The sequence below is a fragment of the Primulina eburnea genome, chromosome 4 (assembly GCF_022965805.1).
Source record: "Primulina eburnea isolate SZY01 chromosome 4, ASM2296580v1, whole genome shotgun sequence".
Lineage (NCBI taxonomy): Eukaryota > Viridiplantae > Streptophyta > Magnoliopsida > Lamiales > Gesneriaceae > Primulina > Primulina eburnea.
In genome coordinates this window covers 37,846,434-37,918,522 of record NC_133104.1, presented here as the reverse complement: position 1 = coordinate 37,918,522, position 72,089 = coordinate 37,846,434, and the positions used below count along the sequence as shown (strand labels likewise).

Sequence of the window (72,089 nt, the reverse complement as noted above, 5' to 3'; positions counted from 1 at the left end):
CATTATTAGGACATACTATTTTAGGAATCGGGAAGCGACATTAGTTGTTGGCACACATGAAACGCATTAAGCTAAGAGACTTTTTTTCTCCTTTGCGTGTCAAATTCATGTAGGAAATAAAAGCGACTTTTCGATTTTGGTGGATTATTAGGTATCACCATTAATATATATATATATATATATATATATATATATATATATATATATATATATATATATATATATATATTCTTTTTTATATAACTATTATATCCTTTAATGGAATAAAAACGAAGCGTCAATTAACCAAAAATCGTATGGTTAGTTAGATAAATTAATTTCCTTAAACCAATCAAATCCAAGATCGAACTTTCCACCTCTTGTCCAACTTCTAATGTTGATAAATTATTTATTTCTAGATTATTAATTATAAGAATATTAGGCATAAAGTAACAAAATATCGATATCTGATTATAAGGTGTCAAGTGGCTGCATTTCAAAGATTGAATACATGTGATTTTTTTATTTTTTTTTTGTAAAACAAAAACACTATATATGAGAAAAAATCGATGTACATATGATAAAACGTGCTTACCTTCATGATGGAGGCGACCCAAAATCTCCGGCCACGGGCATTAGTTCCGATGATTGTCGAAAAGGGTTGAGTCCGAACCATATGCCATAGCCATACATGATAAGCTATGGATACTAGCAACCCTAATGGAACAAGAATCACATCCAAATAGCACTTCTTCCACTCCATTTTCTTTGGTGTGTTATTAAGGTGTTTGATGGTTTGTTTTCTTTCTTTCTTAATTCATGCTAGATAGCTAGCTGAATAATTAAGTAGCACCGGATAGCACGTACTTATATATAGGGAGAAGCGTGTGTATGGCCAAAATGAAATGAACAGACTTGTTTGCATGCAAAATGCGACTTCTCAACAAATTCAAAGCGAGTTCCGCACTTAGTGATAAAAAAAATAAAAAGAGATATTTTATGTAATGTGGGTCTGTTCATGTGGGAGTTATGTGCAGTTTGTTCCCTTGTTTTTCATTTTTTCATGGGTGTGAACGTATACATACACATAAGAACCTCTGTAAGCATATACAAATATATATTTATAAAAATAGTAATTAAGTAATATTCATGTATTTTATAATTAAATAATATTCATTTTATTAATTAATAAAATAGAATTCACCATATAAACAAAAACATGAACAATTGTTGTGATCAAACTAGAGTGCGGGGATGAATAAACTCTTGAAAATATTTACGTAAAAACGAGATGTTCTAATAATTTTTAGGCTGTTAAAATAAGTATTCTTGAATGACTAGCTTCACTGGATTACTTAAAAGTGAAAAGTCCGAAATGGTCCGACTAAGCTAGTGATAAGATATATATACAATATAGATCATCAGTTAATAATGAACTGCTGGAAAATGAAAGGAGTGAGAAAAGTAAATGTTTCAAGTAAATAACACATGGATTTAATGGATATTCGGAGACAAAAACTCCAATGCATCCCCTTCTTCCAATTAAAAAAAGATTTCATTAAAATATTTTGGTTTAAAACTTTTTGTGAAGTTTCACTATAACAAAGATTTATATATCCCTAAGTTATAACTTTTAGTGATCCTTTACAAATTTGGTATATTTATGAACCCTTGATTCACTAGACAATACAACCAATAGCCAACGGTTAGCTTGTAACGATTTAAGTTGGTAAAGTAGCACGAAGATGATCTTTGATGATCATATGTGAACTTTAAGGCATGTACTTGATGAGCAGCTTGAAGTTAGAAAGATTTGAGCTCTCAAAGATATTGGAATGCAGATTGAAATGTGCAGAGTTTCAGTAGTTCTTCATTCTTGAATCTTCGTATTTATAGGTGAAAATATCTCAACGGTCGGAATAACTTTTCAACAATCATATGTACTTGTATCCGATATAATGACATTCTCTCTCATCCATCGTATACTCATTATTAAATGCCGAATTGATTTTTTAGCTTTAATCCCTGCAGCTTCTGAAAATTTGCTTCGCTTAGGACATTTCGGGAATCATTTATATCACATCAGCTGTAGGTAGATTAATGTGCCATGCATTTATTTGATTTGCTTGAGTTTGAAAGTATCGTTTGTTTTGCTTGTATCTGACTGGTGCGGAACAGTTGGATAATAAATTTTGATTACGTGTCATGCATTAACTTCTTTAGACCGATCAGAAGACATGTGATCTTTGTGACTTGGAATCTGATGTCTTGAGCGGTCAGACTTTGATTCAGCTATCAGAGAAACCTGAAAAACAAAGAGCAAGCAGCTGGATCTTGTAACAAAACTGTTAATTTGTCAATGGTCAAAACTTAGGGTAATTGAAATATTCTAATAATTTCTATCTCTTTGGTGGTGACAAAACTGAGCTGCATGTAACTTTATACACAATATTATATGAAAGTGGTTAAAAGGAGATAGAATAAAAGCCCGCTCTGATACCATTTGTTTGGAGTGAAATAGAGTTTAGAGGGGGAATACGATCTTGAAAATATTTATGTAGAAGAGTTGTTCTAACAATTTTTAGGCTGCTAAAACAAGTATCTGACTAGCTTCGCTGGATCGTTTAAAAGTGAACAAGTGCAAAAATAGTCTGACTAAGCTAGTGATAAGATATATATATATTCAATAAAGACAATAGTTAATAGTGAAATGCTGGAAAAAGAAATGAGTAAGAAAAGTAAATTCTTCAAGTAAATAACACAAAGATTTTATAAATATTTGAAGTTAAAAGCTCATATGTCACCTCTTATTCTATTTAAAAATGATTCCACTAAAATACTTTGATTTTAAAATTTCTTGTAAATATCAACTACAGTCAAGACTTATAAATGCTTAAATTGTAACTCGTAATGATCATTTTACAATCCTAGCTTGTTTAAAAACCATTGGTTTGCTAGAAAACACAACCAATAAACAACGCTTATCTTGTAACAGCTTGAGTTAGTGAAGTACCATAAAGATGATCCTTGATGATCATATATAAACTATAATACGTGTACTTGACGAGCAGCTTGAAGTTAGAATATTCGAGTTCTCAAAGATATTGCAATGCAGATTGTATTGTGCAGAGTTTCGGTAGTTCTTCATTCTTGAATTTGCATATTTATAGGTGAAAAAGTCTCAACAATCGAAAATGACTTTTTAACAATCATCTATACTTGTATCCAGCATAATGACATTCTCTCTCATCCATCGTATACTCTTCATTAAATGTCATTTAATATCTCCTTACTTTTTCTAGCTTTAGTCCCTCTAGCTTCTAAAAATTTGCCTAACTTAGGACATTTTAAGAAGAATTTCTGTAACATCAACGGTAGGTTGGATACCTATCCATGAATTTTATCTGATTTTCTTGAGTTTGAAATCATCCCTTGTTTTGCTCTTATCTGACATGTGCAGAACGGTTGGATAATAATTTTTGATTATGCGTCATGTACTACCTTCTTTGGATATGTCAGAAGACATATGATCTTTGCGGCTTGGAATATGATGTGTTGACCGGTCATACTTTGATCCAGTTGTTTGAGAAAACAAAAATACAAAGAGCAAGTGGTTGGACCTGTAATAGCTCGATGTTATTACCAGAACTTACAATAATAGAACTGTTCTAACAAAAACATACCTAAATTTCATGAAAAAACAAACAGTAATAGAATCATACTGTACTATGAGAGTGTTTGCAACATCTAAAAATCAGTGATTATATATATATATATATTTTTTACACATACACTCCCTAAATTGTCCTAATTATGCATTTGATTCATGTGATTTTAGATAATTATTACTTTATGATATTGTGTAGCATAATTTTATACAAACTTTTTTCGAAAAATTATTATCTTATTTAACACATTGACCCAAATATGAACTGACAAATATAATCTCAGATGATATTAATTTATCGAGCATTAGTTTATAGAGGTTATATATATACACATGCATGTATGCCTTGTTTTTTATAACAGAAATTGTTTCATCTTAATATATCAAATTAAGCATTGTTTGAATAGCTTAGATCTATTTCCGTAATAATAGCAATTGTAATATGTGAGCTAGGAACGATGAAAATGTGATTGTTTAATCAATGCTCGATTATATATATACAAGCTTGGAGGAGGCATGGGAACACTTAGACCACCTAATCCATGAACCTCCACCGTCGTCGCGAGAACGAAAAAAGGACTAAAGAGGAACCGCAGCGCCTAGAAGACAGTTTTGAAGCTATGAAGGCTAATGTCGTTTTTCAATTATTAGGATCGGAGGAGCGTCTACGAAGTGAACACCTCCGGTCAATTCTTTGCTTTCTTCCACTCCTCGATATTGGAAATCCGGCAACCAAAAAGAAAGGTTATCCGCCTTTTCTATACTTATTTTCTCAATAGCTAACGCCACAAGTAGTAGGAAAACAGAATTACAAGGAATTTAAAAATGAAAAAAAAAATTGATCTATCAAACAATTATTCAAGGTGTGATTAATGAATAATCTTAAAATATCACAAGAATAGTACAAAAGGTAAGGGGAAAAAAGTAACTATAATATAAAAACAGCCAAATATATATTTCTTTCCACTGATTAAAATACACCCTACTAGCTAGTGACAAGTAAAGATAGTCAAATTTTTACTCAATTAAAACTATTTGAAACCTTACTTAAAAACGTGTATATTAATATAGATCGCCTTATTTTACTTAAATATTGAATATTTTTTGACAACTTAAATGGAAAGTTTGGGTAATTTGCATTAAATTTTTGGCCAAATTATTTATTTAGATTGCTTAATCTAATGGTAGTCCCATTTCTACATTTAGTAGTGGTGGTGCTTTAGAGATCATTTCCCACTATAAAAATTTAAATACTAAATAAATATATGGTAACTTATTGAATTGATTTTATTTAATTCTGAAATTAGATTAAAGATTGAGTGGGGAAAAAGTTATGTATTATTTTTTTGTCCTAATTTGAACCAATTAAATATTTTGACTCACCAATATCATATAAATGCAAAATGCATGGGCGGCAATGGAAGCCACCTTATTTGGTTGTGCCTATTAATTAATTGGATTAAAAAATCTATGAATTAAAGAATAAATTTTAAAAATAAATCGTTTGCATAAGAACTATTAATAATGATGAATGTGTTCACTTATTGTAATTCTTTTACTATTCATTAATTCTATATATTCAACAAAAATTTATGAATTTTTGTGGGTAACCCAAATAAAATATTTAGGATCGTGATATAACTTACCCATGAAACTATCTCACATGAATTTTTGTTAATAAATAATTGCGCCGTAATTGTACCAACAGCAATGTTGGTTGGTGGGGGTGAGAAATAGGAAATTATCTCTAAATATTTAAAATATATTAGTGTTCTTGTGCACATGTTGTATGCTTGTACATTATTTTTTAATTAATTCGATTTATATTAAAATATGAGTAATATCATAATTGTAAAAATTGATAAAGGGTCATACTACGCCAACCTACAAATTATTTTGTGTCTCTATTCAGCTAAATCTTTGAACGAAAAATAAGCAATGTGTATGTAAAATAATGATTATTACATATATAAATCATGATCATGATTAATAGATCCGGTTGACTCATAAAATTTTGTTATCATTTTATTATTTTAGATAAAGATAATGCAATTATATTAAATATTTAGATATGACATATATTTTTGAATTTTTAAAGTAGATTAAATATGGTAGTTATAAGTAAATTATATAAAAAAAACATTACATATCTAAAAAAATAAGTTACTTTTATAAAACTAAATGGTGTCACAAAATCGTATCACTAAAAACGTCACACACACATATATATATAAATAACATAGTGAGAATCTGAGTGTGTGTATATATATATATATATATATAAAATAACATAGTGAGAATCTGAGTGTACATTTGTTTTGGGAAATAAAATTGGGGGGGACAAATCTTTTAGGTCTACTCATGCTTTAACATAATTTATTCATTTTTACGTAGCATAACTTTTGTGAAGTATACGTTGTGTGTGTAAACTTTATATATATAATCTGAATTTTATTATATTATAAAATGATTATATATATATATATATAATATTGTATTATCAACCGACCAATCGCATATAATATAAATCATATAGCCAAAAAAAAATAAAAATAAGAAGAACCTGAAAGGCCAAATAATGTAATTGGTGGCCAACAAAGAATAAAACGTACATGCATTCCTCGTGACTCAGGACCCAACAACTTTCTTTACTTTCTGTATTCGATAATATTGTAAATTCCATTTTCATACATTATTAAATATAATGTTCGTTATATATTTTATGCGATGCTTCGATCGGAAAATACGTGATTTTCCCACTTTAAATTGTTTTTAGGAGAAAAGCGTGTCGTGCTCTGTCCCCCACCGCATGCATTTCATGACTTGTAAGTGTACCATACGTGGTTTCAACTAAATTCTATTAATAATCCAAACACCCACTAATTTGTTTCTATTTTATACTCAATCTTAATATATAGTGTAAGATACTAAATCATCAAATAAAGGATATTTTAGAATTCAAAAAAAAAAAAATATAGCAAGACACTAATCTTAGTATGCAGTATAAGAGAGATTTGATACATCGAACATCTACCAAGCATAATTTTATTAGTATCGATGCAGTGTCTATCGATGTAATTAAACATTTCATCGGTACTCACATAAGATCGCATGGTAACTGGTAAGTATGCATCGTATCAAAACTGTAGTATAAGATATTAAAAAAAATAAATAAATAAATGCTATTTTAGAATTCTAAATAATATAGCAAGACGCTAATCTTAGTATATAGTATAGGATACTAAAAAAAAATAAAAGATATTAGAATTCTGAAAAATATAGCAAGACACTAATTTGACTTTATTAGATGAACCTTATATAGTATAAGATACTAAAAAAAGAAACAAGGGATTATTAAATAGTATAGAGAAGATATCTAATTACAAAATCAGAGAATAAATTTTTTAATTTACGTATTTTCATACTGTAAAAAATTTAATCCGGGTATTAAGATAATTAAGTTTTAGAAGATGACTGACTATAATATATTAAATTGATTTTGTTTAAATTAGAATATAATATGGTTATATATTCAAATTCATTTATCTTAATTTTATATATCTAAAATTTATTTCCGTTTGACATTAATTTTTTAAGATTTTATTCTTCATGTGAATATGTAAAATAATAAGTCATTAGGGTTTTGATTATTTATCTACGAAATGATTAAAATTCCATTTATTCCGACAAATGAACGACACACAATATATTTTTATTCACTATTTTATTGAGTGTGAGACCTTAGTTATCTACATCAATTAGATTTTAAAATCATCATCAAATTACAAATAAAATATATTCATTTGATAAAAAAAATAAGTAAAATACTTATTTTAAATAGTAAATTTATAATTCAAACATAACTACTATATCTCATCTATCTACTTCCCAAAATTTTTAAAATTATTATAAACTATTTCTTTATTCTTATCTATACTTGTGAGCTTATAAAAGTGAGCACATTTCCGGTGAGGTAGTTTCACAAATTTATATATGTGAGACAGGTCGATCTAATTTATATTTAAGATATTTTTTTTATATACATATATAAAAATATTATTTTTTCATGAAATAGATGATGTTGAATCTCATACGAGTTTCGTGTATAAAAATATAGGATACATTTTTCATAAAATTTTAAAATCGTTAAAAAATTTGTTTTTCTATATTTTAATTCACAAAACGTATAGGATATATATTTAAATTTAGTAGTGATTAATAATTAAGATAATTATATCAAAAGAAAAATATACGCCCTCGAATAACCGCTTCATTAAATAGATAGTAATAATTATTTTTTTGTGTAGGAAAAATGTATATATGTGAAATTTTTTATGTGGAAATAAAAAATACAAAAATATCATCCTTGCTGAAATAGTAAATGCTAATTCGACATATCTATGTCCAATATTACGAACACGGTAATGAATTAAAATATCGAATTTTGTACCATATATACTGTGGTGTATACCGTGCACTTTGTGGATAAAGATTTCCAAGTGTAATACATCACATACCATGTTAACTTTGAATGATTTGTTTAAGTAGAATTGAGTACTTGTCGATTATGAGTTATCTCGATTTGAGTTCTTTCTGGTAATTCTTCTCATATTTTGTTATTTAACAGTTGTAAACTATTATATTATTATTATTTTTTAAAAAAAGACATTTTTCAATGTATTTCAAATATAATTTGAGGATGCTATTTTAAAAAAAAAAAAAAAATTGACCAGATCTATTTTTTCAAATATCCCAACAAAAGGAAGTTCAAAATCGTTATATCTCATGGTCATTGAAGTACACTTCATGGATAAAGATTTCCATGTATAATAAATACATCACATATCATGTAAACTTTGGATGATTGGTTTAATAATGGTGGATGTTGGGGAAAACCCATAAACCGCAGAATCCATCACGTTTAAATCATTAAGAATATGACTGAAAACTTAAGCGGAAACGTACCTGAAGCCATAATCCTGAATTCTTTAGAACGTGTCTTGATCTTCCAGATCTACGCGCTCTTTCCTTGAAAGAATCCTTTAGTTTCTCTTCAGAACTATTTTCTTAATGGGGAGAGAATAGTGAAAGTGATAACGCGAGATCTGGGGACCATGACCCTTATTTATAGATAATATCTTCTGATATTTCCGTTTTAGCCCATCATAAAAACAGAAATTACACTTATGTCTCTACACATCAAAGGCTCAAAACCCATTAGATACATTAAAGCCCAATAACCCGAAACTTTATTTGATCACTTTATTTTGGGCTTAACTTAACAGACAACCCACACACATAATTATTCACATATAAGCCCATAAAAATAAAATTGATCCAACAATCTCCCACTTGGGCTATATGTGCAACTTTATAATTATGTTTGTGAAAATAACCTTATGAGCTCAAAAATTGTTGTCATTCCGAAATGTATCTATAACCAATCCGGTCCATCAATCACATCAACATAGGATCAAAGCATTCTTCGCTACACTCAAGGTAACTAGACCCATCAATGGTCACATATGCCAACACAACTGAATGACATGGATCATGAAGTGGATGTGTAGCATGGAAATTTCATGCAATGTGACCGTAACATGCCTATTTCCAACTGGTCCTCCCTTAACCTTATTGAGATTAAACTTTAAACCATAATCAGAGTGTGACTTCACTTGAAATTTATTTCTGCAGAAAATAAATTTACATAACTGTAACTGAAAATGTCTACAACTGAAAAGCATTTAAAATAACAAACTCCCACTAAAACTGAATTTCCTCAATTGACATAACACCCATACTAACAATGTGCTCATGAAACTGTTTGGGTGGTAGTCCTTTAGTAAGCGGATCCGCAACCATGGAGTTTGTACCGATATGCTCAATAGACAACTTGCCACTCTGAATTCTTTCTTTAACAACCAGAAACTTGATGTCAATGTGTTTAGACTTCGTCGAGCTTCTGTTGTTATTGGAATACATAACTGCTGATTTATTGTCACAATGTAATCTTAGTGGCTTTTCAATGCCATCAACAATGCGCAGTCCCGTGACAAAATTTTGCATCCATATTCCACGATTGGATGCCTCATAACACGCTACAAACTCAGCTGCCATGGTGGAAGAGGCTATAAGTGACTGTTTAGCACTCTTCCAGGAAATGGCACCTCCAGCAAGGAGTTAGATGTAGCCCGACGTAGATTTCATACTATCTTGGCATCCAGCAAAATCGGAGTCAGTATACCCAATGATCTCAAGCCGATCCAACCTCCGATATATGAGCATGTAATCTTTTGTTCTCTGTAGGTATCGTAAGACCCTTTTGACTGATTTCCAATGTTCCACTCTTGGATTACTTAAATATCGTCCCAACATTCCTGTCACATACGCAATATCTGGACGTGTACAAACCTGAGCATACATCAGACTCCCCACTGCAGATGCATATGGAATCTTCTGCATTTCCTTTTCCTCAAAATCATTCTTTGGGCATTGTTTGAGACTGAATTTGTCTCCCTTAGCTACAGGGGTATCCGTTGGTTTACAATCTTGCATCCCATATTGCTTGAGAACTTTCTCGATATAGCCTTTCTGAGATAATCCAAGAATACCTCGAGAACGATCCCGATGTATCTGAATACCCAGTACAAAAGATGCATCACCAAGATCTTTCATCTCAAAATTCTTAACTAGAAATCTCTTGGTTTCATGCAACAACTCTATATCGTTGCTAGCGAGCAGAATGTCATCAACATATAAAACCAGAAAAATATGCTTACTCCCACTGAACTTATGGTACACACAATCATCGACCAAATTCATCTCAAAACCAAACGAGATGATCACTTGATGAAATTTGAAATACCATTGTCGAGATGCTTGCTTGAGCCCATAGATGGATTTCTTTAATTTGCAAACCATATTATTTGTGTCTTTGGACACAAAATTTTCTGGCTGCATCATATAAATCGTCTCATCAATGTCACCATTTAGAAACGCAGACTTTACATCCATCTGATGAAGCTCAAGATCGAAATGCGCCACCAAAGCCATTATAATCCTTAAAGAGTCTTTCGAAGAAACCGGAGAGAAAGTTTCTTTATAATCAATGCCTTCTTTCTGTGTAAAGCCTTTAGCGACAAGACGAGTCTTATATCTTTCCACATTGCCTTTCGAATCCCTCTTGGTTTTAAATATCCATTTGCAACCAATGGGCTTCGTACCTTTAGGCAATGAGACAAGATCCCATACGTCATTGTCCTTCATGGACTTTATCTCCTCATTCATGACATCATTCCACTTTTGAGAGTTAGAACTTTTCATGGCTTGACGGAAGTTAATAGGATCATCCTCCATCAGTCCAATGTCTGCCTCATGTTCTTGAAGAAATACAGTGTAATCATCTGGCACTGCATTTCTCCGCTCTCTAGTGGATCTCCTTAATGGTATAGGTTCTGGAGGTGCTTGAGTTTGTTCATCTGGAATGGGAGGATCTCTAATATTGTCTTCCTGTATTGTGTCTTGGTCAAAGTGAGGAATATGATCCTGATCAATGTCCAAGACACATGTGAGAATATTTACATATTCCTCTTCAAAGACAATATCCCTTACTTTATCTCCCCCCGCAAACTCAACATCCTCAAAGAACCGGGCATTTCCTGACTCAAAAATCGACTTACTCGTAGGATCATAAAACTTGTACCCCCTGGATCTTTCAGAGTATCCAATAAAATAACAACTAACCGTCCTTGAGTCCAGTTTCTTTTCATTAGGCTTGTAAGGCCTTGCCTCAGCTGGACATCCCGAAACGTGCAGATGCTTAAGACTGGGCTTTTTACCCGTCCAAAGTTCATAAGGAGTTTTGGTCGCTGCCTTAGTTGGAACCCTGTTAAGGATATATACTGCGGTCTTTAGTGCTTCTCCCCAGAGTGATTCTGGTAAGGTAGAATGACTGATCATACTCCTCACCATGTCCTTAAGCGTTCTGTTTCGTCTTTCAGCAACACCATTCATAGTGGGCGAACCCGGCATAGTGTACTGTGGGACGATACCGCATTCCTCTAGGAATCTAGCAAAAGGTCCTGGACGTTGTTCACCTGAACCGTCATATCTACCATAGTATTCACCACCACGGTCAGATCTAACGCTTTTAATCTTTAAGCCAAGTTGGTTTTCAACTTCAGCTTTATATCTTTTGAACACATCCAATGACTGTGCCTTTTCATGAATGAGATAAATGAAGCCATATCTTGAAAAATCGTCTGTGAACGTTATAAAATACTGTTGACCATTCCAAGAAGCCGAAGGGAATGGTCCACAAATATCAGTATGTATAAGTTCTAGGACGCCTGAACACCTGTTGGCTTCAAATCTCCTTTTGTTGGTTTGTTTTCCCTTTATACAATTAACACAATTATTAAAATCTGTGTAATATAAAAGTTCGAGAATTTCGTCTGACACAAGTCTCCTTATTCTCTTTTCAGAGATATGACCCAATCTTTTGTGCCATAACGCAGCTGAATTCTCACTGATTAATTTTCTTTTAGTGCCTCTACTTGTTTGCAGGGATTCATTAAATGAAGCAATAACATCCAAAGAATAAAGATTATCGTATCCTGATAAAGAACCAGAACCAACCAATTTTGAATCGAGAAACAAACTGAATATCCCATTTCCAAAAGAACAAGAATAACCAAATTTGTCCAATACAGAAATGGAAATCAAATTCCGTCTAAAAGACGGTACAACAAATGTTTCATAAAGATCCAAATATATTCCAGTCTTTAACAATAATCTAAATTTTCCTATTGCCTCAACTTCAACTTTGTTGCCGTCACCAACGTAGATGAATCTTTCAGCATCACTTGTGTGGCGCCCCAAACCTCGCCACGTAATCATACAACATGTGACGTCATATGCATAAAAATTTTCTTTTCGACGACGTAATAATATAATGCATATACGACAAAATAATGCAATCACCACACTATCTACGTCAGTGTAGCATAAACAGTATAATAAATACACACATACAACTCAAATAAGACAATAAGCTATATTGTCTCTATCTACTATCAACTACAGGACTGTTTGACTAGACACACCTAGTCCTTCACCACTATCCTGTCTCACGCATAGTCCTGTAACCTGCCCAACAGAAACAGCCCTCAAAGGGTGAGCATATACAACAATCATCATCGTAATACATAACAGTTATATTAACAACATAAAATATAACTGAAATCATAATAGAAATACCCCCTTTGCCGTTTCTGGAAAATCAGCCAACAACAATCTCAACAACAACACACTGCAGCAATAACATCGACGATACGTCGCACCCCAACTCCGGCGACAGCAATATCGTCGAACGAACAACAACATCGACGATACGTCGCACCCCAACACCGGCGACAGCAATATCGTCGAACGAATAATAACATCGACGATACGTCGCACCCCAACACCGGCGACAGCAATATCGTCGAACGAATAACATCCACGATACGTCGCACCCCAACTCCGGCGACAGCAATATCGTTGAACGAACAACATCAACGTGACGTCTCCCAACAACGACAGCCAACAACATCGACAATAATAAACAACAACATATATAATATAAAATCACCCAATCCAGTGATTTATCATCGTTCAACACAATAGTATTCATCAATACTAAACAATAACAACATATGCTCGTACGTCAACACGTACCTGATAATCGAGTATATATATCAAATCTGGCTACTTCTTTGATCCTGAGGCTTGTGATGTATCTAAATAATTCAACAATGATTATCAGATCATTGTCACCGTATCAACACAGTTATAACAACCTCAATATATAATATCAAATAGCCCAACAACAATTAATTCAACAAAATATAAAACTCGATTATAAATTTTTATTTTTCAACAATTTAATATTCTGGTGTATTTAATTCACAATACTACCATCAAATACACCCTAATTAATTTAACACCAAATAATAGGCTATTTTACAACATCCGTCAAATTGCGAAAACTTTATATCAACCTGTAGCCTCTACTTCATAGACTCCGAATATATAATCAGAATTAATAACAGTTGACAAACAACTCACCAATCTCAGTCCAACGATTAAAAATCCCTAATTAAAATAAATTAGGAATAATTCAAAATAACACCACTATAATCTTATCTACTTCGTTAAAATCATACACTATTCAATAATCTTCAATTTCAGTATGATTTAACAATTTATCAGATTTATTCCAGAAATCGACGAATTTCAAACATCACCAAAACTATAAAATTTATACCTCAAATCGAAGACCTCGTGTCAACGATATCAGAACTGAAGTCGATTTGTCGATTAGATAAACCGATAAGTCACACGATCGAAAAGAAAAAATCAAAAATGATATATCCTCTTCACTACCTCACCTCTGTCGATATTCTTTCTTGAATTCGGTGGAATTCAAATATGAATTCCACCGACTCAATGTAATTTTTTTTTATTTATTTTTTATTTTTTTTAATATTATATTATATTAAATAATATTATATTATTTAATATAATATAATATAATATAATATATAATATTTAACATTTTAACACCGGTATATCCCTTTGGACCAGTCAAACGATCAAACTTTCTAAAACTCAAATCATGAAACTTCTATATGTTTGAGTTTTCTACGTCATATCCAAATTTCAAATCATTTGGACTTCATATACCAAAATATGTCATATTTCATTCTTTAAAAATCATTAATTATTTAGTAATCTCACATTACTAAATCAACAACTTGTGATATTTACTTCAGGCATTACAACTTGGTTTTCGGCAATCCAGGCAACCCTGCATAGACACACTGATGTGAGTTATTTCACCAGAATCTATCCACCACGTGTGTCTAGGCACTGAAGTTAAATTAACCTCAGAACAAACCATATTCAGAAGCATACCTTTCTTAGCACACCAAGCGTGATAATTACTGCACTGCTTCTTCATATGCTCATCACTGCCATAGAAAAAACAACCAGAACTTTGAGAATCACTAGGATTCTTCTGTTGTTTCTTCGGAGGCTGTGTATCCGCAGCTTCTTTATCCTTCCTTTTCTTTCCTTTAACCTTCGAGGTAAAGGCATAATGAGCACTTTCTGTCTTGTCTTGCTTCAACCTTTCCTCTTCCTGGACACAGTGCGAGATGAGCTCATTCAGAGACCAAGTCTCTTTCTGACAGTTATAGCTCACCTTGAACTGGTTAAACTGAGTAGGAAGAGATATCAAAACCAGATGCACCAGCAAGTCCTCGGAGAGGTCAAGCTTCAGTGCTTTTAACCTTGAAGCAAGATGAGACATTTCCATAATGTACTCCCTAATGTTGCCCTTACCTCTGTACCTCATTGAAATGAGGCTTGCCAAAAGTGTACCAATTTCAGACTTTTCACTTTTAGCAAACCTCTTTTCGAGGTCTTGAAGGAAAGCCTTAGCCGTAGCAATGTCGCTAGACATTGTGCCCCTGAATGTTTCTGGAATGGCCTTCTTCATGATCATCATACACATGCGATTCGATCTCTCCCACCTTTCAAACTCCCTCTTTTCATCAAAGGTACTCTTATCCGTAATGGCGGGAGGAGAGTCAACCCTTAACGCAAGGTCCAAATCCATGACTCCGAGAACTATCAACAAATTCTCTTGCCATGATTTAAAATTAGAGCCATTTAACATAGGAATAGAATTGATGTTGGAATGAATATTTGCAGGAGTCAAATCTGAACAGAGAACAAAAACCAAATAAACATGCTCAACCAAATATCCAAATAAAATAATCAATAAATTCAAATAATGTAAACCCCCATGAACAGAATATCGAGCACTCCATTAATGTTTCATCTTTGGATAAAAGATTAACTTGTAAGTGATATCCTGGCGCAGCAGTCAAACACTGATAGTAATTATCATGTCAAATAACAACCTTCCTTTGGGCTGATTTATTATTCACATGAAAAACCGAATAACTATCACATGTTTACCACCACAAGTGCATATGTAATTATATTAAATATTAACCTTCCTTTGGGCCGATCAATATTAATATAAATCACATATACCCAAAATCCTTTTGTATTTTAAAATAAAATTAATTTCCATAAAAGAGGTCACTTTGGCGACATTTTATTTCAATTAATCAATTTTAAAAATACATATAACATTATCATTATTTGAATTAATGAAAATTTAACCTTAACCGAATAAACCTGAACCGAGAAAAAAAAATTAAATATTTTTTTTCGAAATTCCGTACGGGTCGGGTTGACCCGACCCGAACCCGTACGGGTCGGGTTGAACCAACCCGATTCCGTACATGTCGGGCCGAACCGGGTCCGTACGGCCCGACCCGAATATGTACATTTTTTTTTTTAGAGAAATCCGAATTTTCGATTTTCCTCTAAAATATTTTGTTGAACAAAAAACTGGAAGGAAAATCGAAATCTTATACCAAATCTTTAAAATTTACAACCAAATATTTTTTTTACCAAAAACTGAAATTTTAAAAGATTTGGTTTTCCACCAAAATATTTTCCAGATCTGAAGCCTTATCAAAAAAATTTTCAGATCTAAACCAAAAAAATTTCAGATCTGAAACCGTATCAAAATATTTTCAGATCTGAAAACATATCAATATATTTTTCCAGATCTGAAGCCATATCAAAAAAAAAAAATTTAAACTAAATTTTATTTTTCAGATCTGGATCCAAATAGTATCCAAAAACTTTAAACAAATCTCAATGATTCAAACATGAATGGCTCTGATACCACTTGTTGGGGAAAATCCATAAACCGCAGAATCCATCACGTTTAAATCATTAAGAATATGACTGAAAACTTAAGCGGAAGCGTACCTGAAGCCATAATCCTGAATTCTTTAGAACGTGTCTTGATCTTCCAGATCTACGCGCTCTTTCCTTGAGAGAATCCTTTAGTTTCTCTTCAGAACTATTTTCTTAATGGGGAGAGAATAGTGAAAGTGATAACGCGAGATCTGGGGACCATGACCCTTATTTATAGATAATATCTTCTGATATTTCCGTTTTAGCCCATCATAAAAACAGAAATTACACTTATGTCTCTACACATTAAAGGCCCACAGCCCATTAGATACATTAAAGCCCAATAACCCGAAACTTTATTTGATCACTTTATTTTGGGCTTAACTTAACAGACAACCCACACACATAATTATTCATATATAAGCCTATAAAAATAAGTAGTAAATCCATACTCTAGTGCGATAATTTCCATAAGTAATAATAATAACAAAAAATGTGGACCATGTAAAAAAAAAAATCAACACTATGTATAAAATATACACCACAATCTTTAAATAATAATAATAATAATAATAATAATAATATGTGTCTAATTGGATAGTTTGATTTCAGATATCCATAAATGTGAAAATCTGATAAATGACATAAAATTCTTGTTATTTTGGAAAATATACCTAACATAACCAAAAAATTTATATGAGTTGGTTTTATGAGTTAATTTTTTGAGATATATATTATATTTGGATAATTATAAAAAAATATTAATTTTTATTATAAATATATGATTTTGAATAATTTAATTATTTGTAATATTTAATTTGGTCGTACTAGGCCATGCCTATAAGTTATCGGACATGCTTGAAACAAAAATTTGAAATGAGAAAATTTCAGATATTGATTGATGTTTTCTTAGTTTTTTTTTTTACATGATTTAATTGTCTCTATTTAAGCATATTTGGTTTGTATTTTGGCACCAACCATATCATGAGAATACTTGTGTGTGTCTATATATATGTAAAAAAAAGTAATATTTGTTTAAAAAAAAGGGAAAAAAATACTATTTATCCCAGTTTTGGTCCATTAGCCAAGAAAATTGTACATCACATCAAGTGTACTTCCTCTTGTAAAATGTGTCCAAACGAATGATTACGATCCACCTGATGAAACACTGCCCATTCCCCGTCCAAATGTCATTAGGTAAAGCTTGGTAGGATTCAACTCCATATTTTCTCATATTTTGGGAGCAAAATAAAGTACAGCCCTTCATCTTTCAAACACGAAGAAAGAAAACTCAATCGACATTGATGATATCAAATTTTCTTTGGGTTCGGTTTGGTGAGCTTGAGCTTCAGATCAACAATATTTGAATCGGAGTGGCTGGAACGCTACCGGTCTATACGAACTAGTAGATACTGGAAGGTGCCGAGAATTTTTCCGGCGTAACCACTCTGACGTTTTTGTCGGAAAAATTTTCGGCACCTTCCAATATCTACTAGTTCGTATAGATCGATAGGTGTTCCATCCGCTCTGATTCAAACTATTGCTGATTTGAAGCTCAGACTCACCACCAGACTCATAGGAAAATTTGGTATAATCAGACATGATAGAAGAAAAGTATATAAAATTGTATAATTTTGCCCTCAAAAGAAGTATGATCCGGGAACAGAACACATCTGAAAACGCTTCGAATCTGCACGAATAAGTCATCGCTATCCAATCCAACTTGCACAACTAACATCATCAATTGTTAACAAGTGGCCCAAACTTTACTGCTCTCTGTAGAACTCGGGATCTTTGACTAAGAAAATATCCCTAAAAACACTTTCCATCTACGAGGCAAATTGCCTGGTGATAGACTCCATCACGGTAAAGAGAGTAAAAATGGCGACTACTAACGGATTTACAAGTGGGCAACGTCGGTAAGTCCGGTTACTCTCCGTAGTTTTGGCATTAGTTTTTTGCCCTTTACAAAACTCACAAAGCAGCCACCCTCTTCCACTGCAAGATTCACACATAATCCCAGAATCCACCTTTTCCAAGCAAAACAAAGATCAACAAAATGTTACAACCAATAGTCCGCGGAGAGGACAAAACGGATAGAAGGGCGAATTCAGAACCAAACAAAAAAACACACCAATGGACAAGAACATAGTAGTTCACATTCAAACAAGTAAAACTTAGTGCAATTATGTGTGACTTTTACCTGTTGCTTAACAGGGATGCATCCAGCCAGTTTAAGGTCGAGACGGGCTTTTGAGTTGAATGGCGATGGCTTATTGCTTGAAGGGAAGTTGAGCTTCAAGTACTACTGGAAGCAACAGCCATTGTTGTAGCAAGTGTGCTGCCTATTTTCCGTCAAGAATTCCACCACAGCTGCTACCATATCCATACATCTATCTGCCTCAAAATGATATCTTTTATCACAAAATTGTCACACCACAACCCCATTTGTGGCTCTAAATTTAAGATCAAATAGCATAGGATTCACTTCAAATTCTTTAATTTAAGTAGCCCGTTTCGTGACTGATTAAAATGCAACCTTAAATCTTGCACACAACTTCTTTGATTGAGTTATAATAACAAACAAGTTCTTGGAAGTTTTAAAATTTTAGCAATTTTATGCAAATCGTGACCCGATTTTGGAATCTAACTTTGCATGATGCCTTATTTGGCCTTTAAATAGTTCATTCAAGAAATGGCCAAATTAGCAAAATCTGTAAAAATCAAATTACAAACAAAGCCAAGATTCTAATGGGAATTGTAACTCTACCCTTCTTACTAGCCGCAATTATCTTCTTCCCTCTGCCCCTTTTGGTCATTTCCCTTCGAACATACCCGAATTCCCAGACTCCGCCCTGCAAGAAGCCCGACCCGAAATCACTCAGATCCGACCGACTGACTGTGGTAATCAACGGCTACTCGGAGCACCGTATTCCATTGCTCCAATCTATCGCCGCAGCCTACTCCGTTGCGCCACAAGTCGCCGGTGTAGTCATCCTCTGGTGCAACCCTTCCACCTCCTCCAGAACCCTCTCCCGCCTATCTCAAAACGTCTCCGCCTTTGTCCACCGGTCGCCGTCGTCCAGTCTAAATTCCAGATTCTACCCCTGGGAAATCATCAATACCCGAGCCGTCCTCATCTGCGACGATGACATCATGCCCGCCACGACCTCCGTGTCCTTCGCGTTCACCGTCTGGGAATCGGATCCGGATCGGATCGTCGGATTTTTCGCCAGATCGCACGCTTACGACATAGCATCGAGATCCTGGATCTACACCATGGAGAGGGATAAGTACTCGATAATCCTCACCAAATTAATGATCCTCGACATCAAATACCTCGAGAAATACTCGTGCAGTGAAGAATACGCCGCTGCCAGACAAATAGTGGATAAAAGAAATAATTGCGAGGATATCTTGATGAATTTTGTCGTGGCTGATGAAATTGGAAGGGGCCCATTAATGGTGGGGGCTAAAGGAGGCGGAATTAGAGATCATGGAGACTCAAGAAACGAGGACGTATCGGGTGGAGTGGCAGAAGTGGGGTTGAGTAGCAGAAGAAGGGAGCATAGAAAGAGGAGAGGGGAGTGTATAAGGGAATTTCATAGGATATTGGGAAGGATGCCATTGAAATACAGCTATGGTAAGGTGGTGGATGATGTTGGAGAACAGGGGTTGTGCGTGAAGGCGGGGAAGGTGGTTCTCTGTGATCAACAGCAAGATTTCAGGTGGGTGAAAGATTCATGCTTTCATTCATATTTTTATGCGTTTCTTTTTTCTTTTTTCTTTCATTTCTCTTGGACTGCACGACGAGATTACAAAGTTTGGCAGATTTTCTTGGTTTTGAATTTTGAGGTCTCTGCAACTTTAATCTCAGTTTTCAGGGTTCTGGATCTTGAATCAATTGTTTTATTAAATACATTAAATCTTTTCGCCCTAAAGCTGCTGCTCCGTTTGCACATCCACATGGAGGAGAGGGTTGCTTCTTAGTTGTAATTTTCTTATCGTGTTTAATCAAGTAGAAACTGAATTTTTGTTTTGTCGAGAATCTGAACAAATCTGGATCATCAAGAAAGGAATTTTTTTTTGAATTCATTGGGTGGCATTTTACTTAAAAAAGTGAAAGATTAGTATTTCCGTCATTTTTAATGCTTGTTGATTCATGCTAAGCTCATGTTTCTAGTCCTCTCTCTACTTCTGTATGTGTAGCTTGTCTATTTATTTCTTGTGATTCATTAATCCTTTTAGTATTAAACCCAGTTGAGATTCAATTTGAATAGATGTTCACATTCTCTCAGATATACATAGAGGAAAGAGGTAGACTTGCATTTCATAGGTAATCTGGAGATTCTGTTCTGCTTATTTTATGTGGTGAACATAGTTATGTTTACAAGATTCTTTTTCTAGTCCTGATAATCACGATAAACTTTTTCAGGACGGCTTAAAATATCCATCATCTTCAAATCAAGTATGGGAAGCTGATGTGTTGTTAAGATATGTAGATTGACTGAAAACGCTTCTCGAGCGTATGTAGAAGGATACACAAATTTTAATTGTTCACCTTTATCTTTAGTACAGCTTCCGGTTATAAATACTTTTGTACGTGTGGAACATATTTTCATTGACCTTTACACATGTTGTTGAGTAGAGATGGAGATAAAAAAGGCAAGTATTTCTTGTATTGAAAAGCCAAACATAGCATCCATGTTGTTCAAGTACACGAGCAAACTTGCAAAGAATCGTAAATTTAACCATAAACCAAGGTTGAACTGCATATTTACCTATCCATTGTGCAGAAAGTATGTATAGACTAAAAGGCAGCCGCGTCTACTAGCTTCTCAAAATTTTCATGCCTTCGAAAATGAGAAAGCGTCATCAGTCATTGCTCTAGAAGAATGCACATCAACTTCGCTTGTGTAAGATGAAAAGTGATCATTGCTATCCTTTTCCTCCAACTCTTCTATTTTCTCAACGGCCTCCTTCAAATCCCACCGTTTATCCACATCCCACTCGCAGCAACACATCCAATTTTGAGTAGTCGAAACATCTGCCTTCGCCACGCCTTGCTAAGTTCATGTCCTTATCAAACACCTCACTTGTCCACTCTTCTCTTACAACAGAGTTAACCCAGGTTGCCAAGTCTGCGCTAGGTCCTTTTCCTTGTTTAAGATAGTTTGCAGGAAACTTGCCTGTCAACAACTCGAGTATGAGAATTCCGAGGCTCCAAACATCAGTCTTCCTCGTAACAGAGTCATTTTGAGAGGATTCTGGTGACTTGTAAGCTACCGTATTTTTTTAGCATGATCCTTGTTGATTACTGGTACTAGTGCATAGTCACCTAGAAGGGGTTCAAATGTGCTGTCGAGAAGGACATTTGAAGATTTGAGATGCCCATGAGGAAGAGTTAATATTGGAAGTTCTGTATGTTTTCATTCTCTGATCAGGTTATAGATACATAGAGACGTATATCCGAACCTAATTTGGAAATAAAAAACTTACTGTGAAGATGACTAGCCAAACTCCCATTTTCTGTAAAATCAGTGATCAAAAGCTTTTCTTCTTTCCTGTGATAGAAAGCAACCAAAGGCAACAGATTAGGGTGTGACAGCCTTCCTAGCTTTCTCATATGTTCTTGAAACTCTTCTTTTCCAACATTACTCATTTGTCTGAAACTCCTTACAACATAAGGCTGGCCGCTAAAAAGCACGGCTTTATAAGACGAGCCAAAGCTTCCACTACCCAACACTTCAGCTGATGCCCTTAGCAACTCTTCCAACTCAAATCTTTGTCTATCGTTTCTGACAAATTGTAGTTTTCCATGTTCACTTTTCTTGAATGTCCCACTCTGGCTAGAAATTGGCTCTTCTTTGTGGGGTTTGTCTATTGATTTTGGTATTTTAGCGACTGCCTAATGTGACGAAGAGTATGATAATAGCAGCTAATGCATGTCCCACTGCGACTGCTATGATTAAGCCGATTTTCCAGGTCAATATATTTGGTTTTCCATGGGTCTGATGGCATACCACATAGCTTATTTCCTGATAGATGAAACAAGCCCCAATACAGAAAACATGTGAGCGAGTTTGCTTTTATGGCATTTCTTGGTGACTAAAATTGCCAAGCGCATAATATTAAATGACAATACTTTGCAAGATATGTGCTTTGCTACTTAAAAATAAAAAAATGAAATTAACCAAATAAAATGAAAACTTTACGGGGGGACAACTGCTCTGCTTGAAAGCTTAATGGCGCCTAATAGACAAGGGATTAATTGGAGCAACAATAAGTCTGTTTGGCTGTCGTTAGTAGCATATAAACGTGCATGTCATGAGCTACAGTTCTTGGGAGCATAACAAAATATTGAAAACAAAGCTATCAGAAAATATTGGACACCATTATCAAATATTTATTTCCTCTTCTGAATTAGTAGTCCCTTAATATAACTAATAATAATCAGAGGACTGATTTTTATCATTAAACCAATTCTGATTATCAAACTAAATTGGACACAAAAACAAGTCAAGAATGATATAATCAAGAAACTTATAGCGAGAGCAAATAAATCGATATAATCTTAGACAATCAACGACTTTGAAAACCAAGAAAACTACCATAAAATGAGCTTGCATTGTGGCTGCGGAGTGTAGCAGGTATAGATCCCTCTAGCTTATTGTAGGATAAATTTATTGTCAAATTCTCCTGCCAAAGATCCCCGTCAAACAAATTATTCTGAAGCTGCAAATCCACAAGCTTCGGCAGTTGAAGCAAAGACATAGGAATGTTTCCGGTGAATTCATTATTTCCTAGCACCAGTCTCCTCATACCCTTCATCCCTGTAAAATAATGGCAAGTTTGATAGGGATTCTACGTCATTCTTATGCCGAGCCCCATCCCTTCGAGTCTTAATCCTGTTAAGACACCAGCTATGCAGACACAGCCATTCCAAACAGGATTAGAACACATGTTAGCAACTGATTCTTTCCAATCACTAAGCATGGTAGCATTGGTTAGCGATTCTTTGAACTTGAGGAGGGATTTACACGAGGCCATATCATCACCTGATGATGATGGTATAGCGCAAAGTAAAACGACCAAACAAGGACGAGAGTCACGATCCATGCTCAACACTTATCTTGTGGGAATTTCTTTGCTGCACAAAGGTTAGAAATTATGTACAATTAAGATGGCTTTTGCTTGCATGAATGTCAAAGAATTTCGGTATAATTTCTTGATTCTTTGAGGAAGGCATGTTGGATGATTTGAAGATGGCAAAGGGAGATATGTTGACAAAGTAAGCCATATACAAAGGGATTAGCTGTGCTTTGGCCGGCTTTATCATTTTATGTTATTGGGACTTTAATGGATTATATTTCTTGGTTGGGTGGTCATTACTAGCAAGAATACGTGGGATTTTGACCTTTTTCTTGGAAACTGTGTTGCTTCATTTCGTATCGGTTGTCACCTTGTATTTATTCTGCGAATATGAATTCGGATCAAACATCTTTTTGCAAACACTTCAGATAAATATAATTTACCCCATACGATATATATCTCATCACAGAAATTTCCATGAGAAGTGGGCCGATACATAGGTTAGTAAATTGGGAAACTTGAGGAGAATAAGAACATTCGAGGAGTAAACAACCATCGACATTAGATTGATTGCTGGAAAATACTTACTAGACTAAACCCGGTACATAGGTAACTAAAATCGTCGCACCCTACAAATTACGAGACTAATTTGATCTTTCGCCTTTACAAAAAGCAAGAAAAACTAAGAATTAATCCCTCACAATTACATCATTTGAATTGTTCAACCAGATCAGAAAAATCCTTCAGGGTTCTCGAAATCTTTTCGAGATAAACGATAAGCTTATCGCCCTGTTGTCTCGTTAAATCTGTTTGTACGGCCTCAGCAATTTTCGGATTAGCCAATTTGTAATCTGCATCATCATCAATGTTGCATTCAAGTAATGCATTTATCTGGAATGCATTTTCTCGAAGGATAGTACACATAATTTGCTCCTTCGTTTCAATAGTGCTCTCAGGCAAACTTCCAACGTTGCTGTTTGTGTCTTCAAACTTCGCATTTATGTTGCTCGACTCTTCAAGCTTTACCTTTGGGCTTGTGAAGTATCCCCATGGGTTCAACTTTTCAATTCTTCGTTTTTTGCGCTTCGTCCTACGGTTTTGTTTCTTGGAACCTTTTTCGTATGAAAAAAAAACACCTAGATTCAGTATATGTTATGTGACTTAAGAACGCAGTTTCTTGATCAATATTCAATTGTGCGCCAATGTTTTTGATAAGGTACAAAAGCTCAACCTCGATATATATGCTAATATCTACAGAAAGGTTATTGATTAGCAAAAACAAATTTAAAACATAATGGTGAATATCAGAACTGCATAAGGGAAATGTAATACCCCCATCCCACATCTGGGAATGATTTCATAAGGTTCCAAGACTACTCAACGGATTTTAGCAACTTGAGTTGATGTTTTTGTGCGCAAGGGATTGGTGACAAGTAATTGCTAGCCGAATAATTCGTGTAATGTGTCACTTGCAAAGGCCATAAACGTGACGGGAACAACTTTATTCTTTTTTTTCTCCCATATGAAAATGCCGTTCCCACTTCCCCTCATACAACACATACAGCGGTAGCCTGTGTCTCAGACTCTCAAAAGTTACCTTCCATATGGCAAAAAAAATCATAAATATCAAATTATTACTCTTTCCCTCGATCATAAAAAGCAGACTAAACGATCGAGAATGTTCGCTTTCGTAAGAAGCAACATTTCGCGTTGAATCCTACAGTTTCCCGCAAGTGAACTAATCTTACACCACAATCTGTTCTTTAAAGATATGCTTTACAGTCTACAGATAACAGAATCTCAAGATTTAAGCATCCGAATACAAAGTTTCTTACTCTAAGATACTCTCCGTGTTCCATTCTGCACTAACATTTTCGTATGATCTTTTGATATATATATATTCGTGATTGCATTCTCCAAAAGTATAGACTTTTAGTTTTAATTCGTCCCGCAATATAGCCACTATGTTTTACAAAAATAGGAAAAAATAAAATCTTACCAGTTTCGAAGAATTTAGTCACTCGGCCCTGAGCCTCCGGGTCTGAATCCGGGTCGGTATCCATAACCGCCTGCTCCTCCTCCTCCTCATCCTCCACCAGCTTCGCCGCCTCAAGGCCATCAATCCCCTCATCCACCACCTCGTCACCACCACTCCTTTTCCCCTTGGCACTAACACACTGATCAATGGCATCGAATAGCTCACCATGAAGAGACCCATTTCCCCCAGAACCGTTTTTCACCCTCCTGTAATCACTGAAGAGCTCGTCCCACTTACGACGGCACTGATTCAAGTTCCGGTTGACATCAAGGGAATTGCAGTTGTCGACAATCTGCTTCCATTTCTGGTAGGAAGGCAGCGCGGCGCCCCACTCCGATTCGATGGCGTTGATTTCGTTAATGAGAATTAAGGACTCTTCCGCCGACCAATCTGGGGCGGCTTTTGATCGCGTCCGGTGGGATACTCTCGGTTCCGCCATTATCAGTAATTTTCACGAGAAATTGAGAATCGAAGGGTTGTCGTCTGTGGACACATATAGTGATGACCATTTTCTTCTACTTATCTCGATATAATAATATTAATATTATTAATAATAACATTAGTAATAATAAATTCGGGTTTGGATAATCTGTCGGTTCCGTTGTTATTTTTTATCACAACAAATTTGAGTTCGGGGATTCTTTAAACCCAAAAAATAGGGATGAAGACGGAGATGAAATTTAAGAGTGTGAAATTTAGGGAAAAGAGAGTCCTTTGGGACTTATTTTAAAAAAAAGATTGAGATGTCAATTTACGTAAATATCTCTGTATTTTAAGTTTAAAATTGATTAACCCTTCTTCACTCCTCTAAACTTCTTCACTTTACTGTCAACCCTACGCAATGCATTCGACTTCACTCGTTTTCCCGTCGACTAAATCCACGCTTGTGAATCGACGAAACACTTCTTCAATTTAATTTTTTGCAACGCATCCGAGAAATGGCTGACCAAAATATGATATGTTCACTTTTATTCTGTTATTTGATTCTTCGTGTGTGTGTTGAGAAAGAAATTGTAGAATCGTCGTGTTGAGGAAGAAAGGGCTTCTTGGTCGACCAAGCGATGGTTTGTTGACTAACGCTTGGTCGACCAAGAAGCTCTGGTCAACGAAGAAGCTGTGGTGGACCAACTCTTGGTGGACCAACGCTTCTTGGTCGACCAAGCGACCAAACGTAGGTTGGTCCACCGACGCTTGGTCGACCAAGCGTGGGTTGGTCGACCAAGTGTGCTGGTTCAGTGTAACATTAATTTTTATTCTAATATATTTGTATTTGTGACATGTATATTTGTCGAGCAAACTAGGCAGTGATGCAATTTTTTGCTGCAAGATAACACTCGAATCAAGATATAAAGAGGTTTCGGATAAGATTTTTCACTACCTCAACAACGACGAGAGAGCCCTTTTTTTAGAGCAATATCATTTTGGTAATTTGGTTAGGTATCATAGAGATTTAAATATTTCTAGTCAAATTATGTGGTATTTGATGAGTAATCAGATAGTTGACACGGGTAGTGATGAGTTTTGGATGGTGATGCGCAAGAGGCCGGTTAGATTTTCTTTGTTATAGTATTGTTTAATAACCCGCATCGATTGCGGTACAGAGCCTGCAGATGTACCAGAGGGAGGTGTCTTTGGCTCCAGACACTTTGGCGGTAAGTCTGAGATTGTTTTAAGTGAATTGGAGGCAAATATGAGTGTTCAAGTGCAGAATGAGACTGGTGCAGACGTGGAGAAGTTAAAGATGGCTAGTCTTTACTTCTGTTGTTTTGTGTTCGGTGAGGGGACTAAGAAAAAAACGAATATGATTGACCCTAAATACCTGAGGCTTATAGATGATTTGGATAGGTTTAACAGCTATCCGTGGGGTAGAGTAGCCTTTCGTGATACGGTCCGATGTTTGAAGAAGGACTTTTTATGGCGATACAATAACCTCACCGAGGCACAGTGTCGGAAAGAAGTTGATGGCAGCTTCCTTGTCGGTGGTTTTGTGTTGCCTCTGCAGGTATATAATTTTTTGAATGTTAAAACTGGATTTGTTATCTTTATTTCTACTAATAACATTGTTCTAAATTTATGTTACAGATCTTCGCTTATCAATATTAACCGAGCGTGGCACAAAAGTTTGCAAGGAGAAGAGATGTGAATGGTTTGATGTTGCCCACGATGTTTCAGTGGGTGACTAACACGTGGTCGTCAAACCGTGCCCCAACTGCTGGTGATGTCACTGCAGCCTTTGGTGACTATGCTATAAATGTAAGTAATATGAATTGATTTGATATAATAAATATGTACTTAATTTTTAATTAATCTGATACGTTATGAATTAAATGTAGGATTGTATTAGATGTTTGACTCCTACTCCCGAGGAGCTTGTTTCATCGTATTATACGACCGGGGATTTTGTTGATTCTGCGTCCGATGCGGTCACCACTCGGGTACTCTAGCTCTAGAGGCAGGGTCAGACAGACATATGTAGCGAGCAACCTCTGCAGTCTCCCTCAGTCCAGCACATGCATTCTGCACATTCAACTCCCTCTGTCCAGCACACGCCTTCTGCCCATGCATCTCCTAACGTTTCCGGCACCCGTCCTGGTGATCTCAATAGATCCAGCTCTAGCACCAGTTCTCCTATGCGTACGGGTCCTAGAGTCCACTTTGGACTCAATCCTTCCCGCCGCCCATCACCCTTGGAGCATCGTTTCGAGCGGCGATTGACTGCGTTGGAGGATTCCGTTACGTCCATGCATGTTATGATGTCAGCAGAATTTCTTGAGACTAGAGCGTCTATCAGGAGTATAAATCAAGCTCTAGTTGACATGAAATCGAGTTTCAATCTTGGTCTCGATGAGTTGAGATTGAGTTTGACTGAACAGATTAGAGCTGGTTTTGCTGAGATGAGGTCTAACATGCCAGTGCAGCAGGACAGAGATTATAGCATAGCCTATACCAGAGAGCGGGATAGAAAAGCATTCGAGACAGATTTTGGTGAGTTAATTTTATTAATTATATTTTTGTTTATGTAATTTAATGATTTAGTACAATTCTCATAATTATTTTAATTTGTTTAATGTGCACTTTTAGGTGTGGATGATAATCTGGCCAGGAAAATTGGCAGTACTAGCCAAACACTACATATTTTTGAGCCTAACCTTCTGGTCATTACAGAGGAGTCCTCAGAAGGTGAGTTAATGCACCTTTTGATTTAATATTTATGTATAGTATATTAAACAACAAACTTTTTATTTTTAGATATTCAAGTTACTCCGATTCGCGTAAGTCATGTGACCACGTCGAGAGGTTATTACAGTAAACCTTGTCTATTCATATTTCATTAAAGTTGTTATTATTTTAATTTGTTGAATGTACGCTGTTAGGTATGGCTGATAATTTGGGTAGGGAAATTGGTAGTAGTAGCCAAACCCAACAGATATCTGAGCCTAACCTTCAAGCCATTCCAGAGGAGTCCACAGGAGGTGAGATAATGCACATTTTTTATATTTATATTTATGTATAGTATATTAAACAATATACTTTATGTTTTTAGATATTCAAGTGACTCTAGATGTGTGTATGTCAGGAGGCGAGGCGACCACGTCGAGAGGTTATTAAATTATACCTTGTTTATTGTTCATATTTGCATTAAGTTGTTACAATGATCATTTTATAGATGACGGTGTGAGGCCACTTGCGGCGACCGTGACACTGAAGGTATCGATGCTCGACCGTTCGCCCAGTAGGATTCGAGGTTTTTACGCCGAATATGAGAAGTCGTTCTACGGGCCCATGGCTATCGCAAAATCGCGTGTCACTGTCTTTGTAAGCTTTTAAATAAATCTTTTATAAAGTTTAAATTTATAGAGAACTTCTTTTAAAACATTGAAAACCTTTTGTTATGTTGAATTTAGCACATCGGCGAAGCTCTCCGTGGATTGCTTGAAATGCATATCCGACATCCTGAAGTGATGTCGGCAGATGATTAGTTGATGGACAGACATTTCTACGGTTCGATATCAGTTTTGGCCGAATCTAAAGATATCTATTTCAACATAAATCTGGCACCGATTGTGAGCAAAGTCAAAGGTAGTGATCCAAAATGGCCGTGCCTTTCGTGGGAAAAGGCACGAAGAATTCTCATCCCTGTCTACACAGATCAGCGCTGGTTTTTGCTAAAACTCGTGACTGGGGTGAATAAATTCATTATATATGACTTGCAGCGAAGGCACGATCCAAAATTCAAAGATCTGAATGAAGAAATAGAGCATATACTTATAAATGCTGCTCGTCTGCTATCCATTGTTGGGAACAACCCACACCCCGAGAGGCCATGAAATATAAAACTACATGATAAATAGAGCATATCTATTTCACAATCGAACTATTTTGTTATATTTTTTAAAAAAAATCGTAATTTCAAAATTATGTTATATATTTTAATTTATATATGAATCACTTCATCACAATCTTAGTATTTTGTTACATTATAAAAAAACAGGATTATGTTATTTGTTTTAAGTTAAATGTGAATCGTGGAATCACAATCTAACTATTTTGTTATATTTTAAAAAAAATCGTAATTTCAAGATTATATTATATATTTTAATTTACATATGAATCACTTCATCACAATCTCAGTATTTTGTTACATTATAAAAAACAGGATTATGTTATATGTTTTAAGTTAAATGTGAATCGTGGAATCACAATCGAACTATTTTGTTATATTTTTTAAAAAAAATCGTAATTTCAATATTATGTTATATATTTAATTTACATATGAAATCATTTCATTACTGTCTCAATATTTTGTTACATTAGAAAAAACAAGATTATGTTATATATTTTAAGTTAGATGTGAATCGTGGAATCACAATCGAACTATTTTTTTTAATTTTTTTTAAAAATCGTAATTACCAGATTATGTTACATATTTTATTTTACATATGAATCACTTCATTAATGTCTCAGTATTTTGTTACATTATAAAAAACAGGATTTGTTATATGTTTTAAGTTAAATGTGAATCGTGGAATCATAATCGAACTATTTTGTTACATTATAAAAAATAGGATCATGTTATATGTTTTAAGTTAAATGTGAATCGTACAATCACAATCGAACTATTATATTATATATTTTAATAATTGACATGTGTCACAATATGACAACAAAAAATATGAATCGTAATTGCATTACCTTACATGTTTTAATTTATATATGAATAACGGAATCATAATCTCACAACTATCCTAATTTCACAATTATGTTACATATTTTCGACAATTATTAATATCTATTTAAAAAAAACAAACTAATGGTCGACCATCAAGCTAATGGTCGACCATGAGCTTGATGAGCTTGGTGGTCGACCAAAGAAAACTAATGGTCGACCATCAAGCTCATGGTCGACCATCACCCTCATGGTCGACCGATAGCTTGATGGTCGACCAAAGAAAAATAGTGGTCGACCATGAGCTTGAACGTCGACCAAAATAAACTTATGGTCCACCAATCAAGCTAATGGTCGACCATTAGGCTCATGGTCGAACAAAAATAAAACTTGGGTCGGTCCTCAAGCTATCTCTTGCTTAATTCACCGATCGAAGTAATTCTGTTTTGTTTTCTTCTGTCAACTCTCTTCTCTAACAAAAGAGGCAACACCAATGGAAAATTAATGTTTCGTGGCCATTCATTTTCTTCCGGAATGGGATACACAGTCTCTGAGTAAGTCATGCACCATGACAATGTAGAATAGTACTTTGAACACATATCATATAAATCAATCTTCGCTAACCAACTAGCTGCGATGGCATGAGCACATGTGATTCTATCAATATCAAAAACTCGACATGTGCATCTTTTTTATTCGAGGTCCACTATGACCGAATGTCCACGACTCCTAACATCAAACTCCAGACGTCCTAATTCCAAAACTTGCATTCCTTGGGCATCTGTGAACCTGCTATGAAGAATCCCCTCGATCGTAGGGGTCAAGTTAGTGTTACTTGCAATTGATGCATGGCGATATCGAGCAAACCAAGATGAGGCCAGTTTCTGCAAAGAATCTAATAGTGCAATGATTGGCAGCTTCCTTTCTTCAAGTAGTCTAGCATTGATCGACTCAACCCCGTTTGTCATCATAATATTGTAACGGGTCTTCGGAAAATACGCTCGAGTCCATCTATCAAGTGAGTCTCTCTCGTCCAAATATTGCGCTGCCTCAGGATATCTATTTCTAAAATCATTGTATGCAATATCAAACTTGAAAGTTTAATAAATTTTTGCAATGTGCAAAAACATTTCGGTTGCACCTTTTTTTTTTGCATCTAGTCTTCATTTTTTGAGATAAATGCCACGTACAATGACCATGATGTGCATTTATATAGACAGTAGAAACCACATTAATGATCCCCTAATTCCTGTCAGAAATTATCACCAATTCATCCTCATCAGGTACTACTTCTAACAACTTCGTTAAAAACCAACTCCACGAAGAAGTACACTCGACATCTACGATTCCCCACGCCAAAATATATTGGTGATAATTTCCATCTTGTGTCGATGCCACCAGTAAAACACCATTATATTTGCCCTTCAACCACGTCCCATCAATTGATACTACTTTCCGCATACTTCGATATCCTCTAACGCATGCATCAAAAGCAAGAAACATATACTTCAATCGATTTTCCTGATCGACAAATATGTCTGTTATTCTTCCTCGATTCATCTGCTCAACCATGTGCAAATAACAACTCAATCTAGTAAAACTCTGCGTAGGATCACCTTTCAACATATTGTCTGCTAGTTCTTTCCCTTTTCCAAGCCTTGTAGTATGATATATCAGAATTCATACTATTGTGCATCATCGCCATCACCGCTTTTGGCACCATTGGCATTGGATGAGCTTTGGAAATTATCCATTAACATATCACGAACAACAGCTGTAGTGACCCGTTCCAGAATCACCTACTAGTCAAGAACTAAGCATACAACTAACTTAATTAATTATAATCAGAGATAACAGCGGAAATATGGCCAACAACAATAGTTATACAACCCAATCGAAATCGAAGTCTAGACTAACTCAAAATGAAATATCCAGTACAACCATATCGAATCAAATGGAAAACACTGAAAACTAAACCAACCAGCTACTCAACGTCCTCCTCCTGCTCCTCCTGAGCCATCCAACCTGAGGCCTGCCCCGTGGGAAATGGGGTGTCCAAGAATAAATAAAACCGAGGACGTGAGCGATAAGAACGCCCAGTACAAAAATATGAGTATACAAACCTATATGAAATGCACATGCTATGATATGATACCAGGGTAGTCAAGAAACAGGAATCACAAAGGATCTCAAAATGCTCAGTCTAGAGGCGCCAAGTGGATAGTGCCGCGCGGTCCAACCTCTGGGTCACTGCATCCACTACAAGACAGACGTGGACCTAAAATGTCCCGGACCACCGAAGCCCTCCCGACCCGTCGGCCACTGTGTACTCTCGGTGTCCATGCGTCCACAAGACAGGGCTGAGCGGCCCCAAGATATAGCTTATCTCGAAAGAGATACAGCTCAACAGTAAAGGCTATCTCGAAGGAGATACGGCTCAACATGATATGCAATATGCATCATAACTCGTGACATAATAGCATGCATCATATGACATATAACAATGCAGCAAATACTCATGCAACACATATATGAATGTATACTCGACCAGGATATCTCGGATAGTACTTTCGTACCTCTATCACAGCAAGCCTAGCCTTACGCAACACCGCTAATCAGGTTTAGCACAAGCCTACGCATCAAAAGCATACTCAATCAATACTACCATGCTCGACTAGCAAAACCAGTACTCCCTAGTACTACCAAAGGTTTAGGGTTTACCTTCGTCCGTCGACAGCCCTTTGATGTCGATTGCCTTGAAACTCAGGCGCCGCTACGCTACTACTCCTGGCAGCTCTTGGCTATCGCTCGACCAACAACTAACCCTAGAAACCTTCCAAACTCTCCAAAATGAGAGAAAACTCAAGAAATTGGCAAATCAAAATGAGGAAATCCGAGCACTATTTATAGGCCATGTTCGGATCCTCCGAACAACACTTCGGAACGTCCGAACGCTACGTGTCCATTGGCTCTTGACAGCTCATGATCGGATCCTCCGATCATACACTTCGGACCGTCCGAACATGCATGGAAAATGACGTGTCGATCAACACTTGACACCTATGATCGGATTCACCGAACTACACTTCGGATCGTCCGAACTCTTCGGTGCTTCCGAACCCTCTTCGGTCCGTCCGATCATGACCATAGCCAAAATTACATCTTAAACCTTCTTAATCACCATTACTCCGTTAATTACCCAATTTGGAATTCGGGCTACTACATTCTCCCCCCCTTAAAAGATTTCGTCCTCGAAATCAGGCTTAGAGAATGAACAAAACGAAATAACAACATCATTAATACATCTCAATTGTTGTTGAATACAACTGATACTATGATTACAACTGAAAACACAAACTTATACAAAGCACAACTCAAAAGAGCTCTGGATGCTCCGAACGCATACGACTCTCTAACTCCCAAGTGGCTTCTTCAGTGCCTCGACGCTGCCACTGCACTAAGACAAGAGGAATGATCTTATTCCGCAACACCTTATCTTTGCGATCTAGAATCTGAACTGGTCGCTCCACGTAAGACAAATCCGTATCAAGTTGAACTTCAGATGGATGTAAGATGTGCAACTCATCTGCTACATAACGTCTCAACAAGGATACGTGGAACACATCATGAATACTTGATAGGTACGGCGGCAACGCAAGTCTGTAAGCTAAATCTCCCACACATTCCAGTATCTCGAATGGACCAATAAATCTCGGAGACAGCTTACCCTTGAGACCAAATCTCAAAATCCTGCGAAAAGGCGAAACTCGGAGAAACACCTTCTCACCTGGTTGAAAATGAAGAGGTCGACGCTTTGTGTTCGCATAACTAGCCTGTCGATCCTGAGCAGTCTTAATCCGCTTCTTGATTACTGCAACCTTATCTATAGCCTGCTGGACTAACTCCGGTCCCTCTACCTGTCGTTCCCCGACTTCATCCCAGAATAATGGAGTACGACAACGTCGCCCGTACAACGCCTCAAATGGTGCCATACCAATACTACGATGATAGCTGTTGTTGTACGCGAACTCAATCAAAGGCAAATGATCCTGCCAAGCGGGTCCGAAATCCATAACACAGGCTCGCAACATATCCTCAAGCGTACGGATAGTCCTCTCTGATTGACCGTCAGTCTCCGGATGATAAGCAGTACTCAGACTCAGTGTAGTACCCAAAGCTGACTGGAAACTACCCCAAAACCGTGAGGTAAAACGAGGATCTCTGTCACTAACAATACTGACAGGCACTCCATGCAAACGTACAATCTCCTGAATGTACAATCGAGCCATACGATCGAAAGTGAAATCACGATTATACGGCAGAAAATGAGCAGACTTGGTGAGTCGATCCACCACTACCCAGATAGCATCGCTGTTCCTCGAAGATAATGGCAAGTGAGTAATGAAATCCATCGTAATATGCTCCCACTTCCATTCTGGAATAGGTAAGTTCAACAACAATCCTCCCGGTCGACGGTGCTCTGCCTTAACCTGCTGGCAAACTAGACACTTGGAGACAAACTGATACACGCTGCGCTTCATCCCTTTCCACCAAAACCGCAGCCTCAAGTCTCTATACATCTTGTTGCTTCCTGGATGAACACTTAACTTGCTTCGATGCGCCTGAGACAATATCTCGTCCCTCAAAGTGTCATCCTCTGGTACTACAACCCGATTAGATAAGCACAGAAGACCATTGGACTGATAATGGAAATTACTATCACCACCAACTAACCGAGCTAATCTCTGAGTCTTGAGATCAGACATCTGAGCTTCTCGAATCCGAGTGAACAAATTGGGCTCAGATAAAATGGTAGCAACACGAATGCTCTCCATACCTTTCCGATGCTTGAAGTTAAACCCCAACGAGCAACTATCCTGGATGGCACTAGTCATAGCACAAGTCTGAAGTGCAGAGGCTCTCACCTTGCGACTAAGCGCATCAGCTGTGAGATTCGCAGAACCTGGATGGTACTTGATCTCGCAATCATAATCCTTCAGCAAATCCATCCAACGACGTTGCCTCATGTTCAACTCAGCCTGAGTGAACAGATATTTCAGACTCTTATGATCAGTAAAGATTTCAAACTGAACACCGCACAAATAATGACGCCAAATCTTCAGCGCAAACACAATAGCTGCCAATTCCAGATCATGAGTGGGATACTTCTCCTCGTGAGATTTCAGCTGTCTGGAAGCATAAGCAATCACATGACCGTTTTGCGTCAACACACACCCTAAGCCTTGAGTGGAGGCATCGGTGTAAACACTGAAACCATCAGATCCTGACGGTAACGCCAAAACAGGTGCGGAAGTCAGAAGTCGACGAAGCTCTCTGAAACTATCTTCGCACTCGGATGACCACTCAAATGGAACATCCTTCCGAGTAAGTTGCGTCAATGGTCTGGCTATCTGAGAGAAATTCACGATGAAGCGACGATAATACCCTGCCAGACCTAGAAAACTATGGATCTCAGCCACCGTCGTCGGACGTGACCAATTCAGCACTGCTTCAATCTTGCTGGGATCCATAGAAACTCCTTCCTTGGAAATCACGTGACCAAGGAATACCACACGATCAATCCAGAACTCGCACTTACTCAGCTTAGCATACAATTGCTTCTCGCGAAGAATCTTCAACACAATCCTCAAGTGTTGGGCATGCTCTTCCACACTGTGGGAATAGATCAAGATATCGTCAATGAAAACCACCACAAACTGATCCAGAAAATCTCGGAAGACTCGGTTCATCAGATCCATGAACACCGCTGGCGCATTCGTCAATCCGAATGGCATAACTAGAAACTCGTAATGCCCATAACGAGTACGAAATGCAGTCTTGGAAATATCATCATCTCTGACTCTCATCTGATGATAACCCGATCGCAAGTCGATCTTGGAGTAAACAGAAGTACCCTGAAGCTGATCGAACAAGTCATCAATACGGGGTAAAGGGTACTTGTTTTTGATCGTCACCCGATTCAGCTGGCGATAATCAATGCACAACCGCATCGATCCATCCTTCTTCTTGACAAACAAGACTGGAGCTCCCCAAGGCGAAACACTCGGGCGAATATAACCCTTATCAAGAAGATCCTGCAATTGCTGCTTCAGCTCTCTCATCTCTGACGGAGCAAGACGATAGGGGGCACGAGAAATCGGTGCAGTCCCTGGCATTAAATCTATGCCAAATTCCACCTCTCTAACCGGAGGAAAACCAGGAATCTCATCTGGGAAAACATCAGGAAATTCACAAACCACTGGAATATCCTCTAGACCAACACTACCTGTGGATGAATCAATCGCATAGATGAGGTAGCCTTCCCCGCCCGACTCTAAAGCACGACAGGCTTTCAGAGCAGATACCACTGGCATCGGAGGTCGCGCTCCCTCACCATAGAAAAACCAACTAGAGCTTTCAGTCGTACGAAACTGAACAAGCTTCTGGTAACAATCCACAGTAGCTCGGTAGGTAGTCAATAAGTCTATACCCAAGATACAATCAAAATCTTCCATCTCTAGGATCATAAGATTCGCAGTCAACTCGTTACCCTCAAAATCTAAGGGACAACCCATCACTAGACGCTTCGCTAACACCGAATGACCCATCGGAGTAGAAACAGAAAGAATGACGTCTAGAGAAACATAGGGTAACCTATGACGCTTAACAAATCGTGCAGAAATGAAGGAATGAGAGGCTCCTGTATCAATAAGAACAAAAGCAGGAATACCGCATAAATGAAAAGTACCTGCTATGACTCTCTCCGTCTCATCTGCAGCCTGATCCTGGTTCAGCGCAAAAACCTGACCTTGGGCACGAGGTCGAAGATTCGAACTACCCACTGCCTGACCCTGCCTCCTCTGCTGAACAGTCGTCTGAGATCCAGAACCGGATCCTGCTCCACCTCGCAACTGAGGACAATTCTTCTTAATATGCCCCATCTCTCCGCACTGATAACAAGCTCCTGCGGCTACTCGGCATTGCTCCGATGGATGGTTCTTCCCACAATGCGCACAAGACTCCTTCTTCTTACCAAAGCGGAAAACACCACTAGATCGAGATCCAGATCCAGAAGAAGATGAACCAGATTTCTTGAATGACTGAGATCGAGGCCTCAAAGTACTCGGAGGTCTAGAAGAAGAAAGAATAGCCCTACCACGCTGGAGACTGATCTCTGCCTGGCGACACCGGTTCACTAACCCATCATAAGAAGTAGGATTATCACAGACAGTGACTCGATCAAAGATCTCCTGATTAAGGCCCTGGAGGAAATGATCATACTTGGCCTCAGAACTGCCACTGATATGAGGAGCGAAGGGTAACAACTCAAAGAATTTCTGCTGATACTCATCAACAGACATACTCCCCTGCTTAAGGTTCAGGAGCTCAATCGTCTTGGCTTGGCGAAGGGCTGGAGGAAAGTACAGCTGCATGAAAGCTGCACGGAAATCGACCCAAGTCACCCTACCTTGGGACTGGACTATCGGCGCAGAAGTTGATCGCCACCACTTGCGCGCACGGCCCTCGAGAAGAAAGCTAAGGGTCTCTATCTTCTGCTCCTCGGTGCACTGAAATGCACGGAAACAACTCTCCATGCGCTCTAACCAGTCCTCAGCATCATCGGGAGTCTCACCACCAACTAAAGGCTTAGGCCCCATCTGAATAAAACGATGCAAATCGAAACGCCTAGGACCATCCCGACGATGACGATGCTCACGATGACGTCTATGATCGTCCTGGTCACCCCATCGACCTACACTCCCCTGACTACTCCCGTCATCAAAATGGTCAGCCATCGCTACAAGATAGAATAGGGAAAATGGTAAAATGGTCAACGGAAATCCCAAAACAGAATCTATATCCCAAAATCATACGCATGCTCTGATACCATAAATGTAGTGACCCGTTCCAGAATCACCTACTAGTCAAGAACTAAGCATACAACTAACTTAATTAATTATAATCAGAGATAACAGCGGAAATATGGCCAACAACAATAGTTATACAACCCAATCGAAATCGAAGTCTAGACTAACTCAAAATGAAATATCCAGTACAACCATATCGAATCAAATGGAAAACACTGAAAACTAAACCAACCAGCTACTCAACGTCCTCCTCCTGCTCCTCCTGAGCCATCCAACCTGAGGCCTGCCCCGTGGGAAATGGGGTGTCCAAGAATAAATAAAACCGAGGACGTGAGCGATAAGAACGCCCAGTACAAAAATATGAGTATACAAACCTATATGAAATGCACATGCTATGATACCAGGGTAGTCAAGAAACAGGAATCACAAAGGATCTCAAAATGCTCAGTCTAGAGGCGCCAAGTGGATAGTGCCGCGCGGTCCAACCTCTGGGTCACTGCATCCACTACAAGACAGACGTGGACCTAAAATGTCCCGGACCACCGAAGCCCTCCCGACCCGTCGGCCACTGTGTACTCTCGGTGTCCATGCATCCACAAGACAGGGCTGAGCGGCCCCAAGATATAGCTTATCTCGAAAGAGATACAGCTCAACAGTAAAGGCTATCTCGAAGGAGATACGGCTCAACATGATATGCAATATGCATCATAACTCGTGACATAATAGCATGCATCATATGACATATAACAATGCAGCAAATACTCATGCAACACATATATGAATGTATACTCGACCAGGATATCTCGGATAGTACTTTCGTACCTCTATCACAGCAAGCCTAGCCTTACGCAACACCGCTAATCAGGTTTAGCACAAGCCTACGCATCAAAAGCATACTCAATCAATACTACCATGCTCGACTAGCAAAACCAGTACTCCCTAGTACTACCAAAGGTTTAGGGTTTACCTTCGTCCGTCGACAGCCCTTTGATGTCGATTGCCTTGAAACTCAGGCGCCGCTACGCTACTACTCCTGGCAGCTCTTGGCTATCGCTCGACCAACAACTAACCCTAGAAACCTTCCAAACTCTCCAAAATGAGAGAAAACTCAAGAAATTGGCAAATCAAAATGAGGAAATCCGAGCACTATTTATAGGCCATGTTCGGATCCTCCGAACAACACTTCGGAACGTCCGAACGCTACGTGTCCATTGGCTCTTGACAGCTCATGATCGGATCCTCCGATCATACACTTCGGACCGTCCGAACATGCATGGAAAATGACGTGTCGATCAACACTTGACACCTATGATCGGATTCACCGAACTACACTTCGGATCGTCCGAACTCTTCGGTGCTTCCGAACCCTCTTCGGTCCGTCCGATCATGACCATAGCCAAAATTACATCTTAAACCTTCTTAATCACCATTACTCCGTTAATTACCCAATTTGGAATTCGGGCTACTACAACAGCAGAACTCGCTCCATGGATTCTCTTTCGTCTCCCAGTCAAACCACATGTATGTGTATTGCAATATGTTCGAACGGAGAATGCACGTGAATCATTCTTAATCAAAGAGGTCCAGATTCTCCACTTACAATCGACATTACACATTTTACGACGTACACCTTTTGGTTACTTTTAACCGTCTCAAATTCAAAGCAAGCTTCCAAACTTATTCTAATTAGCTCTTTTTTCACCGCTTCTCGGTTCGGAAACTCTTGACGAACAAACAAGTTTGAACCATCCGTGAATGAAAATGTGTCATTCTCAATATCCACATCCGCATCCAAATTTGCGTCATTGCTTAGATCCAAATTTGCCTCGACCTCAATTGCGTCATTACGTGCTTCATCATATAACTCATCTTTGTTACTGCGATCCACATGCAGGACATCCACATTGTGCGCTTCGTCGAATGTGTTACTACGATCCACATGCATGGCATCCACATTATGCGCTTCGTCGAAAAAATCACTGCTATTATTATGATCCACAGAAACAATATTCAAGTGAAAATAATCATAAAAAAAATGACTATGTTCGTTAATATTGCAATTGTTTTCATCAATACCATATCCGTGCGCATTATCAAAAGGATCAAAATAACTAAAACATTCAATTTTAACTTGAAGCACTGGCCTACTTCTCGGACAACCAAGATACAAATATGCTTTCAAATCATGGTCATTCTCTATATAAATTGGTTGAATGTTCCACGGCAAATCTAGAAGATAACTCAACTTCAAGTTGACAGTGTCTTATATTTTCCCAGCTCTATATAGTTCACTTTTTAAATTTTCAAAATAACAATTATCATCATCCACTGGAATAGCAACAAACTTTGCATTGGCCCCTGGATTACATTTATAAACCAGCCCCTCCGTCACTTTTCGTTCCCATCAAAATGAACAACAATAACTGTTGGCATATCTACAAAGTGCACAAACAAATATGATAATTAGAATGAGCAAAATGTTTTAATAACCAACAAAACGCACATGGTCGACAAAAAATTAGTTGGTCGACCAAGAAATTATGTCGGTCGACCAAGATGATCACGGTCGACCCGGAAAAAACAAGAACTTGGTCGATGATTAAGAGTGTGGTCGACCATGAAAATTTTTTCTTTGGTCGACCAGGAAGAATTCTTCTTGATCGACCAGCTTAATTTTTGTTGGAAAACATTCTTCATTTTAATTTTGGTCGACGAAGAAAATAATGAACGACACAAATTATTCATCTTAATTTTTGTCGATCGCTGCATGAAATGAAGAAAACAATGAACTGGTTCAAAGAAAATGGAGCAAACTTACTGTATTTTTCTTCAAATAGAGACGAATTGGTCTTCAAATACAGAAGAATGGGGGCAACATATGTAGGAGTAGATTTAGATCTGGATCTGAGGAATGAGCGCAACAACAACTGAGCAACTACACTTTGTCAATTCGATTTAATGTATCGCGGAAGAGGTAGATGGGGTAGATGAGTTCTTTAAATTTGGGAAGGTTATAATTGGGGAATTTTGTGGGGATTTTGTGCGTGGAATGAGAAGAAAGAGAAGAGAATAATTAATTTAGGAAGTTACAAGTTTAATTAAGGTTTAACATAATAATTAAGAGTCAACTCCTTCTTTTTTTAAAAAAAAAAATTCAGACTCCTTGTTTTTTAAATCCTTCATGACGTAATCCCATTTTTTAATTGGCCCAATTTAAGGGTGGGATGAGGGAAACACACTCGCGCAGACCCGTCGTGTTACCATATTTATATGTATAGCACTGTAAAACTGAAACTCTAGTAAAAAAAATAAATGTATTTATCTCTCTTGTGATACGGTCTCACGAATCTTTATCTGTGAAACGGGTCAACCATACCGATATTCACAATAAAAAGTAATACTCTTAGGTACTGTTTGGTTTAAGTACTTATAAATATTAATATAAATAAACCTATCATATCACTTGTTTTGTACAAATATTATTTATCTCGAACAATCACATTATTATTTATTTATTTCACATCAATCAAATTCATAATAATTTATCTCACATCAATCAAATCAATAATATAAAATTACGATATTACCTTTAATAAATAATATTATTAATATATCTCCATACTATATATCTCATACCATGAATCAGACGGTACCTTAGCATAAAAAGTAATATTTTTTCATGGATGACCCAAATAAGATCGATATATCTCACAAAATACGACTCATGAGATCGTCTCACACAAGTTTTTGCCATAAAATAAATTGTTGATTTTTAAAAAGCTTTCATTCTTTTTCTTTATTTTCAAACAATGATTTCATTAACATGTTCATAAATTAATATAAAGCAAGTGCATACAAGAATGCAAGCAGAAGGATAAATGAATCAAAATCTCTTTGTATTAATCTGATCAATAGTCATTTCTATATAAAACATTAAATTTAACTAACAAAAACTTAAACTCTACCAACTCCCTTTACTCCGAAAATATGGTTACAAACCAAACAACTTTCTATAGCCATAAAGCCAAGACTCAACAATCCAACTAATGCAAAAGACTCTTCAAACTCTTCAGCTAAAGTTAACTAAGCAACTTGAATAAACCAAATAATTCTCCACATCCTCCCTTGAACTGATCTTCTGCTTAAGTGGCTTATTCAATATATCAGTCACTTGATTTTCATTTTTGCAGAACATAAAATCAGTTGTTCCACATTATACAGATTGTGTACGTAGGAAATGATATCTAATATCAATGCGCATGCTCCTTCTACGGAGAACTGTTTTTTTTGAAATTTTAATTGTTGGCTCCTTCCTGCTGGTATTGAAGCGTTTCAAGTAATGTTCTTAACCAAATTGTTTGATTTGAACATGTTGTTGCCACATATTTTGCGTTTGTAGTTGACAAATAACAAGTCGTTGCTTTTTTCACTACCATGAAACACTCTAGGGCTCATCATGTTTGTCCATAGTTGGGTCATTTGTAAACTTCACGCTCCAAATGTTCATTCTTGGGCGTAAGGAATGTCGGCAGAGCATTTATTGCATGTTGGAATTGGCTGAATTCGTTGAATTTCAAACGTAGTGGTTGGGGAATAATTGGCACACGTTGTGTGACCAAATTTGATAAGTTTGAAACGTAACCTTTTTGTTCAGACGAGGAATTGCATCTATAAATAGATGCATTCCTTCATCAGTTGGAGCATTCCATTCTCAAGTAATATCTTGAGTTTTCTCTCTTCTCTCATATTATTTCTATAATATTTGTGAGGTGTTTGTTCTCCTGTATTAAGAGAGTGTATTCTCTTTGGAAACACAGTGAGTGAGTTGTACACCACAAAATATTATAGTGGAATTCTTTTCATCTTGCCCGTGGTTTTTACCCTAATAATTTTTAGGGGTTTTCCACGTAAATCTCAGTGTCCAGTTTATTCTTTATTTTCGGGTTTTATTATCTCAAATTCCGCACGTGGGACCAACAAGTGGTATCAGAGCCTTGGTTCAAAATTTCTTAAAATTCTGAGTATGCTCTGTGGTTGCAGCCTAGACTGATCTTCCACATCAGAAAAGATTTTTTGAGATTTTTTATTTAAGGCGGGATTATTTTGTCCGGTCTACGAAAATTATTGTAGACATAATGGCGGGAAGGTACGAGATAGCAAAGTTCAACGGAAGCAATTTTATGCTGTGGAAAATAAAGATACAAGCAGTTTTAAGAAAGGAGAATTGCTTGGCGGCTATTGGAGATAGACCGGTGGAGATTACGGATGATGGAAAGTGGAATGAGATAAATGATAATGTTGTTGCCAATTTACACTTGGCTATAGCTGACGAAGTTTTGTCAAGTATCTCTGAGATAAAAATAGCCAAAGTTATCTGGGATACTCTCACAAAGATGTACGAGGTCAAATCCCTACACAATATGATTTTCCTAAAGAGAAGGCTTTATACTCTTCGGATGGCGGAATCCTCATCGATGACCGACCATATCAACACACTAAATACTCTATTTGCCCAACTCACTTCCATGGGGCATAAAATAGGGGAAAATGAACGTGCGGAGCTTCTACTTCAAAGTCTACCAGATTCATATGATCAACTTATCATCAACATTACCAACAATATTCTTATGGGCTTTCTAAGATTCGACGATGTCTTAACTGCGGTTCTCGGAGAAGAAAGCCGGCGCAAGAATAAGGAAGATAGGCTGGTATCCTCGAAGCAGGCAGAGGAGTTACCGATGATAAGAGGAAGATTTATGGACCGTGACTCCAGTGGGAGCCAAAGGCGAGGTAGATCAAAGTCGAGAAGTAAGAAGAAAAATATTTACTGCTTTAAATGTGGCGGTAAAGGGCACTTCAAGAGAGAGTGTACGAGTATCGATAAAAGTTCTCAAGGAAATGTGGCCAGTACTTCAGGCAGTGGTGAAATATTATTCAGCGAAGCAGCAACAGTTGCAGAAGGCAGGCACAAATTTTGTGACACATGGATTATGGATTCAGGAGCGACGTGGCACATGACGTCTCGGAGAGAATGGTTTGATCATTATGAACCAATCTCAGGAGGATCTGTATTCATGAGAAATGATCATGCCTTGGAAATTGCTGGGGTTGGTACTGTCAAAATTAAAATGTTTGATGGCACCATTTGCACCATACAGGAGGTACGACATGTGAAAGGACTGACGAAAAATCTTTTGTCCTTGGGGCAATTGGATGACATCGAGTGCAAAACTCGTATCGAGAACGGGCTCATGAAAATTGTGAAAGGCGCGCTTGTGGTTATGAAGGCGGAAAAGGTTGCTGCAAATCTGTATGTACTTTTGGGGAAAACACACAAGGAGGCAGAATTAGCTGTTGCATCAATTGGTTCAGGAGAAGAATTAACAGTGTTATGGCATAGAAAGCTCGGGCATACGTCAGAACGGGGGTTGAAAATTCTCTCAGAACGGAAGCTGTTGCCGGGACTTACAAAAGTGTCACTACCCTTTTGTGAGCACTGTGTTACCAGTAAACAACACAGATTAAAGTTTGGCACTTCTACTGCCAGGAGCAAAGGCATATTGGAGCTGATTCATTCGGATGTTTGGCAAGCACCAGTTGTATCCCTAGGAGGAGCGAGATACTTTGTCTCGTTCATTGATGATTTCTCTAGGAGATGTTGGGTGTATCCAATCAAGAAGAAATCAGATGTTTTCCAGATCTTCAAAGATTTCAAAGCGCGGGTTGAACTTGATTCTGAAAAGAAAATCAAGTGTCTGAGGACTGACAATGGAGGAGAATATACCAGTGACGAGTTTGATGCATATTGTCAACATTAAGGCATCAAAAGACAATTCACGACGGCTTACACGCCTCAACAGAATGGAGTGGTGGAGCGGATGAACAGGACCTTGTTGGACAGAACAAGAGCTATGTTGAGGACTGCAGGTCTAGAAAAGTCATTTTGGGCGGAAGCAGTCAAAACCGCTTGTTATATTATCAATCGTTCTCCTTCAGTGGCGATTGATCTAAAGACTCCGATGGAGATGTGGACTGGGAAGCCGACAGATTATTCTCATTTGCATACATTTGGAAGTCCGGTGTACGTTCTGTACAATGAGCAAGAAAGATCGAAGTTGGATTCGAAATCCAGAAAATGTATCTTATTGGGCTATGCTGATGGAGTAAAGGGGTTTCGCTTGTGGGATCCTACTGTTCACAAGCTTGTCATCAGCAGGGATGTTATCTTCGAGGAAGATAAAGTAAAGGGAGACAAAGGCACACCGAATTCAGAAACTACTATTTTTCAGGTGGAAAATAAGACGGACGAATGTCAAGTTTCTTGTGAAGCAGTACCAGAGCACGAAGAACAAGAACATGTTGAGTCTGAGGTTTTCAATGTGAGGCAGTCAACTCGAGACAGAAGACCACCAGGTTGGCTTTCAGATTATGTCACTGAAAGCAACATTGCATATTGTCTATTATCAGAGGATGGTGAGCCATCGAGTTTCCACGAGGCTACTCAAAGCTCGGATGTATCCTTGTGGATGATAGCAATGCAAGAAGAATTGAAGGCATTAGACAGGAATAAAACTTGGGATCTTGTTACACTACCACGAGGGAGGAAAGCCATTGGAAACAGATGGGTCTATAAGATCAAGCGTGATGGCAACAACCAAGTGGAGCGGTATCGTGCTAGGTTGGTGGTAAAAGGGTATGCTCAGAAAGAAGGCATTGACTTCAATGAGATATTTTCTCTTGTGGTTCGGCTTACAACAGTCAGAGTGGTGCTGGCATTGTGTGCGGTGTTTGACCTACATCTAGAACAGCTAGATGTGAAAACGGCATTTCTTCATGGAGATCTTGAAGAAGAAATATATATGCTCCAGCCAGAAGGTTTTGCAGAAAAAGGAAAAGAGAACTTGGTTTGCAGATTAAAGAAATCTCTGTACGGTCTCAAACAGGCGCCGAGGTGTTGGTACAAGAGATTTGATTCCTATATCATGAGCCTTGGATACAACAGATTGAGTGCAGACCTTTGTACGTATTTCAAGAGGTCTGGTGATGATTATATCATTTTGCTGTTGTATGTGGATGACATGTTGGTAGCAGGCCCCAACAAAGATCAGGTCTAAGGATTGAAGGCACAGTTGGCTAGGGAATTTGATATGAAGGACTTGGGACCAGCAAACAAGATTCTAGGGATGCAAGTTCACCGAGACAGAAGTAACAGAAAGATTTGGCTTTCCCAGAAAAATTATTTGAAGAAAGTCTTTCAACGCTTCAACATGCAAGATAGTAAGCCAATATCGACCCCTCTTCCTGTTAACTTCAAGTTATCCTCCAAGATGTGTCCTAGCAGTGAAGTAGAGAGGATGGAGATGTCTCGAGTACCGTATGCATCAGCAGTGGGAAGTTTGATGTTCGCTATGATCTGTACAAGACCGGACATTGCTCAAGCAGTGGGAGCAGTTAGTCGGTATATGGCGAATCCTGGAAGAGAGCATTGGAGCACTGTTAAGAAGATCCTTAGATACATTAAGGGTACCTCGAATGCTGCATTATGTTATGGAGGATCGGATTTTACACTCAGGGGCTATGTCGATTCAGATTATGCAGGTGATCCAGATAAGAGGAAATCTACTACTGGTTATGTGTTTACACTTGCGAGGGGAGCAGTAAGCTGGGTTTCAAAACTGCAGACAGTTGTGGCGTTATCTACAACAGAGGCAGAATACATGGCAGCTACTCAAGGTTGCAAGGAGGCAATATGGACTAAAAGGTTATTGGAGGAGATCGGGCACAAACAAGAGAATGTTCTTTTGTTTTGTGACAGTCAGAGTGCCTTGCACATCGCAAGGAATCCAGCCTTTCATTCCAGGACGAAACACATTGGAGTACAATTTCATTTTGTGCGGGAAGTAGTAGAAGAAGGAAGCGTAGATATGCAGAAGATCCATACGAAGGAAAACATAGCTGATTTTCTGACCAAGCCAGTGAACACTGATAAGTTTGAGTGGTGTAGATTCTCAAGTGGCCTAGCAGAAACGTAAGCAGTAGGGAATGGCAAGATTGAAAGGATGTGTGGAGATGTGTTTGATTATCAATCAAATCTCCAAGTGGGAGAAATGTCGGCAGAGCATTTATTGCATGTTGGAATTGGCTGAATTCGTTGAATTTCAAACGTAGTGGTTGGGGAATAATTGGCACACGTTGTGTGACCAAATTTGATAAGTTTGAAACGTAACTTTTTGTTCAGACGAGGAATTGCATCTATAAATAGATGCATTCCTTCATCAGTTGGAGCATTCCATTCTCAAGTAATATCTTGAGTTTTCTCTCTTCTCTCATATTATTTCTATAATATTTGTGAGGTGTTTGTTCTCCTGTATTAAGAGAGTGTGTTCTCTTTGGAAACACAGTGAGTGAGTTGTACACCACAAAATATTATAGTGGAATTCTTTTCATCTTGCCCGTGGTTTTTACCCTAATAATTTTTAGGGGTTTTCCACGTGATCAGTGTCCAGTTTATTCTTTATTTTCGGGTTTTATTATCTCAAATTCCGCACGTGGGACCAACAAAGAAGGTGTGTTAGTTGTCTCACATCGGTGGTATTTAATTCATGGGAGTTGTATATACAGTCTTGGACAATCGTCCCCCTTGAGCTAGCTTTTGGGGTTGAGTTAAGTCCAAGTTCCAATCTTCTCCTCATAATCACTATCAGAAAAAGTCATGCATATTTTCTTTTTGTTAACATCTTGAATCAGAGCGAGCTGCATCCATGGATAATGGTGAGGGAATGGTAATGGCCTATATCACTGTCAAAGCACCAGTTTCAATAATGCAAATCATTCTGGATTCCAACATGACACAGAGCCTTCACCCGAAGAATTCATACCGTGTATCAGAACCAGCTTTTACACTCAAAGATATCACGTCACGGCCCAATTCCACTCTGTAACAAGTTTAAAATACTGGGGTGGGTGGGTCGATGCAACATCCTTAAAATATAATTATTATTTCCCGACCTAACACAAAGGATTCCATCTCATACAGTCAATGCGCCTCCCTGTCCCCAACCAAAAATTCGTTAAAATCATTTTCTATTATTTTTATTAGTAACACTTCTTTTCAATTAATTTAATGATCTCAAATGACATAACATTTTTGATATAAAATATTTTTATAATAATATTTAAAATATAAATACATTCATTATATTATATCAATAATTTTAAATAATTATTCAAAAACTAATTTTTATTAATTTTAATAATTAATTACATAAAATAACACTTCATACATCATATGCATAAAATACAAGGTATTCACGAAAAACAATGTTGTCAAGCTATAATACTAATTATTAAAAATAAAAGGACTATGATAAAAAAAATTATTAAAAAGACTAAAATCCTTTCTATTATGATTTATGATGTGTTATAATAGATATATATATATATATATATATATATATATTTGACATTAAAAAATAATACTTTTATATGAATGATCTAAATAGAATAATTATCTCATAAAATTAACTCGTGAGATCGTCTCACATAAATATTTATATAATTTCAATTATATAAATATCTATTTGCTAAACAATAAAATTTCGGATCAATTACAACATATAAATTTACAAACAAAGATATAGTTTCTATGTGAAATGTTATGCAACACCAGTCTAGTAAACTACTAATTAAAACACGTGCCCCATGGGCATAGGCTGTGTGGTAAGGGCCTGGAGTGAAGGACTGTTAATCCATGTTGACAAGGGTTCGAGTCTCGACTCCTCCTTTATCGTGAATTGCTCCAGCCAGGGACGGATCCAGGAATAGAAGTTGGGGGGGGGGGGGCTTGAACTCAATATGATAAGTTATATATTATTAAAAAAAATTTACATTATATCGTTCAACGAAGTTGTGCTCTACGAGATTTTAAAACATAAAATTCATCAATAATAGAATTTACATCAATATGTTTAGGTAAATCTCGTTCAATATAGAATGTCAAACAATCGGCAAGAAAGTCATCCTCCATTTAATTGCGAAGTGTCGTTTTCACATGCTTCATTGATGAAAAAGCCCGCTCAGTAGTGGCAGTAAACACAGGTAATTTCAAAACAAGATTAATGTTCCATTTTGAAAAAGTTCAGGTTATAATCCTAAACAAGAATAAAATAATTATTAAACAAATAAAAAAGTAATAGTCAATCAACAACTCAACAACAAACAATCAAGAAACCATAAATCACGCACAGAGAAGCTATAAAAAACAAAATAAAAAATGTATAGCCGATTCTTACCTGGATTGTTGCCTTGCCGATGAGCAATTCGATTTCTTCGGGAGTCCGCAATTCTATTTTGTCGCTAAAGGGCTTGGGACTAGGGAGAGAAATTTTGTAGAATTGAGGTGGGGGCGGATCAGAAGATATGAGATGAATTTGGTCTCATCTTTGTAAATGGACGGGACTTGATTAGACTAAGACATTGATGTACGACGGTTTTTGAAACAACCGTCGCTATTAGCAACGGTTTTTCAAAACACTGTCGCTAATAGCGACTGTTTGAATTAAAACAGTCGCCGATCCAGATCGGCGACGGTTTTACTAAAACCGTCGCTAAAAAAAAAGTCGCCGGGAAGCGAAGCGGACCTAACCTCGGTCTTCGACATAACCGAAACCGGCCCATGCATAAATCCGTCTCTGGCTCCAGCTAACCTCTCCTCAGGGTACCTGCTGTGGCATAACCCTGATTTACCTCCCTTCACGCCGGGGCTTGGGACGGCTCTGTGTGGGGCCCTCGGAGGTGGAGTTCACCCTTTGTTTTACTAATTAAAACACGTGTCTTTCATTAATTAAAATTTTATTTCACAATACAATTAGCTTTTCGAAATATCAACATGAGAAAAAATCAATCTTCAGCAACAAGCAGTACATATCCATCTATTCCACACATCCAATTTCAACTATGAAAACACCATCTTCAAGCAATGGTCAAAATTGGAGGCAAGCATTAACCACATTACAACAACATCTTCCAGCCTAGTAATATTTAAGACAAAATCGCGCATTAACATATAAAATTTTGTGAAAAAATCTAAGAGTTAATTTTGTGAGACAAATCTTCAACTCATGAAAAAAAAATACTTTTTATGCAAAAAAAAATATTGGTTTAAATATAAGTTATGACTCAGATAAATCGTCTCACATATATAAACGGGTGAGAATTGATTCCACGAGTCAGTCAAACATTGATTTAAGAGTCATAATAAATAGCAATAATTTATAAGTCCCATAGGTAATTTGTTGAGAAATTTGTCTAGATTCAATGGATCTAATCCCCGATTTTCTTTCTAAGGTTTTAAATAAAGTTTGATCTTTATAGGTGTATAGGTGTCGCCCACACGCTCGGTCCCCGTAAGTTAGGTGAGAAAGATTTTAGCAGAAACGGAAGTCGTCTAGGTTCAATGAACCTGGAATTTTGTGTTGAAGCATCTAGAAAAATATGTTTTTCACATGGAGCATAGAATGGATGTGATATAATAGATTTTATGTACCTGTCAAAGATGTCATCCACATACATTACCTTGAATTCAAACGTAGCACAAGATTTTGCAACCGACACCATAACTAGATTCCAACGGTTTCCTCGTCTTCACGTATAAAAATGTCTTGGATATGATCCCTTCAGCGAAAATTCACAGACAAAGAGAGAGATTCAGAGAATCAAAAAGAAGAAATCCGATACTCTCTCTTTTCTCTCTCCCTGTTTTGAATAAGAGACTTCCATGTAAGTCACGTTTAAATTTCTTCTGTTTTTGTTCATTGGTCTGGCAATGAGAGTGACTTGATGTGTTTTCACATGATTTCGGAGCAGATATTTTTTGAGAGAAGAAAGATGGTTTTCTGGGTTTTCGGCTACGGTTCTTTGGTGTGGAACCCAGGATTCGAGTTTGATGAGAAAGTTATTGGGTTCGTGAAGGGTTACCGGCGTGTCTTCGATCTGGGTATGCTATCCCAGTGTCTGTTCGTATCGTCGATCTACGTTTCAAATGATTTTTGAATATCTGTCGTTAATTATTCGACTAAAAAAATCTTGATTAATTACTTCGGTTGTGTTTCAGCCTGTATAGATCACAGAGGAACCCCCGACCACCCTGCAAGAACCTGCACCTTGGAAGAAAATGACGGATCCATCTGCGTAAGTTCCAACTCCGATTTCTGTTTCCAATTTTAATATTTGTTGTGTTTTGAGAAGTGGGCTTGAGTTGACTTGGATGATTTTATTATACTTTTTTAGTGGGGAGCTGCGTATTGTGTGCGGGGAGGGCCAAAGAAAGAAAAGGCAGTAATGGCGGTATGCCCCCTTGATTCTTTGCTACTTATTTATTTAAATTCAAGGTCACAAACTAGAAGCCAGGAGGATATAGTTGCCTGAAATTTAGTATCTTTGCCTCCTTTGTCTACCATTCAATTCAATATGATAATATATGGGAGCTCAGGTTCGATTTCTTGTGCTGTTTCAGTATCTGGAACGAAGAGAATGCGAGTACGATCGAAAAACCTTGGTTAATTTTTATAAAGTGAGTTAGTTCCCTTTGAACATATTGGTAGTTGGTTCTATTTGGTTTCCAAGAAAATCTCAACTTTTTCGCTCAAAATTCTTTACTGCAGGAAGATGAATCGGAGCAACCCTTTGTAGTTGGTGTGATAGTGTAAGTAATCTTGTCCGTTTCCTTACATTTTTCATGCCTTATTTGATACAAAACTAATGTACCGTAATTGGTCGCAGATTCACATCGACTCCAGACAAGATAAGGAACAAGTACTATTTAGGACCAACCCCTTTGGAGCACATGGCTACTCAAATAGCAACAGCATTTGGCCCTTGTGGAAACAACAGGGATTATCTCTTCCTCTTGGAGAAGGCCATGTTCGATATCGGTAACTTTGCTCCGTTCCAACTCTCTGTGGTGTGATAACTTTCCGAATTAAAACTCGAAATATCTTGACCTTTTTGAGATTATGATCGAACAGGCCACGAAGACGAGTATGTGATTGAGCTTGCAAATGAAGTGAGGAAGGTACTCGGTGGGTTGCAGAAGGAGAAATTGATCGGTGAATCCCATATGTCGCCTCTCAAATTGAAGGCCAACATTGTCTGAACCAATTGCAATTGCAATTGCCTTGGATTCTTACTCACCACAACGGCAGAACTTACTTTCCTCTAACAAAGTCTAGTAACTTTTGGAGTTTCACTTTTTCCATTAAGATTTACTTCATTTCTCACCACACAATTGATATTTGAGAGTAAGCTAGCGCGATCTGTAACACTCGGCATATTGAATGAAATATTCATCCTTGTTTTTTTTTCTTTATATCAAATATTGAGGTTATTAAGACAAAGTGGCACTCTTTTTCTTGATCACAGAGGAATGAATAACTTAACAGAAAAACATATATTTGGTGCACACGCATTTTATTTGTAATAGAAGCGAATTTCTCAAGCTGCACACACACATCGCAATTCAGGTAGATAAGAACCTGTCTATGTGGGCACTGCTCTCATTTCATTTCAACGGGTAAGATCTTACCACAATTACAATTTCAAAAAAAAGTGGGTCCTATACATGCATGACAAATCTTGGTCATCCATCCTATCATAGGGGCAATGCCCACATAGATAGGATGAAATAAACCCGCCATTCAAACCTCCACAAATATTTACTTTTCGTTACAATTTTGATCCAAAACAAGAATCGAACATAAGCTCATTTTTCATTTGTAGAAGAGCCACAAAAGAATTAAACGAACTTGGCATTTTTAGGATTGGATTTGAGTCTAATGTCCTGGACAGAGCAATAATTCTTGAGCTTCTCGATATACTAGTCAACTATAAGTTGAACTCCCGGAGACCTCTTCTTCCCCACCGCAAGAATTCGAATTGGTAGCGCTCTCTGCAAAGATAACGCTTTCTTCTTCCATAAAAAAATGCAGAAATTTTACGAGGAATGGAGAGTGAACGCAATTACCCCTGATTGCCAGCATAATTGCATTGTTTACCTGTTAGATTTTAGACTTAACATGGGTTTTGGATTAGGTGCTTCAAAATGTGGAAAAAAGGATAAATTTGAAGAAAGAGAAGAACCTGGAGTGTAAGAATAATGGGTTTTGCTGATGGCGAAGAGGGATAATCCCATACCATTAACAAAAATTTCTGGGGATTCGAAACCGCTGATGTTTTCCTAACTTTTTAATGGAGAAATATATAGTAACACCTCTACCGTAGCTCATAAAAAGGACGAATCTTCGGACAGCCCAATTCAAGTTCTTTTGCGTTTCAGCTTGGAAACATGAGTTCTTGGGGGATTGATAACTAAGTTTTCCTGGAAACCACTAAATTTCAGTTGATGAAACGTTGAACATTTTAAACAAATTGAGAGAGAAGGGATCTGGATTTGTGTGGAGTTGTTGGTGCTTATACTTTCAGACCTTTCCATCTTCACCTCATTCTATTAACATGTGTCTTGTTTCATGTTACAACGAATCAGTGTTTAAAATTAGATACACAATTGCATTGTCCAGATACTGAAATTGAGTCCTTAAAATCTTGTTCACTAGCTATGATATTGGGCAGATCACCTTTTTTATGAAAACCATTTTCTTGCCAAAGATTTTCAAATTTTAGTTTTCTGTAATCTCATTGCTTTGATCAGGTGCATTGAAAATGCATGTGTACATTTTGGAGCAGGAGTCATTTTGTCATTTTTATTTTTGAAACCTAATTACAGAAGCAACTAATTCCTCAAACTAATTAAGTTCTCAGACTCATGCCAATATTATTACATTGAAGTGTACATGAAAGCATCTTTAGTGTATGACGGATCATTGATCAAACTGTGTATTGCTCTTGAATTTTGATCAAACTGTGTAGTGCTGTTGAATTGTGTCAATATCCAGTCCTTTCAACTTCACCACAGATTCGACGTGCCCCTTCAGCGTATGCACCTCTCTTAGCCTGCACCAAGAATTCATTTATCCATATCAGAAAACAAAACTTGTGCTGTGACAAAAGATTATAGGAATCTGATTCAGTAGCGATACAAAAACCAGCTCAAGAAACTGAAATGCACCATAGTATTTATTAAACTCCGTCAAAATTCGAGAAACAAGTTGACTACCTAGCAACTTCTGCACGTCGTTTGGCTTGCTCCGCAATCTCAGAAAGCTCCCTGTAGCTACTTTTGTCAGCAAAAATGTTAGAAATTTCCCGCGGTTGAAGACCATGAAGAGTCCTCTGTGCAGCAGCCCATTGTGCTTCTCGTTCTTCTATGCCATAGTTGGACTTAGTTGTAAAGGCAGTCTATCAACAGATTCAATCAAATATTAGCTAAACGGAATCAAGAAAGTTCGGTTTCAGATATTGGATGATTATTGTATTGAAAATGTACCCTTTTTTCCAGAACATTATCCCAAGCCTTTCCACTCAAAATGTATCGAATGCAGAACTTAAGGATGTCAAGTGGCACATATGTTACTACACTATAAAGCCATATAACACCGGCCCAACCCCAACCACATCCTTTGATATTTGCAAATCCCCAGTTAGCATAAACAGCAATTATTGTGGCAACCTGTGGCATTAAAATGGTAGTTTTTACCAGAACAATAGACATTCGATTTACTCTAAAATGCACTTCATTAGCACAAGTTCCTTACCAACTGAGCTATTATAAAAGCACCAAGCAAGAACATTCCGGGGCGTTCAGCAAAAGACCAGCTTCGGGACCTTGTCACGAATATGAGTGCCTGACTCACAATACTGACTTGCAGGTACAATGCTGCCATCATTTCCCTCGGATTTTCTCTAAGAGATCTTATGCCAAATGTGTTCTAAAGTGGCAAAAATTAATCAAAAGATTAACAGATAAATAAAAGACTCGGTTTCATATGAGGAATGGTTAAAGAGGGAATGATTCAATGTAAATAAGGAATTCGATCCCTACAGAAAAAAAATTGGTATCTTTCATGGCCCAGAAAAACAATACAGTTCCAAATGCCAAGTAACCTCCCAACACAATCCCAGTGGCAAATATTTCTTTAAGTTTCCAGCTGTCTGGTAGCGGAGATGGCTGAACTCGATCCTTTGAAATTGTCATGATAGTTCCTGGAGGTATCAAACATCAATCCAAATTTGTAGTATTTTTTTATTTATTTATATGATACGTTAATTGTTAGAACTCATCTCACCGTCATTCAAGATAGCAATGATAAGAACCATGAATGGAGCAAAGTCGAATTTCCATATCAATGCAATGAGCATGAATCCAAACTACATGAGTAAAAATATCAGACTAATTATTCCATTAAGAATAAGGTATAGATGAAGTTTCAGTGTTTCCAAAATGCTCACCACAATACGGATTGTAATTGAAACAGCATATATCTGAAAAAAGATGCAACAAAAAGGTTGTAAATGCTGGGCTCTTCCAAAGAGGATCAAGCTGAATATAATTAAAAAAGACTGGCTCGCTCACTGTATAATTTTTCATTCTTTGGAAAATAGCTCTGCTAGTTAGCACGGCACTTATTATGACACTCAGCCCAGGTTCTGTCAAAACAATGTCAGATGCACCTCTAGCGGCATCAGTTGCATCAGCAACAGCAATGCCTATATCTGCCTTCTTCAGAGCAGGAGCATCATTTACGCCATCACCAGTCATACCACAGATGTGTTTCCTTTCCTGAAGTCTCTTCACAATTTCATACTTATGCTCTACAAGAAAATATATTGAATCATGGAAAACCAGTATTACTGCGTCATTAAACTCTAGAAAGAAGTTTAGCTTGTTTAATAGAGAATATCTAATATGATAGAAACAGGAAATTTTTAAAGTTGATCTTCAACTATGGTTCCGTCGAGAGATTGGCTAAAGAGGAACATACTCAAAGTTCTATAATAAAAACTATAACAGCGTCTAATACTCATATAGAAGCATAAAAGCAACTCACCTGGAAATACTCCAGCAAAACCATCGGCTTTCTCGATTAACTCATCTACTGGAAGTCCTGTAACAGATTCATCTCTATCTTGGCCAAGCAATGAGGAAGATGGATACATATTTGTCCCCATTCCAAGCCTGCGACCTGTTTCTTTAGCTATGGCTAGCTGATCACCTAAACAAGAACAAAAAAAAATTGTATTATAAATACAGCATATAACATAAGGATAAGCAGAGGGCTAAATGTCACTGTTCGTTACCAGTGATCATCTTAACATTCACTCCAAGATTCAGTGCTCGTCTGATAGTTTCTGCACTATCATGCCTAGGTGGATCAAACAACGGCAATAGCCCAAGGAGCTGCCATGGTTCGCCAAGACTCTCTTTTGTTCTCTCTGGAACTTCCTGCATGAGACAAAAATGAAGATAGAATATCTAGAAAAATCATCTTGGATGAATGAATTAAGGATATATATGCAAACCTGTCGGGCAACTCCTAAAGAACGAAGCCCGCGCTCCGCAAACTTTTCAATAACAGCGTGAACCTTTTTTCGAACATCTTCCTTGCTGTTGCAAAGTTCTAATATCTGTAAGGAGGACAATATTATTGTCGTCTCGATAAGTCTCCAACCAAAGTCTTCAATGTTTTTGAGAAGAAAAATAAACAAATATCGCATTTTTTTTTCAGCTACAATTTTGAAATGGAAAGGAGGTATACCTGTTCAGGGGCACCTTTGCTGGCACGATGCCAATTTCCATTAGAATCTATGTATGTTAATGCGGTCCTCTTGTCCACAGGGTTGAAAGGTAGGAAATGAACCTCCCTAATACCAGCTCTTGCCTGTCAACAAAAATGTGAGTGAAGAAAAATTTCGAAAAAAATATTTGTTCATATACATGTAAGAGTTCAAACACTGAGGAAAAATATTCAAATAAGTACTAAAAATAAAAGTGAACTAATATTTTTGATATATGAATAATAACTTACCTCCTTTGGATCAGCTAGCATCCCAACGATGGCAGCATCAATCGCATCCTGATTTTCAGTTCTTGAAGCCCGTGCTGCATATAACACAACCTGATCTTTATCTAATCCCTTCACAAACACTTCTATGAGGTTTTTGTCAACAGTCAGCTTATTCAAGGTTAGAGTTCCAGTTTTGTCGCTACATAGAACATCCATTCCTGCCATTTCCTCTATGGCAGTCATTCTTTTAGTTATTGCACCCTGTTGTGCTAGCCTGTGGGAACCGATAGCCATTGTAACAGACAAAACGGTTGGCATAGCAATTGGAATTCCTCCAATTAAGAGAACCAACAAATTGTCAATTCCATCCCTATACTTCCGGTGCTGTATTGGATACATGACTATGATCTCAATGAGTATCCCAATAAAAATTGAGCAGATGCAAAAGTTACCAATGGAAGTCAGAACCTTTTGGAAATGTCCAACTTGGTTGGTGCTATCCACTAGATGAGCAGCCTTACCAAAGAATGTATGAACACCAGTTGCTATCACAACTGCTTCAATCTCTCCTTGTTTACATGTTGATCCAGAGAAAACTTCATCCGATGGGTGCTTGGTGACTGGAAGAGATTCTCCAGTTAAAGCAGATTGATCAACTTTTAAGGGATCTCCATCAAGAAGTCGAGCATCAGCAGGGATGATGTCTCCCAGTTTTATGCTTATAATGTCCCCTGGAACAAGGATAGATGCATCCTGCTCACTCCATCGATTGTCTCTCAGGACCTACATTACATAAAATATTTAAGCACTTACATTCCCTATATTCTGAAATCTTTTGGAGCATTATTAGTACTATAACCTTGGTTTTGGGAGCGAGTCCAGCCATAAGAGCTGCTGCAGCATTACCGGCATTGTTTTCTTCAATGAAACTTATGGTAGAGTTGATAACCAATAAGGCAACAATACCCACGAAATCCTGCCAATCTGGGGGCTTTCCATCTCCATTTGCTAGGACGATAGCCATCAATGCAGCAGCTTCCATAACCCACGACAAAGGGTTCCACATAAAGCCCAAAAACTTGAGGACCTTGCTCTCCTGATGAGAATATCACGAAGCACCATTACTGATATTATTTTGAAATAAGATATAGACGAAACTATCTATATTTTCAGTTCTCACACCTTTTTCTCCTCCAATTTGTTTGGACCAAATATTTTGAGCCTCTCCTCTCCTTCCTCCGATGACAAACCTTCCCTTGTACATTTCAACTGCTCAAACACCTCCTCAATAGGAATTCTTTCCTGTACATTGACATTTTAAAACAATTCAGAAGACACAACTTGTTTTATATATGACTTGTCTCTCTTCACATTTGTTGGTCATTTTCTTATGTTAATTAACATGTTATAGCAACTAGGAGACTAAAAGATATCCCAAGTTTTGTCGACGGGGAAGCATGGGATTTATTGAAATCCATCGTGCATATCATCTACCAAGTCAGCACCACAGAAAAGTTAGAGTCAATGAACAGATAGATTTTACATTCACCAGGTGAAGATTTTGGCCATTGAAACCATTCAACAATCCCAACTCCGCAGATATTTGAAGGTTGTTCAGTACTTGTATGTGTGTATGCTAGCGAAGATCATGGAGTTATTATTGTTACACATTTCTTCGAACAAAAAAAGTTGTGAAAACATTTAAAATTTCGAAGTACATCAGAAGATCAGAAAAAACACTGACAATTGCTGCCATATTGTCATTCTCCACCATTTAACTGCTTTTGAAGCATAATAAACTGAAAAAATATCCCTTAACTTTCAGTATTATTGGTGTAACAAATATTGGCTGTTAATGGCTGCCTATATCTAAACTCGAGCCAGTTTCTGTATACAGTTTTCTCTACCAAGCCCGAAAGATGATGTGATGAAAGCATGTCTAATCTGTTAGGTTTAAAAGTCCAAAAGCTATGTTCTTTCGTATCACTGCCTTGAAAAGACAAAACTATGCACGTGATTCATCACTTACATATAAAATTTAAAAGAATACAATTTCAAAAGTTCGATTATTAAGAAATAAGTACGGCCAACATGAAATAGTTAAAAATTATTATGGTCATATAAAAAGGTATCTCACATAATTTTTTCCCTGTATAATCATTAGAAACTCATACAAAGTATTAGCAGTTCAAATTTTCAAGAATTGCACACCCTGATGTGATATACGAATATAGTTTGCCAATTTTATTAAGCAAACAGTTTTGGTAGAATCACTGGTTGGCTATCATTATTAATTACACTGTAATAAGTGAATCTTTTTTTCTTTCTTCAATTTGGAATTAGAAACAAATCAACGATCATCCACGTGAAGACAAGTATGGGTCGCAATAACGAATCAATCGACGCAAGAAGACCAAACACAATCCTCAAAGAAGAAGAATACCAAACGCAAACAGTCGTTCATAGTGTATGAAGAATGAACTTGACGATTTATGAACCTATAAAAAATCCAAAAAATTTGGTCACTCAAATTTTCAATATTTCTTAGTATTTCTCATCAAATGAACGACTGTCTTGATCACTGGTTTCTATGTTTCCTGTTCCAAAAATGAAAGAAAAACGCACTTTTCTACCAATTTTACCAACCGACTTGCACTACAGTGGATGTTTGGAATTTGAAAAACACAAAAAAATTACAGAAGTACATGTTCTTAGTTTTTACCTATAGTACTTCAGGATGGATGAAAGGGAAATCATGGCAAACAAAGAGAGGCCTGCCTTTTAGGCAGACACATACGACTGTGTGAGTTTTTTCTTCAAGTAGAGACTAGCCAAGAAATCAATGCAACCACGCATAAAACATGCATTGAGATTTGACTCTAAAATCAATCAAACCCACCGTTTCTTGGAAATGAAATCACACAAAAAACACAATAATCATGCACACTTAAACGTAAAATATAAAACAAAAGGGAATACAAATAATATACAAAAAACATTCTCAATATATATATATACACACACACACACACATACACACACAAACGAACCAGATCAACAGCTTCATTTTTTATCTCTTCAAGACTGAGAGGCTTGGTACTACCCATGTCGAAAGACGCTGAAAAAGTGGAAAGGAATTCAGAAGGTTATTTTAACCCCCAAGAAACCAACAACAATGGCTCGAATGAAACAAAGACTGGTCAAGAACACACCGTCTCTTATATAGAAGAGAAAAACAAAAGAAAAGGTTTTCGAGAAAATACAGGATTTTTGATAGTGAAGGAGAAAAAATTTGAACTTCGTTCTTAATGGAGTGGAGGAATGGAACGGATGACTGCTCCGCTACGAGTCTAAAGCTTTACCAAGAGTCCCTTATAAATCCTACGAAATAAAAGGGAAAGAATCATTTATTTTATCAGGTCATTTATTATAATCTCACTTTTTAAAGGGATATGACCTACAGTACTTTAATTATTATTTTTTTTAAAAAAATACATGATTAAAAATATTTAACAAATATAAAACTTATATAAAATCGTCTTACTAATCATTTTTGTAAGATAGATCTTCCACTCGAACCAATAATATGAAAAAATAACACTTTCATATCAAAAATATAATTTTTTAATTTAATTTTTACGGAATGAACCATGAGATCGTCTTCCTTTCAATAGTTTGAAAAATACTTTTGCATCGAGGAGAAGATTATATTTGTGTCACATAAACCGGGGAAGTAAATGTAAGTTTTGATGTAAAATTTAATTTAATTTATTTATTTATTTTTATTATAGGAAATGAATATTTATTTTCTTTCCACACGTTGGTAACAATTTATATAACCTTAATTGTATTTCCGACATTTATTGGAATTAAACTTCTCATTTCATGATTAACGTAAGAATCCATTTATGGTATATTAATTTTAATCATTGGGTCATTTTAAATTACACTATATTTATTAATCTTTGGCACATAAAAATTAAATCAAAAATTCATTTCGTAAAATTGACATATATGAAATAAATCTAAAAATATATTCTTCCTTTATTTAAATATATATCTACTCATGTCCACTTTTTCTTTATTTTTTTCCCAAATTGAAAATTAAGAATACACACTGTATTTTCAAATTGAAAATTATGAATACACATTTCTTAATTATATATAAAAGGAAAAAATCATTTTTTTAAAATTACCATATACATAATTTTGATATGTTGATCATCCATCATGCTCAATTCTGTACCCACCGATAAGGTGACACTTATATATATCGTATCTACAATTTGGATATACTTCATCACATCCAAAATATGAGTGTTATCTCATTAATGGACACGAAAATTTAACACAATGAATAGACAATAAATCAAATATATATATATATATATATATATATATATATATATATATATATATATATTATGCATTTGTAATATCTTTTTGCATGGTAAATATTTATATAAAACAAAAATATGGAGATCGAGGATTGCCACCGACCCATTATTACTCACCACAAAAAAAAAGAACCCAAAGTTTTGAATTAGGTTCATAACTTCACATGCAAGAAGCAGTAGCCTCCTAATTTTGATTATTCCCCCCTTTTCGTTTCACTATTTATTGATACAAATGGTTGGGTTGGCGAAGTTAGAAATAAGTCCACTTGGTATACACATGTTTCTTTTTTAGCTTAGAACTTCTATTCGTATTCTATCAAAATGTAGTTTGATTAATTATTGATAAAGAAAGGTTTCATTTTTAGGGGAACTTTAAAATTTCACTATTAATGACGGTCTCACGAATCTTTATCTATGAAAAGGGTCAACTCTACCGATATTCATAATAAACAGTAATATTCTTGGCATAAAATAGTAATATTTTTTCATGAATGACCCAAATAAAAGATCTGTTTCACAAAATACGACACGTGAAACCGTCTCACATAAGTTTTTGTCTAATAAATTTTATGCTCTTTTATGAGCGCTAAATTTAGTGTCACCTTCAATTTACATGACAACTTAACTTTGGGGCGAATATGAATTATGCTCACTTTTTCAATTGCTCAATATTCACAAATTAACGAAGGTGCTCCAATAATGATGATCACAAGTTTTTTTTTTTTTAATTTATCGATATTATAATATAATAAAAAAACGTAAAACATATTTTTTTATGAGTGAGTTAAATGTTTAATTCAACTTTTACTAAAAATCATGCTTATCTTGAATCACCCAGTCCCTTCTCCGCCAGTGCTTGGATTGGATGCATTTCAGAAAAAGTTTGAAATTTATTCACAAGAAAAATATAGTCCAAGAAATGCGTAGGTTTACCCTTTGGGATCATGGACTTTAATATTACCTTTTGATAAAATTCACGTGAGAATTTATTAAATATCGCCACCATCATATCACAAACATGTGAATATATAGATGTGATTAATTACTTTATTGATTTATTTATTTTTATATAAAAAGTTGTCCTATTCAAAATTTGAAAAATAATAATAACGTTATTTGGATCTTTCTACAGAAACAATTTGCATCCCTCTTTATTAAAATTTTTGCATATGATTTCGATCCGATTTCAAATCCAATATTTTTTTCGGATAATCCATATTTTACGTCTCGCTCGAACATTTTTTTTCCAATAACTTTTTTTTTTTTTGAAAGCGATGATGATTCCATAATTGTATATTGATGCATGAACAAATGGAAGAACATATGGGTTTCTCTAGTTGATTGCACCGTAAGAATTTCCCAACATGTCTCTTTTGGCAAATAACGGGAAATTAATTTATACATAAAAAGAACATTTTCCAGTGAATTTGACGAAATGACATTTAATATTTGATTATCCCTCGTGGGATTTGGCAAAAAAATTCATCTCAAGGTATCTTAAATATAGGGTCAAGTTTACGTTATTTTATGTATAAAACTAAAGATTCTTACGCGAAATTGAAAACTAATTGACAATTATGCATGCATTCAATGGAATGTAAGCACGAATATATACCCACACAACATCAAGTTTGCGTGATTTATTTGACAGAGAAAAGAAACGGAAAAATGAATCGAATAAAGAAGAGTAGGGCAAATATGACATGTTATGGTAACATGATACAACCCTTGATTCTAAATAAGAAATTTATGTAATAACAATCATAATAATAATGGAATTTTTCAAATATATTGAGGATTATTAAACTACTAAATAAATATCAAGACAACATTAGCTGAAGATTATTTGGCACATTGAAAATTTGACTAATTGATGCAACTCCAAGGAAACGAGGGAAATTAAAAACTAACCATCCACTCGAAGAAAAGAGTTAGATTAGTTCTTAATTGTTGGTCCCACGTGCGGAATTTGAGATAATAAAACCCGAAAATAAAGAATAAACTGGACACCGAGATTTACGTGGAAAACCCCTAAAAATTATTAGGGTAAAAACCACGGGCAAGATGAAAAGAATTTCCACTATAATATTTTGTGGTGTACAACTCACTCACTGTGTTTCCAAAGAGAACACACACTCTCTTAATACAGGAGAACAAACACCTCACAAATATTATAGAACTAAGCACTCAAATGCTTATAAGATGAGAGAAAACTCGAAGAAGGGATGATTTCAGAATGAAGGGAGGAGCTCTATTTATAGAGCCCCCTGACCGTGTGAACACGTGTTAAAAACGCGTATTCAATTTCTTTACGAAACTTTGCTTTCGGCCAACCCACGTTTTTATTTCATTCAGCTTTGCTGCCAGCCATGTGCATTTATTGCCATGGTTCTGCCGACATTTCTCCCACTTGGAGATTTGATTGAGAATCAAACACATCTCCACACATCCTTTCAATCTTGCCATTTCCTGCTGCTTACGTTTCCGCTAGACCACTTGAGAATCTACACCACTCAAACTTATCAGTGTTCACTGGCTTGGTCAGAAAATCAGCTATGTTGTCCTTTGTATGGATTTTCTGCATATCCACGCTTCCTTCTTCTACTACTTCCCGCACAAAGTGAAATTGTACTCCAATGTGTTTCGTCCTGGAATGAAAGGCTGGATTCCTTGCGATGTGCAAAGCACTCTGACTGTCACAAAACAAAGGAACATTCTTTTGTTTGTGCCCGATCTACTCCAATAACCTTTTAATCCATATTGTCTCCTTGCAAGCTTGAGTAGCTGCCATGTATTCTGCCTCTGTTGTAGATAACGCCACAACTGTCTGCAGTTTTGAAACCCAGCTTATTGCTCCTCCTGCAAGAGTAAACACATAACCAGTAGTAGATTTCCTTTTATCAGGATCACCTGCATAATCTGAATCGACAAAGCCCCTGAGTGTAAAATCCGATCCTCCATAACATAATGCAGCATTCGAGGTACCCTTAATGTATCTAAGGATCCTCTTAACAGTGCTCCAATGCTCTCGTCCAGGATTCGCCATATACCGACTAACTGCTCCCACTGCTTGAGCAATGTCTGGTCTTGTACATATCATGGCGAACATCAAACTTCCCACTGCCGATGCATACGGTACTCGAGACATCTCCATCCTCTCTGCTTCACTGCTAGGACACATCTCGGAGGATAACTTGAAGTTAACAGGAAGAGGGGTCGAGATTGGCTTACTATCTTGCATGTTGAAGCGTTGCAAGATTTTCTTCAAATAATTTTTCTGGGAAAACCAAATCTTTCTGTCACTTCTATCTCGGTGAACTTGCATCTCTAGAATCTTGTTTGCTGGTCCCAAGTCCTTCATATCAAATTCCCTAGCCAACTGTGCCTTCAATCCTTGGACCTGATCTTTGTTGGGGCCTGCTACCAACATATCGTCCACATACAACAGCAAAATGATATAATCATCGCCAGACCTCTTGAAACACGTACAAGGGTCTGCACTCAATCTGTTGTATCCAAGGCTCATGATATAGGAATCAAATCTCTTGTACCAACACCTCGGCGCCTGTTTGAGACCGTACAGAGATTTCTTCAACCTGCAAACCAAGTTCTCTTTGCCTTTTTCCGCAAAACCTTCTGGCTGGAGCATATAGATTTCTTCTTCAAGATCTCCATGAAGAAACGCCGTTTTCACATCTAGCTGTTCTAGATGTAGGTCAAACACCGCACACAATGTCAGCACCACTCTGACTGTTGTAAGCCAAACCACAGGAGAAAATATCTCATTGAAGTCAATGCCTTCTTTCTGAGCATACCCTTTCACCACCAATCTAGCACGATACCGCTCCACTTGGTTGTTGCCATCACGCTTGATCTTATAGACTCATCTGTTTCCAATGGCTTTCCTTCATCGTGATAGTGTAACAAGATCCCAAGTTTTATTCCTGTCTAAAGCCCCCAACTCTTCTTGCATTGCTATCATCCATAAGGATACATCCGAGCTTTGAGTAGCCTCGTGGAAACTCGATGGCTCACCATCCTCTGATAATAGACAATATGCAATGTTGCTTTCAGTGACATAATCTGAAAGCCAACCTGGTGGTCTTCTGTCTCGAGTTGACTGCCTCATATTGGAAACTTCAGACTCAATATGTTCTTGTTCTTCGTGCTCTGGTACTGCTTCACAAGAAACTTGACCTTCGTCTGTCTTATTCTCCACCTGAAATATAGTAGTTTCTGAATTCTGTGTGCCTTTGTCTCCCTTTACTTTATCTTCCTCGAAGATAACATCCCTGCTGATGAAAAGCTTGTGAACAGTAGGATCCCACAAGCGAAACCCCTTTACTCCATCAGCATAACCCAAGAAGATACATTTTCTGGATTTCGAATCCAACTTCGATCTATCTTGCTCATTGTACAGAACGTACACCGGACTTCCAAATGTATGCAAATGAGAATAATCTGTCGGCTTCCCGGTCCACAACTCCATCGGAGTTTTCAGATCAATCGCCATTGAAGGAGAACGATTGATAATATAACAAGCGGTTTTGACTGCTTCCGCCCAAAATGATTTTTCTAGACCCGCAGTCCTCAACATAGCTCTTGTTCTATCCAACAAGGTCCTGTTCATCCGCTCCGCCACTCCATTCTGTTGAGGTGTGTAAGCCGTCGTGAACTGTCTCTTGATGCCCTCATGTTGACAAAATGCATCAAACTCGTCACTGGTATATTCTCCTCCATTGTCAGTCCTCAGACACTTGATTTTATTTTCTGAATCAAGTTCAACCCGCGCTTTGAAATCTTTGAAGATCTGGAAAACATCTGATTTTTTCTTGATTGGATACACCCAACATCTCCTAGAGAAATCATCAATGAACGAGACAAAGTATCTCGCTCCTCCTAGGGATACAACCGGTGCTTGCCAAACATCCGAATGAATCAGCTCCAATATACTTTTGCTCCTGGCAGTAGAAGTGCCAAACTTTAATCTGTGTTGTTTACTGGTAACACAATGCTCACAAAAGGGTAGTGACACTTTTGTAAGTCCCGGCAGCAGCTTCCGTTCTGAGAGAATTTTCAACCCTCGTTCTGACATATGCCCGAGCTTTCTATGCCATGACACCGTTAATTCTTCTCCTGAACCAATTGATGCAACAACTAGTTCTGCCTCTTTGTGTGTTTCTCCCAAAAGAACATACAGATTTGCAGCAACTTTTTCCGCCTTCATAACCACAAGCGCGCCTTTCACTATTTTCATGATCCTGTTCTCGATCCGAGTTTTGCACCCGATGTCATCCAATTGCCCCAAGGACAAAAGATTTTTCGTCAGTCCTTTCACATATCGTACCTCCTGTATGGTGCGAATGGTGCCATCAAACATTTTAATTTTGATAGTACCGATCCCAGCAATTTCCAAGGCATGATCATTTCCCATGAATACAGATCCTCCTGAGATTGGTTCATAATGATCAAACCATTCTCTCCGAGAAGTCATATGCCACGTCGCTCCTGAATCCATAATCCATGTGTCACAAAATTTGTGTCTGCCTTCTGCAACAGTTGCTGCTTTGCTGAATAATATTTCACCACTGCCTGAAGTACTGGCTACATTTCCTTGAGAACTTTTATCGATACTCGTACACTCTTTCTTGAAGTGCCCTTTACCGCCACATTTAAAGCAGTAAATATTTTTCTTCTTACTTCTTGACTTTGATCTACCTCGCCTTTGGCTCTCACTGGAGTCACGGTCCATAAATCTTCCTCTTATCATCGGTAACGCCTGTGCCTGCTTCGAGGATACCAACCTATCTTCCTTATTCTTGCGCCGGCTTTCTTCTCCGAGAACCGCAGTTAAGACATCGTCGAATCTTAGAAAGCCCATAAGAATATTGTTGGTAATGTTGATGATAAGTTGATCGTATGAATCTGGTAGACTTTGAAGTAGAAGCTCTGCACGTTCATTTTCCCCTATTTTATGCCCCATGGAAGTGAGTTGGGCAAATAGAGTATTTAGTGTATTGATATGGTCGGTCATCGATGAAGATTCCGCCATCCGAAGAGTATAAAGCCTTCTCTTTAGAAAAATCATGTTGTGTAGCGACTTGACCTCGTACATCTTTGTTAGAGTATCCCAGATAACTTTGGCTGTTTTTATCTCAGAGATACTTGACAAAACTTCGTCAGCTATAGCCAAGTGTAAATTGGCAACAGCGTTATCATTCATCTCATTCCACTTTCCATCATCCGCAATCTCCACCGGTCTATCTCCAATAGCCGCCAAGCAATTCTCCTTTCTTAAAATTGCTTGTATCTTTATTTTCCACAGCATAAAATTGCTTCCGTTGAACTTTGCTATCTCGTACCTTCCCGCCATTATGTCTACAACAATTTTAGTAGACCGGACAAAATAATCCCGCCTTAAATAAAAAATCTCGAAAAAACTTTTCTGATGTGGAAGATCAGTCTAAGCTGCAACCACAGAGCATACTCAGAATTTTAGGAAATTTTAGACCAAGGCTCTGATACCACTTGTTGGTCCCACGTGCGGAATTTGAGATAATAAAACCCGAAAATAAAAAATAAACTGGACACCGAGATTTACGTGGAAAACCCCTAAAAATTATTAGGGTAAAAACCACGGGTAAGATGAAAAGAATTTCCACTATAATATTTTGTGGTGTACAACTCACTCACTGTGTTTCCAAAGAGAACACACATTCTCTTAATACAGGAGAACAAACACCTCACAAATATTATAGAACTAAGCACTCAAATGCTTATAAGATGAGAGAAAACTCGAAGAAGGGATGATTTCAGAATGAAGGGAGGAGCTCTATTTATAGAGCCCCCTGACCGTGTGAACACGCGTTAAAAACGCGTATTCAATTTCTTTACGAAACTTTGCTTCCGGCCAACCCACGTTTTTATTTCATTCAGCTTTGCTGCCAGCCATGTGCATTTATTGCCATGGTCCTGCCGACATTAATGAAGATGCACTACAAGAAAAGTGGGTTTCCGCAGCGTACAATATGCGCCGCGAGAAGGTATCCGCAGCGTGGCCAAATTCCCTTTTCATGGATTAACAAAATTTAATACAACCAAGAACTGATCTTATGTTGGACCCAACATTTTGAACAAAAGAACTGGCCAAATTCCCTTTTCTTAAACCAGATGTGGTATGTGTTGTATGTTCGTGAGAGTGGAATGATTCAACTTCAGCACTCATTCGAGAAAAAGCATTTGGTTTGTAGCTGATATACAGGAGGCTTCTGCAATAAGTTTAGTCTAAGTTCAAGAAGTCATATTCCTCTAACATTTAGTGCCATCACACCTAAATCTTTCTTTTTTATACGCTGCTTGATATAACTTTCAAACAGAAAATAGATGTAAACAGGGATAATGGATGTTTACCGCATATGCCTCTATTCGAGATTCTGTGATTGCATAGGTTTCTTCATATTTGTGTTAGAATAGGTGTCTAGCGAGTCGATTTCTGACTTGAAATTTATTGACTCTTATATAAAAACAATATTTATTTTAATAATATTTTACGGTTTGTAGGACCGAGTGCTTACCGCTTTACCAATAGCTATAACTAGTAGTAATGGTGCAACTCAAATCTTTTAAACCGCACAGCAGCACAAGCACCATGGTTCGATCGCTCTACCAAACAAAGACAATTATTGCACCCAACACGGTTTTATCCAAGTATGACATTTACTTTATTTGCATACTTATGCAAGCTGCATAGATAAAGTTATTGAATATATAATAGGTATTATGAATTCAGCTACCTAAAATATGGATAAAGGTCGCTTGAACTTGAGACTAGCATATATGATGTAAATGTCATTTTTCATTGGTAAGGGTAGACAGATGTTCATTCATACAGATGGGTGGTCATTTGATGATGAACTGAATAATCTTCCTCAGAATTTTCAAGTGGTTATCACTTATCGAATGGAATAGTCTGTGGTTATGGTTGTACATCAATAATCCTTTGACCCGAGACAATGTGGAGGCTCTACGTGCTAGGATGCACAATGATTCATGTATTGACTCTATTGAGGGTCATAAGGTGGAGAAGTCGGGTGTAATTTCGAAATATGTTGGAGTCAATACATTGTAGTCGGAGATTCATCACTCGCCTATGGGTGTTGATACCAATGTGATCTGATTAATTAATAGTGCAAGGATATCTGACCAGAATATGACATGTGCATTTTGGAAAGTTGCTTCCTCAATTGTACATGTCATGTCACTGTTATTACTCAAAGATATATCACATCATTATCAAATTCATTTGCAATTCTTGATATACCATTAGTTGCATATTTGATCGGAATATATGACTTTAAGGGACTGTATTATAGACTAAACATAACTTAATGTTCTTGCAGGTACTATCACTGATAGCTAGGGGATCATGAGACGATACTACTAGACGCTCTTATCATGATCTATATATATATATATATATATATATATATATATATATATATATATATATATATATATATTATTATTATTTTTATTAATTATACATGTTATTTTCAAGAGTAGAAAAGACATACACGAGAAATTTTGAATAATGGAATTACAATATTCTTATTCAAGAGGATTCCTGACTTGATTAAAAATTAAATTTTATAAATATTTCATTAAGACATATGAAATAACATAATTTTTACACACAAATTTGTCCACAAAATTTTTCTTTCACACAAGATTTCGATCACTCCTAATAACATAATCTTCCACCGCTTTCCAGAATTTTGAAATTATGGCGATTAACTCTCGACGCAAATTTCGTTTAGATCTCTAGTACGATTTATACAAGGAACAAAATTCCTGATCGTGGACCTGATTAGGAAACTGGAGAAAGTTTGTAGGATTTTATTTACAAGAAAAGCTATTACTTCCTAAAAACCAGAATAGGTAGAGCAAGCATTCTTAAATGAAAAGGTAAATCAAATCTGAACCTCATATGAATTATTTAAATCATAATACGCTCAAGAATGTTTTGAACGTCAAAATAAAAATCTAAAACTTCTGTTACATCTTCACCAACAATTTGTTGTATTGCACCGTGCCTAGCTGCTATTAATCATAGATTTAAGGGCTTTAGAATAGAGAGATGAGGTTAAATGTAGTTGCTGGAATAGTCATCGAACATATGCTCGCGTGTCCTCAGAATCAAAGAAAACAAAAGTGTATTCCACAAGCAAAACAGCACATACGCTGAACTGTTATACTTTCAGGGGGCGTTTGGTTTGGGTGATTGGGTGGGTTTATGATTTATAAACCCATCTAATCAAGCATTTGGTACGATTTTTATTTAACCAAGTTAATCCCTCCTATGAATGATTAGGTTATATTAAGTAGGTTAAAATAATACCTCCTCACCCCTAGGATTATTTATCCCACTCTTAATTCATCCTATTTTTCCAATTTTAACCTTCTCCTAAATCCAAACTCACCACCACTTCCTTCCACCTACCGCCCACCGCCGATGTCAACCGCCATCGCCGCCGCCGGCAACCGCCGACCGGTGGGCGTCGGCGACGCCACTTCCGGCCGACAGTCGCCGCCGATTCCGGCCGATCACCGCCGTCAATTCCGGCCGACCACCTCTGGCCGTCGGAGCACCTCCCTTGCCGGGCCGTCGCCGGAGTAAAGAAAAAAAATAAAAAAGGGCAATTTCGTCATTTCATCAAAAAATTCAAAATTATCTCATACTTAAAAATCATACCAAACATAATACTATTTTACATAATATATTACATTTCTATCACAATCATTTTTTTAATCATTTACATACTAATCATTAGTTTATCTTATCCTTCTAACCAAACGTAGTCTATTAGTGAAATAAATATAGGAAATTCAGAGTTCCTTTCAAATTGAAATGACTACACAAAAACTATATTACAAGCTACGAAGTATATTGTCATGTAAGAGAAGCATACTTTGCACACAAATATCGACGAGCCATCAGGTTGAGAATTCTGGAGGATTAAACCCTTTTAAGTGAGAGGACAAATGCTCCAAATATATTAATCTCAAATCCATCACTACAAGAAATATGATCTATCACGATG

General features: G+C 36.9%; 5 protein-coding genes, 2 long non-coding RNA genes and 1 pseudogene across 11 annotated transcripts in view; 3 read left to right on the top strand and 5 right to left on the bottom strand.

The window, feature by feature from the left end:
- The window catches only part of LOC140831115 (uncharacterized), a 2,340-nt gene extending 1,450 nt beyond the window's left edge, over window positions 1-890 (bottom strand). Inside the window, 1 exon segment of the mRNA XM_073194891.1 lies at window positions 575-890. Coding sequence (XP_073050992.1) covers window positions 575-742 — 168 coding nt within the window. The 5' untranslated portion in view covers window positions 743-890.
- A 17,167-nt stretch (window positions 891-18,057) lies between these two features.
- LOC140831114 (uncharacterized) lies at window positions 18,058-19,383 on the bottom strand. Of its 2 annotated transcripts, none has more exons than XR_012117794.1 (3): window positions 19,251-19,383; window positions 18,675-18,864; window positions 18,058-18,501 (listed from the first exon to the last, which is right to left on the bottom strand). It is a non-coding gene; the product is annotated as an uncharacterized lncRNA (long non-coding RNA). The 2 variants fall into 2 exon arrangements; XR_012117793.1 differs by having other exon boundaries at window positions 18,675-18,872; window positions 19,242-19,352.
- On the top strand, window positions 19,059-21,003 carry LOC140831110 (glycosyltransferase family protein 64 C3). 3 transcript variants are annotated; one of them, XR_012117792.1, is made up of 3 exons: window positions 19,059-20,199; window positions 20,720-20,807; window positions 20,907-21,003. XR_012117792.1 is itself a non-coding variant. In XM_073194889.1 (3 exons), the coding sequence occupies exons 1-2, from the start codon at window positions 19,223-19,225 to the stop codon at window positions 20,777-20,779; spliced, it is 987 nt and encodes a 328-aa protein (XP_073050990.1). In that variant the 5' UTR covers window positions 19,061-19,222; the 3' UTR covers window positions 20,780-20,807; window positions 20,907-21,003. The 3 variants fall into 3 exon arrangements, 2 of the variants coding, with proteins under 2 accessions (XP_073050990.1, XP_073050989.1); XM_073194889.1 differs by having other exon boundaries at window positions 19,061-20,199; window positions 20,770-20,807; XM_073194888.1 differs by lacking the exon at window positions 20,720-20,807 and having other exon boundaries at window positions 19,065-20,199.
- Window positions 21,004-21,318: 315 nt separating this feature from the next.
- LOC140831112 (pollen receptor-like kinase 4) lies at window positions 21,319-23,816 on the bottom strand (annotated as a pseudogene).
- A 313-nt stretch (window positions 23,817-24,129) lies between these two features.
- Window positions 24,130-26,148, bottom strand: LOC140831111 (uncharacterized). Its single transcript, XM_073194890.1, has 2 exons — window positions 25,563-26,148; window positions 24,130-24,675 (listed from the first exon to the last, which is right to left on the bottom strand). The coding sequence occupies exons 1-2, from the start codon at window positions 26,038-26,040 to the stop codon at window positions 24,272-24,274; spliced, it is 882 nt and encodes a 293-aa protein (XP_073050991.1). The 5' UTR covers window positions 26,041-26,148; the 3' UTR covers window positions 24,130-24,271.
- A 1,253-nt stretch (window positions 26,149-27,401) lies between these two features.
- Window positions 27,402-28,781, top strand: LOC140829848 (uncharacterized). Its single transcript, XR_012117564.1, has 3 exons — window positions 27,402-27,854; window positions 27,935-28,586; window positions 28,683-28,781. It is a non-coding gene; the product is annotated as an uncharacterized lncRNA (long non-coding RNA).
- A 22,426-nt stretch (window positions 28,782-51,207) lies between these two features.
- Window positions 51,208-53,001, top strand: LOC140831109 (gamma-glutamylcyclotransferase 2-1-like). The gene is made up of 8 exons (XM_073194887.1): window positions 51,208-51,413; window positions 51,501-51,630; window positions 51,748-51,824; window positions 51,924-51,980; window positions 52,150-52,206; window positions 52,298-52,338; window positions 52,416-52,567; window positions 52,661-53,001. The coding sequence occupies exons 2-8, from the start codon at window positions 51,522-51,524 to the stop codon at window positions 52,786-52,788; spliced, it is 621 nt and encodes a 206-aa protein (XP_073050988.1). The 5' UTR covers window positions 51,208-51,413; window positions 51,501-51,521; the 3' UTR covers window positions 52,789-53,001.
- A 1,240-nt stretch (window positions 53,002-54,241) lies between these two features.
- LOC140831108 (plasma membrane ATPase 4-like) lies at window positions 54,242-60,951 on the bottom strand. Of its 2 annotated transcripts, XM_073194885.1 has the most exons (16): window positions 60,643-60,950; window positions 58,775-58,894; window positions 58,452-58,688; window positions 57,614-58,375; window positions 57,344-57,466; window positions 57,108-57,212; window positions 56,886-57,030; window positions 56,636-56,800; window positions 56,161-56,399; window positions 56,037-56,069; window positions 55,874-55,955; window positions 55,630-55,790; window positions 55,343-55,516; window positions 55,075-55,257; window positions 54,805-54,986; window positions 54,242-54,641 (listed from the first exon to the last, which is right to left on the bottom strand). In XM_073194885.1, exons 1-16 carry the CDS (start codon window positions 60,697-60,699, stop codon window positions 54,545-54,547), a joined length of 2,865 nt encoding a protein of 954 aa, XP_073050986.1. In that variant the 5' UTR covers window positions 60,700-60,950; the 3' UTR covers window positions 54,242-54,544. The 2 variants fall into 2 exon arrangements, with proteins under 2 accessions (XP_073050986.1, XP_073050987.1); XM_073194886.1 differs by lacking the exon at window positions 55,075-55,257 and having other exon boundaries at window positions 60,643-60,951.
- Window positions 60,952-72,089: the final 11,138 nt, after the last annotated feature.

Coding starts and splice junctions, on each gene's coding strand:
- LOC140831110 (XM_073194889.1), top strand. CDS start 19,223: ATGGGAATTGTAACTCTACCCTTCTTACTAGCCGCAATTATCTTCTTC.
- LOC140831111 (XM_073194890.1), bottom strand. CDS start 26,040: ATGGCGGAACCGAGAGTATCCCACCGGACGCGATCAAAAGCCGCCCCA. Junction 24,676..25,562: donor GACTAAATTCTTCGAAACTG/GTAAGATTTTAT, acceptor CATACGAAAAAG/GTTCCAAGAAACAAAACCGT.
- LOC140831108 (XM_073194885.1), bottom strand. CDS start 60,699: ATGGGTAGTACCAAGCCTCTCAGTCTTGAAGAGATAAAAAATGAAGCT. Junction 55,956..56,036: donor CAATTACAATCCGTATTGTG/GTGAGCATTTTG, acceptor TTACTCATGTAG/TTTGGATTCATGCTCATTGC. Junction 55,258..55,342: donor CTTTTATAATAGCTCAGTTG/GTAAGGAACTTG, acceptor TTAATGCCACAG/GTTGCCACAATAATTGCTGT.
- LOC140831109 (XM_073194887.1), top strand. CDS start 51,522: ATGGTTTTCTGGGTTTTCGGCTACGGTTCTTTGGTGTGGAACCCAGGA. Junction 52,207..52,297: donor CCTTGGTTAATTTTTATAAA/GTGAGTTAGTTC, acceptor TCTTTACTGCAG/GAAGATGAATCGGAGCAACC. Junction 52,339..52,415: donor TTTGTAGTTGGTGTGATAGT/GTAAGTAATCTT, acceptor AATTGGTCGCAG/ATTCACATCGACTCCAGACA.